General features: G+C 38.5%; 2 protein-coding genes and 1 non-coding gene across 5 annotated transcripts; all 3 read left to right on the top strand.

Annotated features, from left to right (window-relative positions):
* Positions 1 to 1,097: 1,097 nt before the first annotated feature.
* Positions 1,098 to 25,175, top strand: LOC149951945 (ATP-binding cassette sub-family C member 4-like). Of its 2 annotated transcripts, none has more exons than XM_090168405.1 (19): positions 1,098 to 1,229; positions 1,359 to 1,670; positions 2,005 to 2,115; positions 15,261 to 15,381; positions 17,424 to 17,642; positions 19,418 to 19,507; positions 20,600 to 20,763; positions 20,858 to 20,983; positions 21,051 to 21,417; positions 21,484 to 21,573; positions 21,639 to 21,830; positions 21,891 to 21,985; positions 22,051 to 22,970; positions 23,036 to 23,115; positions 23,213 to 23,363; positions 23,438 to 23,668; positions 23,740 to 23,840; positions 23,903 to 24,628; positions 24,701 to 25,175. In XM_090168405.1, the coding sequence occupies exons 2-19, from the start codon at positions 1,582 to 1,584 to the stop codon at positions 24,905 to 24,907; spliced, it is 4,080 nt and encodes a 1,359-aa protein (XP_090024531.1). In that variant the 5' UTR covers positions 1,098 to 1,229; positions 1,359 to 1,581; the 3' UTR covers positions 24,908 to 25,175. The 2 variants fall into 2 exon arrangements, with proteins under 2 accessions (XP_090024531.1, XP_090024530.1); XM_090168404.1 differs by having other exon boundaries at positions 1,109 to 1,238.
* Positions 25,176 to 28,030: 2,855 nt separating this feature from the next.
* LOC149951943 (ATP-binding cassette sub-family C member 4-like) lies at positions 28,031 to 70,545 on the top strand. Of its 2 annotated transcripts, XM_090170158.1 has the most exons (29): positions 28,031 to 28,206; positions 34,463 to 34,573; positions 36,160 to 36,277; positions 36,346 to 36,594; positions 37,847 to 37,936; positions 38,000 to 38,163; positions 45,283 to 45,408; positions 45,981 to 46,233; positions 48,234 to 48,350; positions 49,073 to 49,162; positions 49,230 to 49,421; positions 49,543 to 49,637; positions 49,982 to 50,068; positions 50,394 to 50,490; positions 50,554 to 50,687; positions 51,916 to 52,064; positions 56,220 to 56,428; positions 56,491 to 56,654; positions 58,088 to 58,457; positions 59,189 to 59,339; positions 61,710 to 61,940; positions 62,002 to 62,102; positions 63,330 to 63,518; positions 63,585 to 63,740; positions 67,759 to 67,848; positions 67,903 to 68,078; positions 68,150 to 68,255; positions 69,259 to 69,555; positions 70,457 to 70,506. In XM_090170158.1, the coding sequence occupies exons 1-28, from the start codon at positions 28,145 to 28,147 to the stop codon at positions 69,517 to 69,519; spliced, it is 4,338 nt and encodes a 1,445-aa protein (XP_090026284.1). In that variant the 5' UTR covers positions 28,031 to 28,144; the 3' UTR covers positions 69,520 to 69,555; positions 70,457 to 70,506. The 2 variants fall into 2 exon arrangements, with proteins under 2 accessions (XP_090026284.1, XP_090026283.1); XM_090170157.1 differs by having other exon boundaries at positions 69,259 to 70,545.
* On the top strand, positions 37,613 to 37,731 carry TRNAL-CAA (transfer RNA leucine (anticodon CAA)). The gene is made up of 2 exons: positions 37,613 to 37,650; positions 37,686 to 37,731. It is a non-coding gene; the product is annotated as a tRNA-Leu (tRNA).
* Positions 70,546 to 72,089: the final 1,544 nt, after the last annotated feature.

Raw genomic sequence — 72,089 nt, 5'->3', positions numbered from 1 at the left:
TTTAACTGAAGTATTTCGTCGTGCTATTTAAATAAGCTGGGCAAGCGTAGATCGCTATACGAAGCCTTCGGGCGATGATTAAACGACAGCTCTTATCATTTTACTTTTCAATTCCGAGAAAAATAATTTTTTTTTTTTTTTAAACGTTGTATAAGCCGGTTTTTAGAGCGTCTCTTCCGTTTGTTTAACATTAAAAATATGGTTTATCCAATGAGCAACATTTGGGATTTGTTACGAGGGGGGAAGAAATCTATAACTTCATATTATTATTAAACTATTATAAGTAGTTTGATAGAAGTCTATTAACTATTTTATAAATTTAGTAAATTTAAGAAAAAGAGGTAAATTGAAAAGAAATTAAAATAAAAGTAGCAAGGGGTAGGAAATAGCATATTTCTGGTTTTTTAATTAAAAAATTAGTTAGAAAAATGGTTGAGTTCAATATTCTTAAATATTGTTTTTTTTTAAATTTAAGATAATTTTTTTAATTTATTTATATTTCTATTGAGTTCGGGCTAAAGCCGAAATAGGCCTTTTTATGAAATAAGCTACGCTTGCTGAACTTGTTTTTACGTAGCTCATTCGTCACCAAATACGTAGAAGTTCAGTTCAGTTTATGCTTAAAAACCGGGTGCCTCGTTGAATTTACTCTTATGTCCCTGGCTTTACGTAGCAAAACGTCATCGATACGTCACCCGTGACGCAGCAGCAACATCAAAACAAGGAGGCCAATGTTACTTTATAGAAAGGCATAATTGTATACGACCTAGTTTTGAAGGTAGGAAGAGGGTACTAAGCTCTTTCTATAAAATAATATATAAAAAGTGTTATTTTTTGGAGCGCGCGCTTCCTAATATTTCCGTGTAGAGGGTCTCGTGCGTTTTCGCGCGAGCTCAACAAAAACTAAAATATGCGTGCGCGCTCTAACTTTAACTGCACGATGAATCTAACGTAATTACGTGACCTCTCGTCTATTGACAAATGTATAAAATCAGATGATATCCATCCAATGAAAACCCCGATTAAATGAATCGGTTGTTTTTATTATTTTCGTGTGTCGTGAAAAAAATATGTCACTAAAATAATGTCAGAAGAAAGGTTGGAACACGTCAAAACGAAGAAAGGAGTTGCGAGTGGAAAGGGTTAAAGGCGAGTGCGAACGAGTCGCGACTTCATTCCCCCCCCCCCACCCTCCTCTGCTAGTGTCTCTCGACTCCGACGCGGTTTACGTAAGAAAGGTTACAATCCGCTCCTTACGCGTCTCTCGCGGCAGGATATGTGTTCGTCCATAGCCAGGGAGACAATGAAAGTCGGCTCTTCAATGTTTCCTTCTAAATTGATATTTTTATTCGCTACAGAGCGATCGGAATCGAATCTCCCCAAATGAAATACAACCGGAAGCGGTTCATCGATCGACAATTGCCCAGTTACTTAGCGGGAAGCCCGCGCCCGGAGAGGTTACGATCAACCGGCCGGCGAAATCCGCGGACGCGAAAAAACGCTATTTTTATCGGCGACGAGGCTTAGCGAAGTTGACTTTCGGTGGTGTCGTTCTAATTCAAGTATAAACACTTAGCGGACATGCAGAGTTTCTCGGAATCCGCCGATCCTCAACACACCAGAGGAAATCCCTGGGAAAGAGCCAATTTTATATCTCGCATCTTCTTCTGGTTCGTGCGTTTTTATATTTGTTTTTAATACCAAATTAGACTAACACGCGTCCCTAAAATAGACATTTCGATAGGCATTTAAAGATTTTAACTCGAATGACAACTACAATTTCAACCACGTAGTCTTAGAATCAAATTAAGTACAAACCAGTATTAAAAAAAATTATTCGTAAATATTATTTACTTTGGCCGAAAATAATTAGTTAAAAATAAATTTCATTATCCACGTTATAGTTATACAGAATTATATAAGGGGAAAAAACGGGTATTTTTAAACGAATGTAATTACCTTAGCCCACTTTCACAAATACAAATTATTTTGTACGAAATGCAGGTGGGTTTTTCCTTACTTTCTTCGAGGATATAAAAGAGATTTGAACGAAGACGATTTATACGATTGCGCCCTTCAAGACACCTCAGAATATTTAGGGGACAGTCTACAAAAGTAAGTTTCCAAACGGGTAAGCTGCCCTGCTTTAGAACTAGCGCCAATACCACTCTTTCATTTTTAACACTTGTTAAACTAATTTTAAAGTACAGCTAAAATAAATCTACGAGTGAAACATATACACATATTGATTTTTCAAAATACGTTAAGGAAAATAAATAATGCGGTGATAAATATTTCAGTATAGTCACTTTTTTAGCTATTGCGTCGGAAAAAGATTGTTTAAAATCAATAAATATTCCTATCCAGTATAATTTCTACATTTTTCTTCGATTGGCGGAGTAATACACGCGGTAAATTTCGAGCCGTGATACGGTCACTGATTTAAATTAAGTTGATTTAAATCGTGATTAAAATCAAAATTTAAATGAAGTAATTTATTTTAAATCACACAACGTATTTCAATGGGGAATACAAATTGGCAAAAACTTGGTTCCTTAAAAATTAAAACACAGAAAATTTAGCAAACTAAAATATTAAATATAAATTAAATTTAATTAAGATTTCATTCAATTCAAGATTAGCTAACTGATCAAAGTAAAATATCCGTTAGTTATACAATGAAACTGCCATAAATTGTATAAAAATCCATAAAATCAAAAAAATCGTTTGATTTGATTTTTATAAAAAAAAAAAAAAAGTGCCAGCCCTGCCAGAGGATGTAAAATGTATAAAAAATATGCACTTCAGTATTTTCTTATTTAAAAATGATATTTATTTTTCCAAACTTTTTATAAATATCTGATGTATTTTAAAAATCAGTGGTTCATATGTTTAAACGCGTACTGATATATTTCATACTTCTGATATTAATAATAAAATTTGGGGATAAATATTAAATCGAAGGCTTTTGAGGGAAACTAAATATCGATTTAAAAATCTGGGCAACAGCTGGAAGTTTCAAAATGCATTAATATTTATAAGATAATATTTACCGTTTAGTATCGGTAGATTTCAAAATTGCGCAGAAAGGTTAGGAAATAGGAAATAAAAATTGTCGTAATACATAATTGGTATGAACTATCACGTGCCACGGGAACTTTTGAAATACTTTGACAGCGCTGACAAATTAACTGGACGAAATGTCAGCATAGGGACGTGAAACGGAGTGTACACATAGAAAGAGTCAGCTTAGAGCATAGCGCCGATTCGATTTGTGTCGGCGGCGCGCTAAAAAGTAAATGAAAATATCGGCGACGGCGGCGTTGGATCGGCGGTGCTAGGCTCTACGTCAGCTCCTTCCCCTACAAAAAGCAAATCAAACCCGCCAGCTAAATCATTGGTTGCCTAAAACTAGTGTTGTTAATTTTCCGGAAAAATAAAATTCTAAAATTTTCCAGAAAATTTTCCGCAAATCGGAAAAATAATAAATAATAATAATCAGCTAGGCTACCTTAGGCCCAAGTCATCTAGCGACTTATAATGCCTTTAAACAGGTGGCCGGGTTACAATGCGTAGGATTGTGGTGGCAAGCCCTTCACGCCACGCGAGCCAACAGCTCCCTACACTAACTATTACCGTTAACCTCGACAAGTTTTTATGGGAAGGGGAAACATAAATGACTTTCTAAGGGTTTTTAATTTTTTTCACTTTTTTATCGATATAAAATGTCTAATAACAGTAAACATACTAGAAAACATTAATAGTGTTACATCTTAGACCAAGATTGGTCTAAAGCCTGGTTCACACGATGCGATTTTGTCGTATGCGACCGGTCGCACGCGACAAATTTTCAAAGATCGTGTCGTATGAAGGGGTTTTATTAAGTCGCGTGCGACGTTGACCGAAAATAGGTTGGAACCTATTTTATCGCGCGCGACGGGCAGCTTTGGTAGTATTAAAAGTGGGAGTAAACGGGAGACATTCCTTTGGAAAATTTCTAAGTTTCTTCCACGCGACGAAATTCTATTTTAGCATACGGGCCGGGGCATTTGCCTCTTCTTTCGACGGGTTTATGCTAGCATAAACATAAAATGTCCAAACAAAATGGTCAAAATGGGAATTTATATTTCATTTGGGAGCATGTTTCTGGTATAAGCAAATGGTTGAATGATGCGATGGATTCTCTATTTGGAGGCTACGACTTGTTTCATTTATGGTCATTGCTTTCTTCTTTGTTATCGTCGCGTTGTGTGAACGAAATTCTGGTGCGACCGCGTTCTGAATCGCGTACGACAAAGAGTCGCGTACGATAAAATCGCATCGTGTGAGCCAAGCTTAAGGTTACATTGTTAATCAGTTTAAAGCTAGTCTAGAGGTTTAGTTTTACTTTGAGATTCGAAAAAATGAGGCGAAAACGTCGCTTTATTTAAATTTGCAAATAATATATTAGACTAATCTTGGAATGAAAACATTTTTTTTATTATTTTCGGAAAAATACGGAAAATTTTCCGACTTACAACACTACCTAAAACCCAAGATAATATAGATCTAGTACCCTAGATTTGAAATCAGTGCCTCGCGCGTAGTCAATAGCGTTTACCCAAAAAAAACGCCGTAGTAACCATGGTAACCAACTATAGATAAGACCACGGCCAACTTTGATGACGCGCTTTTCGTGACGCGTGGAAAGATACTAGCACGAATTTCCGCTAAATCGGCAGCGGGAATTTCGAATTTGACCTGTTTACGGTGGAACTTCAAAGTATACTGGCGCGCGTTATAAAACTTTAGAAAATACCGTCTATTGCTTTATATTTTAAAGCGATAATTAATTAATTAACATAGATAAGATTTAAAAACAGTTTTAAAAATATATTTTGAGAACTACAAGTGAGGCATACCAAAAACATTTCGTTTGAAGAGTTCAGGGCAAGTATAGAACGGGTAATGACGAGATAACCACGTTGACGTACTTATAGGGGCGATTTTGTGATTGTTTAGAAACATAATACTATATTGAAGCTTAAAAATTCTAATCTACATTCTATATTTATAGATCACTTTGAAATTTGCGTAATAGATATTTCTTAAATAGATTAATATATAATATAACACACGTAGGAACCTTAAGGAATTCAACAGAAAATCGGCGAAATTCGAAATTCCTGCCGCCGATTTACCGGAAATTCGTTCTAGTATCTTTCCGCCAAATGTACTAGATATTGGGCCTTTCTTAACCTGCAACTGAGTATAGCACCACAATGGAATTTAGACGATTGTAATTTAACAAGTTGCCGCGATTAAAAATATAGTCCGGCGCTAAAAATCGATCATTTGGCGATAATAGTACAGTAATAATATTTTAATATAAATTTAATATTTTATATAATTTAATCCTAATCTTATTTAATTCAATTCTAAAATTACACATTTAAGTTTACTGCCCTACAGAAACGCATTATCGACCATTTTTGACATTTTGAATGCTCCTCATACTAATTTTAGGGCGCTGATTCAAAATTTCAAAATTTGAAGTCTGTTTTTTTTTTCTATTTGAAAAAGCAAAAACGCATTAAAACGAAAAGTTACGAAAAACTTGTTGAGGTTTACGAAATAGTTAGTGTAGGGAGCTGTTGGCTCGCTGGCCTTGCAGGGTTTGCCACCACCTTCCTACTCATTGTAACCCGGCCACCTGAATTAATGGCTTCAAAAGTCGCTTGATGACTTGGGTATTAGCCTAGCTGATTATTATACTCCGCAGAAACGCATTAGATCGTTATTAACCAATAAGAGTTTTCATATCGTATAATTTCGTTTGCTCTAATTTTTTCAGCGTTAGTCGTTGTCATATTTAGATTGAGGACTAAAAGAATCCCCTAACAACTAGTTTTAAGTACCTAAATACGGTACAAAAATCGATTTATCTCGAAATGACATTTTTGGAGATAATACGTTTCTGAAACGTAACGCGTTGGGCAGTTTATCCTTCAGCCCCACTAAATATAGGGGCTCATAATACTAGAACAGACAACGGCGAAGCTCTTTATATACTCTCCCTCCAAACCCTGGGAGCCAGTTTGTAGATATCCAAGGGCTGCTATACCAATTGGCAGGGCCGTTTTAACCCTTCCGTAGGCCTTAGACAAAATCCCTCATTTACCGAGGCCCTATTATATGGAATCGTAGGCCCTAATGTCTCCTAAAATTTTCGTAAGCCCTAGGCACTTTGCCTAGTCTGCCTTATGGATAAGGCGGCCATGCCAATTGGTCTTTCTATAAATTCAGCTAGGCTTGCCGAACTTGTTTTCATGTCGCTCTTACGTCAGGATGTCGTAGCTTTATTAGAATAGTTTTGACACGCGCGGTTTGCACGCGCACGTGAAAATCCGAGGTTTATCTCGCTTTAAGCGCGTGCTCGTAATATTACCAAAGTTAAAGCAGTGACGTAGTAGCTACATTTAAACAAGAAGGCCACGTTAATTTATAGAAACATCTATTGGCAATGGCGTCAAACAAAACGAAATTTATGAAATCTGTCCCATTATAAGAGTTTATTTTCGGTGCCATCTATGTTGCGCCGGACTAAAAAACGTTAATTCCCAAGGTCATTAGAAACGTTCGGAGGTTCACGCGAGGATCCTTTATAAAGTTCTAGAGCGGCAGTGAGAGAAACGAGGAAGCTAGCTGAGTTCTCTAGTTCACTTAGCTTGTACGTGTATTGTTTGTGGTGGAAACCTGGACGTTCTTAAAAGTACAGGTGATGCAGCTCCGTAAATGATGATGGCACCCACGGACGAACTACTGAAGGACACTTACGTCGTTAAGGTGGATGCACACATAGCCTTCGCGCGCGAAATTTCGCTTGCAAATCGCGTCGCGTCGCGTGACTTAAATAGAATGGAAGTAAGGGCGCATGGGCGCGTGCGCGAAAATTCACAGGCGAAATCGCGTCGCGTCGCGTGACTTAAATAGAATGGAAGTAATGGCGCATGGGCGCGTGCGCGAAAATTCACAGGCGAAATCGCGTCGCGTCGCGTGACTTAAATAGAATGGAAGTAATGGCGCATGGGCGCGTGCGCGAAAATTCACAGGCGAAATCGCGTCGCGTCGCGTGACTTAAATAGAATGGAAGTAATGGCGCATGGGCGCGTGCGCGAAAATTCACAGGCGAAATCGCGTCGCGTCGCGTGACTTAAATAGAATGGAAGTAATGGCGCATGGGCGCGTGCGCGAAAATTCACAGGCGAAATCGCGTCGCGTCGCGTGACTTAAATAGAATGGAAGTAATGGCGCATGGGCGCGTGCGCGAAAATTCACAGGCGAAATCGCTTGCGAACCGTATGTGTGTTTGGGCCTTTAGTTCGTGATTTTCTAAGCAAGGCGCGTTGGCTCTGACTTCAGGGGCAAATAAAATGTCACGTGACGCGGGAATTTCCACGTGCCTCCGTCTTCGAGCATATATTGAATCTTAGAAGCGCTTTTCTCTTTTCAATGATTCCACGCGTTCGTTAGAGACGTAAAGCTCACGTCAGTCACGTGACTTGGACACGTGATATCCTTTAATCCTTTAGCGCGCGAAGAAAAATACTTCTAAACACGAGTCGTACTTTGCCGCCAGGAGATTTTCCTCGATTGTGCCCCCCCCCCCCCCCCGGTTTTTCGATTGTGGCACCCGCCCGTTTTTCGATTGCGAGACGCCCCCCTCCTTTTCTCGATTCGTCCAAAGAATATAGTCTAAATTCTTTGATTCGTCCAAATGGTCCTTTCTCCACCTCCGACTTCGGTCCGGTGTGGGCTGGTAACTGGGGGCCGGGCAAACTGGCCGTCTCGGCGGATTGAGTTGCCTGCTGTGGGGCTGCGGGCCTCCGTATGAGGGCACGGCGCCCATCTCCCGGCCTTTTGGGGTTCCACCGGGATTTCCGGTGCCAGCTGTGCCGGGTTATGCGGTCTGCCGTGTGCCCGCCGTTCCCCTTTAGGCGCTCTTTCCAAAGGGCTAGGCTCTCTACCTTTCTAGGTAGGGTGTCGGCTGGCGTTGCCAGAGCATCCGCGCTCTTATTCCCATTGCTGTGTGTGAAGTGGCGAGTTGGTCGGCCCATTGCTGCACCTTCTGCTGGGTTGAGCGGCTTGCGTCGAAGGTGCGACCGTCAGTAGTAGGGTTCTTCTACCCATGTTGGTCCGGGCGTGTGGGCGCTGGCGTAGGGCATTTGATGATGGACCTCCGGTGGTGTTGTTTAAATCTTACCGGTACACCGGGCTATAAATCTGATGCATGTCCTTTTCTCGATTGCGGCACCCCCCCCGTTTTTCGATTGCGGCACCCCCCCCGTTTTTCGATTGCGGCACCCCCCCCGTTTTTCGATTGCGGCACCCCCCCCCGTTTTTCGATTGCGGCACCCCCCCCCGTTTTTCGATTGCGGCACCCCCCCCCCCGTTTTTCGATTGTGGCACCCCCCGTTTTTCGATTGTGGCACCCCCCCGTTTTTCGATTGTGGCACCCCCCCCGTTTTTCGATTGTGGCACCCCCCCGTTTTTCAATTGTGGCACACCCCCCGTTTTTCGATTGCGGCACCCCCCCCCCGTTTTTCGATTGCGGCACCCCCCCCCCGTTTTTCGATTGCGGCACCCCCCCCCCCGTTTTTCGATTGTGGCACCCCCCGTTTTTCGATTGCGGCACCCCCCCCCTCCGTTTTTCGATTGTGGCACCCCCCGTTTTTCGATTGTGGCACCCCCCCGTTTTTCGATTGTGGCACCCCCCCCGTTTTTCGATTGTGGCACCCCCCCCGTTTTTCGATTGTGGCACCCCCCCCGTTTTTCGATTGTGACACACCCCCCCCCCCCCGTTTTTCGATTGTGGCCCCTCTCCCGTTTCTCGATTGTGGCACCCCCCCCCCGTTTTTCGATTGTGGCCCCTCTCCCGTTTCTCGATTGTGGCACCCCCCGTTTTTCGATTGCGGCACCCCCCCCCCCGTTTTTCGATTGCGGCACCCCCCCCCCGTTTTTCGATTGTGGCACCCCCCGTTTTTCGATTGTGGCACCCCCCCGTTTTTCGATTGTGGCACCCCCCCCGTTTTTCGATTGTGGCACCCCCCCGTTTTTCAATTGTGGCACACCCCCCGTTTTTCAATTGTGGCACACCCCCCGTTTTTCGATTGCGGCACCCCCCCCCCGTTTTTCGATTGCGGCACCCCCCCCCCCCCGTTTTTCGATTGCGGCACCCCCCCCCCCCCCGTTTTTCGATTGTGGCACCCCCCCGTTTTTCAATTGTGGCACACCCCCCGTTTTTCGATTGTGGCACACCCCCCGTTTTTCGATTGTGGCACCCCCCGTTTTTCGATTGTGGCACCCCCCCGTTTTTCGATTGTGGCACCCCCCCCCGTTTTTCGATTGTGGCACCCCCCCCGTTTTTCGATTGTGGCACCCCCCCCGTTTTTCGATTGTGACACACCCCCCCCCCCGTTTTTCGATTGTGGCCCCTCTCCCGTTTCTCGATTGTGGCACCCCCCCCCCGTTTTTCGATTGTGGCCCCTCTCCCGTTTCTCGATTGTGGCACCCCCCGTTTCTCGATTGCGGCACCCCCCCCCCCGTTTCTCGATTGTGTAAGTGGTTTTGTGTTTCTGGGAAAAAATAGATGGCGTTGAAACATGTCTCTTGCTGGTGTTGTCAGAAAAATATTTTAGTTAAGCTTATTGTACTGTTCAAGTTGAAAGCAGCGCGCGCGCATTTAACAAACGTACTCGCGCTGAAATATTAGCTTGTTACGTTTGAATTTTACTATTTTTGAAGAAAGTCGCTCACCAAGAACGTAGCGACTTCTCGCGTCAGTTAGGCTAACTACTTAAAAATACGGTTTTAATTGAACATAAAATTTGTTCGTTCGGCTAGCGGTGCCATTTTCAATCGTAAACTAGATTTATGTCAAACCTATGGAGAGCAGTTTTAATTTTAAACATCGGTTCACTTGTTAAGATTTTTTAAGGCCGCCAGTTTCCAAATACTATAGTTTGTAAAATATTTAAAATTAAATATTAAAAAGAAATTCGAATATAAATCTTCAATCATGGACTACGTAAGGTTTCTAACAAAATAATGCAAAAAACCGAGGTTTAATATCTTAATTATTGTAAAATTCGGGAGTGTCGTAACACAGTCAAAGTAGAAAACAGTAAACAAAATCTTGTATCAAGAACTAATATATATTTATCCGACTGTTGTTTTTAGTAGACGACTTAAATCAGAAAGTTCTAGTTTCGTACTTTCGTTATTGAATGTCTCTTGTTATTCATATTTAATTCGAAATAAAATATTATTTCGCGGGTTTTCACAGATTTTGCGCTGTTAATTATACTTTAAAAAATTAGTTTTAATCGTGGATTTTTCTAAGTGGTTAAAAACCGGTGATGACATCCGGAATTGCAATGATTCGGTGATGCAAATCTTCGATGTTCTCAACGGACGTCACGTAAACTTTTTCTTGTGGGGCTTCATCAAAGCACAAGTTTACGTGACGCCCGTTGAGAACATCGAAGATTTGCGTCACCGAATCATTGCAGCCTTCGAACTTGTCACTCCTGATATGATCCGACGCTCGTTTCAAAACATGCTTCATCGTGCCCAAACATGTATCGCGGCAAATGGAGGTATCATAGAACCTCACTTGTAAAATTCTTATGTTTATTCGAATAAAATGTTAAATGGACGCTTCAATAAAAGATACTCGGTTTTTACTCCCCTCTCCAAATTCATCTGGGAAGGAACTATTTCCGGTCGGTCGGTTAAACGGTTAGAATGGCTAGCCAAAAAGTCATATTTAAGCCAATTGGAGACGCGTTTTTGGCCTCATGAGAATTTTGCGTCAGATAAGAAATGCGTCGGGTCAGGTGTATAAGGAACATACTAATGTTGATTTTCGATAATATATTTTAAGGTAAAATGTATAATGTTACTTAAACTAAGTATAAGAAGATAATATTATTATTATTAACATCCTCTTATGGTATAAATAATTAAAATTATATGTAATATTTTTATATTACTGGGCAATTTTAAGGCTTCTCATGGAGGCAGAGTTAATTCATTTCGTATAAAATTATCTTTCGGAAAAAGATAAAATCTAATTCCATTAGAACTAAACGTATTACCTTTGCAGTACGGTTTGCAACAAGTGTTTCCTTTTAACCAGATAACTTTTTTGGCATGTTAAGGCTTAGCAAAAAACCGATCTTATGTTCGAGAAAAGTTTCCAGCTTTCTAATATTTCAACAAGCACTTTATAAATAGTAACTTATGAGTCCTGGCTGTCGGAAATATTACTTCTTGGCAATTTCTGAGAAGATGTTTTATTTAAGCGCCTATTAAATTTTTCGGACATTTCTTTCATTTACGTACAAAAATGCGTAGGCTATTGGCCCCTATGGACAGCTTGTTTTTTTCATCAGCTCATATCTTCGTGAAAAAGTGTTCTTTTCCAATGAAACCAATTTCTTCGAACAATTTCGACAGCACTCTGCATTTTTCTCATTGAAATGTTTTTTTTTAGCACCTGCCGGTAAAAAAATATTTTTTACAAAAACGCGAAATTATTTCTGATTTTTCTGAAATTTAGGATTTAAAGCGATCCCACACTAGAAATATTACCCTGAAATTTCGCAGCTCTATCTCTTGCAGTTTCTGAAATAAATGCCCAGTCAGAGCAATTCAAAAAACCCTGTATTGGAAGTGTTGATGTTCCACACCAAATACCCAAGGTTCTATTCCCTTTAACTTACGCCACCGAAATATAAATTAAATTTAATTATAAAGTAATACATCCCAAAAGCTTATTCTAAGTCTCAACTTTTCCTTGAAGGTCTGATCCATAGTAAAAACGTTGATATTTTATTTCCAATGAAGTTCATAGGGGTATATTGAGTTATTGGGAAGATATTTTCAAGGGAAAACTACAGTTTTCAATAAATTTCTGACTTATTTCAAGTCAAGTAGAAGTAATACCCTTCCAAGGAGCTCACAAAAATGGGGAAAAAATTCATTTCATATAAGGGTAGTAAATGTAAAGATTGTGAAATATCTAAAATGCATCTGCAGCGGTGTTCGGGTTTTATGGACTGAAAAAAATAAACATTGTTCATTTCCGTCGTCCTTTTTACAACACTGGTTGCAATTCAAATTTAATGGGTTATTTGTATGTCCACTGGTTCAATTTCTCTTATCATTAATTTTGAACGACAGCATTTCTACGTAATTACAGAAGTATATTATACAACCCATTTATACATATACCTTCACAAGCTCAGTGCGTACTCCAACTGAATATTAAAATAACATTTCACGTTTTAACTAGCTAAGTATATATATATATATATCTTAATTGTAAACAATATTTTCCTTAAGCTGGGCTTTCATTAGGGATACACCGATATGTGTACAGCCGATATATCGACTGATATCAACAAAGTGATCTATCATAACAGTAGTGTATATGATAAAATCATAAAAGACGGTTCAGTGCACTCTGCACTGTCTTACCATTTTATTCTAATTTTTCACTAAAAGAAGTTTGCAAGAACATATCCGAATATGCCTCTCTTTATTTTACGTGATACATATTTTCTACCACAAATCAAAAATATTTAATCGAGAATTTTCTTATTTTTAAATTTTTCTTGAAAATATTTTTCTTATACCAGTATTGGCCAATATCGGCTTCGCTTAAGCCGATATTGGCCGATACCGATGTTAGAAAAATAGGCCGATATATCGATACATGTCTAGTTTTGATGGAAGCTTTTAGCGTGTATAAATTTTGGCGTGAGCTAGAAATAGCTCAAAATAGACGCTAGCGCTACTAGGTTTTCAGTTTTCATCCACGCTTGCATTTTGCGCTAGTTGCGTGCGCTGGCGAAACTAGACTAGCTTCTAGGGTCGATTAAATCCTTCTAGATATTTTCACACACAAGCGAAAGTTTCCAGCATGACGTCTGCCCATGTGACTACATTTAGCCAATGGAAAACTGGTTGTAGAATGTAATTTGTCACGCATCACGAGGTCAGCGTGTTACCGGACAAGGTTTATTTGTAATATTTACTAGTATGACCAGTAGCTGATCCATAAACAAGAAAAACTAAATAGAAGGGATTTATAAGAGAGAAACCAATTATTTGGAATCGACAATGACCGATTTAAAAATTACGTTTTTGCGCGTGACAGTACTTTTACATTGTGAGGTATAGCAGGCTTATTTACCTGCTTTTATACTCTAACATGTTTTTATCTGCGTCACGAGCGCCAGTTATTTAAGTGCTTTACTTGCACGCGGGTTTCGGATTCCGAAGGGTCTCGCGACTGCAGCGCGTGCTCTATAGCTTCAAGAGCTACAGCTAAGTGACGTGGACAAAACATGACCTCTCGACCTTATTTGTCTACATTTGTACGCATACACGGGGAAATGCAGAGGCCACTGTGAACGCAACACGATAAAAATCGACGGCTATGAACACGGAAAGCGAGTGGGTGGCGGCTTCAACGCGAATTTAAAAAAAAATATGACTACGCAAAATTAAAATATCTCAATCTTTTCGTTTACACTCTACAAGCTACCATCTAGGAGCAACAAACACAGCACCCCACACAAGGAGAACGCAGCTAGCCTTTAAACACGCTAACGCAGTGTTGTGTACGGAAAGGGGGGAGGAGACAATTTCCTAATTTTCCCATTCCGACGGCAACATTTGCTAAAGCGTCTAAATAATGAAAAATGTACGCAAAAAAATGCACGACTTTGGACGGGTTGCGTTGTCCTTGTGTGGGGTGCTGTGTTTGTTGCCCCTAGCTACCATGCTTTAGAAAACCGGCACAATGATTATTTTTCCGAAAAGTATTTTAAAGAAGAAACTGCAAAGGTACATGCAGGATCTTCTGACGGAAAGGTCACCGTATCTCGGTTTTCTGCGCAAATCCTTCGTCAGCTTCAGTTCGGAAACAATTTCCGTGGGATGTTGTACGCCATCTATATTGGTACCTCAAAGTAGTTTTTTGGTACCAATATAATTGTTTTGTTTTGCTGAATTATTTGTATTAATATCCTATTATTTATTCAGTATTTTATATAATCTATTTAAATGTTAAGGTTTAATAATCTGCGTACCGTATGCGAGCGACCGTATGTCACAATCTTAATTCAGTCTACCATAATTTACGGGCTAAAAATCATATTAGTTCCAGTAGCGGTAGTTAGATGGCACGACCCGAACGGGTTTCCAATTTTTTCTATGACAGTTAGACCTGCGCTGACCACTCAATTAAAACACATTTTAATATGGACACTTGTCTATAAGAGATATACAGGATGTCCACTAAAAACAAAAAATTATAAATAACTGAAAAACTTTTTTTTGTTTTTTAAATTTCCAATTTACATGAAACATTCCTAGCGCAGAGTGACATTTAATAGTGTAAAATTGAATGACCTTGAACCATGTCTTTAAGGTCATTCAATAACTATCTCGAGAACCATGTCTTCAAGGTCCTTCAAAAACCGTTGTGTTTACAGATTTGGTTCCACTTAGAAAGTTGTTGCTCGCCATATTATTAGTTCAAATAACTTTTATTTGACCAAATTTGATTAATCAGAAGCCAAGAAATTTAAGTTTTGCGAGAAAGAATAATTAATGCCTTCCGTGACATTTCAATAGACCCACGATGAAATTTGGGGGGCCGAAAATTAACATTTTTACCTGGCAACTCAGCATTTGGACGGAACATCCGCTTCCTTACTTCCGCCTGTATATTTCAATGGCGGTCACGTGGTACAAAACGTCACAAACAGGATGTTCCGTCCAGAGGTCTCACTTAAGCCTCGTCTGCGGCCCCTCTTTTGTTATGGGTCTATTTAAATGTTGAACAACACCATAAACTCCGTCGTTAAATGAGCTCATCATGTATCGTAGCCGACGGTGGCATAATTGAACCGTTGGAAACTATACAGTATTTACTTGATTTAGTCACTTCAAAACTAATCAGATTTTATTATCAAACACTGAATTCATTAACCTTCAAATGCTCGGCTTCTGATTAATCAAATTTGATCAAATCAAAGTTATTTGAACTAATAATATGGCGAGCAACAACTTTCTAATTGGAACCAAATCCGTAAGCCCAACCGTTCTCGAGATAGTTTGTGAATGACCTTGAACCATGTCTTCATGTATTTATGCACTTGTGTTAATAATAACGATATCTGAAAGGTTGTTTACTTTCACCATAGAGAATGGGACAAACAGTTGAAGCGAGAGAAGAACGGAAAAGGCAAAGCCAGCTTGAAGAACGCCGTGCTCCAGGCGTTCGGCACCACGTACGCCTGTTCCGTCCTCATCTGCCTGTTCGAGGTACGGATCACCTTCTCTTGTCCAAAGGGGACGACACTCGTCATTATACAAAGCTTCTCGTAAATTATATACACGGTGTCCGCGTGAAAGCGATCGGGGCTAGCTAATAAGGCAAAGGTTTTGGACAATGTAAACTTTTAGGTGACCTTGAGAACTCCGTACAGTTGATGGCCTTTGAAATATCATATGCCAAATTTTCCGACAGATTCCAACAGTAGACCGGTTTCGCCCTTTTGAGGCTCATCAGTACTGTGTAAGAACTCTGGCTTTACTCGGAAATTTGCCGATATCAGTAAAAATAATATACATCCAGCGACCCTCATGCAATAATTGGTGAAGAATTTCACTATAAATTGCAAAGGACTGCTCACATATAGGGCACCCTGGATGTATATTAGACCTTTGAAATGTTCCGAAACTGTTGCCATGATAACAGTATAAAACCAGATCTTTTTGGACTTCCTTATGGTAGATTTACGTTGTGCGTGGAGTTCATATTTAAGCGCGCGCACATTTCTAGAGCTTAAGACTCAGTTTAAGCTAGGAGCAACATACACAGCACCCCGCACAAGGAGAACGCACCCCGTCAAAAGTCGTGCATCTTTTTGCGTACAGTTTTCATTGGTTAGACGCTTTAGCACCTGCTGCCGAAGGAAGGGGAAAATTCGGAAATCCCCCCCCCCCCCCGCCCGTAAAACTTTCGGCGTAATGAAATTTGTACACAACACTGCGTTAACGTGTTTAATGGATAGCTGCGTTCTCCTTGTGTTTGTTGCTCCTAGGTTAAAGTCCGTTTGAATGCCAGTTTTGACCAATGAAATTGAGAGAAACTCGATATGGCAACTAGTTTCAAACGTTAGCGTGAACGCGGCTTATAGGATCCATCCATTGAAAGCTAATGGTTCTAGAAATACTTTTGATTGACTTTGAAGACATGGTTGAAGGTCATCCCACTTTTCATTGTCCAATGAACCCCTGTCTCAGGAAAGTGAGTCGGAGGATTCCTTTTTGTGGCATTTAAAGATTTTGTTTCGCTTTTTGATATAAGATAATTTATAGTTATTTAGTTTTTAAAAGAAATTTAATAACATAAGCATGATGTTAATGATATTTTCGAACAACAAGTTAGTTTGATGGCGGTAAATACGATGGAAAACGCGTCTGTCTCAAATTCGAAAATAACTACCTACAGAAATGAGTGTTTATAATGTCAGTTTTGTTTCTATTCAACAATTCATCATTACATATTCATAAGTTTCTTTTACTGTTGAAATAGTTTCAAATTTCAATAGGCTTTGGCTGGTATACGGAAACGACTAGCGGCTGTGACATTTCCAAAAGACTAACGAGGAGACTACCCGAGGTGATAATCACCGATTTGGTTGAAACTAGGTGGGTATGTAGACCTTATGGTAACATGAAATTTCACCAAGGGAAAAGTTGCAATTGGCATTCGTTTTTCCATGGCAACCGAAAATGTTTTTGACAACACAGTCTGTATATTGTCCCATTGAACATAACAATTGATCAATTTTTACATATTTTGATCAAATTGACCAAAATTCATCAAAATATCATAAAATTCATTTCATTTGTCAATTTTGATCTATTTTTTTTTTGGTTTTGAAATTTGAAATATTTTTAAAATATTTCGCAGGGGGTAGCGCTCAGATTCCCATGTTATTTTCAATGAGAAAATTTACATACTGTGTTGTCAAAAACTTTGTCGGTTGCCATGGCAAAACTAATGCCCATTGCAATTTTTCCCTTGGTGAAATTTCATGTTACCATAAGGTCTACATACCCACCTAGTTTCAACCAAATCGGTGATTATCACCTCGGGTAGTCTCCTCGTAAGTACTAGTAACAAATCGGAGCAAGCTGCAAGTCGTTAGCCAATTTAGGATTTATTTGGTCCTTGGCGAAACAGCCATCTTAAAAAAATTGAGCGTTTAGAGGATAGAACTATTATTTAACTTATGTATAAAGAATGCGTTAATGTTTGTTTTAACCGAATTCGGATTGTTTTTTTCGTGGAACAGGAATGCTTCGCTCGCATCCTGCAGCCGGTGTGCCTCGGCTGGGTGGTCCGCTACTTCAGCAACCCGGAAAGCATCTCGAGGACGGAATGCTACTTGGCCGGCGCCGGTGTCTGCCTGATGGCCTTCTTGTCCGTTTGCACCCACCATCCGCTCTTCTTCAACTTGCTTCGGACGGGCATGAAAGTCCGGATCGCCGCTTGCACCCTCATTTACAAAAAAGTAAAACTTCCAAGTTGGTTAGATTTCACAATAATTCAATACTCAGTTGCGATCTCAGAAAAGGAAACCTTGGGCAAAGATATCAATACTTATTCAAGTATGCGAAGGAATTAAAAAACTCAACGATTCAAAGTACACTATAAAGCAAATTTATTGTTAAAATATTTTAACCATTAAAATAATTCAACTAAAAAAGGCGCGACATGGTTCGGCTTGTGGCGAGTACGCCGCCATTTTCAAACGCAGTTACAAATCTGTCGCGCCTTTTTTAGTTGAATTATTTTAATGATTAAAATATTTTAACAATAAATTTGCTTTATAGTGTACTTTAATCGTTGAGTTTTTTAATTCCTTCGCATAACTCTTACACTAGTTTGGAGTTACACATTGTATACTTATTCAAGTAATTTCGAATCTGCCTATTTTAAGTTTTTGTTTAACATCATTTCTCTATTGAAACTTTTCACAATCGAAGTTTGCAACCGAGCATAAAATTGGGGAGATTTCGATTAATCTAGTATGAGATAAGTCGTCGTTTAAAACAGCTTTCGATTAATCTATATCAAGATAACTCATTAGCTTAATATACATGTAGAATAAGATAAGTCTTATATTTTAAAGTAAATATTGATTATCCTAGTAAAGCGGTGTCCGAATGGGCGGCCTTTAGTTCAAATGAAAACATACTAAAATCTTATAATTAAAAATAACTACTATAAACAATCCTAGCTTGACCTTCAAAAGGCAATCTTTTAAATCGGAAATTTGGAACACCACTGATTTAGTCTAAGATAAGTCGTCGATTAAAGTAAATTAATTCGATTCATTTGTGTCATTTTGTTCTAGACTAATTTGTGTCATTTTGTTCTAGACTAATTTGTGTCATTTTGTTCTAGACTAATTTGTGTCATTTTGTTCTAGACTAATTTGTGTCATTTTATTCTAGACTAATTTGTGTCATTTTATTCTAGACTAATTTGTGTCATTTTGTTCTAGACTAATTTGTGTCATTTTGTTCTAGACTAATTTGTGTCATTTTGTTCTAGACTAATTTGTGTCATTTTGTTCTAGACTAATTTGTGTCATTTTGTTCTAGACTAATTTGTGTCATTTTGTTCTAGACTAATTTGTGTCATTTTGTTCTAGACTAATTTGTGTCATTTTGTTCTAGACTAATTTGTGTCATTTTGTTCTAGACTAATTTGTGTCATTTTATTCTAGACTAATTTGTGTCATTTTATTCTAGACTAATTTGTGTCATTTTGTTCTAGACTAATTTGTGTCATTTTGTTCTAGGCTAATTTGTGTCATTTTGTTCTAGACTATTTTGTGTCATTTTGTTCTAGACTAATTTGTGTCATTTTATTGTAGACTAATAACCATTACCTTTAGGTAATATACTGAAACTGTTATTTGACAACTAGACTAGTTAAGTTGGTTAATTTTAATTAACCAAGAGTTAAGGATTGCTGGTCAAACTTATAAATTAAAAAAAATAGAAAGTGGATAAAATACGTAAATTTTAAGAAATTTCCTTTGAGTGAAATCCCAAAAGTGAAGTACCCTTTGCTGATGGCATGTCATAAAAACGAACTATTTATTCAAGGCCTTCTGAAGCCGCTTTTATCAAATACGACCAACCCAACGTTTTTAGAGAAGCTGCCGTTTACACTACAGCATACGTACAATCTATTACATAGCGTACCAGCAGCTGTTCAAACAGACTTCGTTGTTCAAACAAATTCCTCCTTTGCATTCACTTTTTTTTATTTCAGGCTTTGAAACTTAGCCACGCCGCCATGGGGAAAACTACGGTCGGCCAAATGGTCAATTTACTCTCAAACGATGTCAACCGTTTCGATCAGGTACAAGAAAACTACACGCCTTTCATTGAACGTTTCACTATACATGCATTACATACATTACTATACAGGGTCTTTCAAAAGGTTATGCAAAAATGTTAAGGAGTTGTAGGGGATGAGTTGAGAAGTATGCCTGTTTTTTTCCCATTTCCCTACGATGAGTTAAAAGAGCGCCAGAGAGCTTGAAAGATTACGCGTAATCCCATTAGTACAGTAAAAAGTACGGCTCTGTACACCGATTACGCGGAGTGATCAGCCCCTCGGCTGCAACAAGCGCAAAACCAAACAGCAGGGACTTTAAGTACTGTTTAAGTAACCTTTTTTACGGTGGTTACATCGATTTATTTACAAAGTCCTCTTTTACCTATCACACGAACCCAAACCTTAATGTTCACATTTCCCTGCTGCTTGGTTTCGCGTTGTTGCAGCCTACTTCCAGGAGCTAGTAGGCCACACTTTGAAGCTCTCTGGCGCTCTTTTCACTCATCGTAGGGAAATGGGGAAAAAACAGGCATACTTCTCAACTCACCCCCTACAACTCCTTAAATTTTTTGCATAACCTTTTGAAACACCCTGTATAACAAAACGTGAAACCAAGATCTTTTTATGGAGAGGTATGTGCAGTGTACTATCTTTGCAAATTGCAATCCGTTCGCCAAAAGCGTACTCTGCTCCTGTCGAGGGGGAAGGAAGTAGAGAGAGAGAGAGAGAGAGAGAGAGAGAGAGAGAGAGAGAGGGGGGAAAATGTGTAACTATCTCGTGGCGCCATCTAGATATAATGATTTTAGTAATATTAGTTAACTAAAAATATGATTGGACTTAAACAGTGTATTATATTATATTATGTAATTTCTGTTTAAATATTATGATATTATTATAAATATTTTTGAAACAAAATAATTATATTGTTTCCACTAAATAATTTGTTTATATAAATTCTAAAATGTAGTTTGGGGTATCAGTATAGATGTAGCTAAAGAGCTCCGTTACCATTTTTCCCTCACCTGAAGCTGACGATCGGGTTGCGGACCTCTTCATAAAAAAATTAGAAAGCTAGTTGAAGTGACTAAGGATTATTTGTTTGCCGTATTACAGTCTGTGATATTTTTACCTTACTTGGTGGTCGGACCCATCCAAACCATCATTTCAATCGCCGTCCTTTGGCAGTACTTAGGACCATCTTGCATATCTGGTCTCCTGGTTTTAATTCTTTTCATACCGTTACAATCCTTTTCCGGGAAAATATTTTCTAAACTAAGGTAAAGTCTAACAATTAAGACGTTATATAAAACCAACTAATCATTAAAACTATTCTCGCTATACGTAATTTGTATCAACCAATCAAAATAACAGGTCTAAAACGGCAGCTCTAACCGATGAGAGGATTCGATTAATGAATGAAATCGTCTCTGGTATGAGGGTCATCAAGATGTACACTTGGGAACTGCCCTTCGCCAAGTTGGTTGACGCGGCTAGAAGGTAATTATAAGACGTCGGACAATATCTTCCCTTAAAGACTGGTACTTAATCCATTTAATACAAACAGACGGGAAATTAAGCAGATCAGATTCACTTCGTTGTTGCGAGGAGCCAACATTGCTTTGTTCTTCTCAGCCTCCAAAGTAATTGTCTTCGTATGTTTCATCACTTACGTGCTGTCCGGATACAAACTGAGCGCCGAGATCGTTTTCGTCTCCATGAGTTTGTACGGGAACCTGAGACTATCCATGACCCTCTTTTTCCCCTTTGCCATCGCGCAATGGGCTGAAGCAGCCATCTCTCTTCAGAGGATACAAAAGTTCCTAGAATTGGAAGAAAAGGAACAGTCGTCTCGCGTCAACACAATTGGATTGAAGGTCGACTCGGACAAATGTGGCGCCTGGATGAATTCCGTTTCGGCCAAGTGGACCGCGGTAGGTGCATCCCGCATTTCACCTTTGCACTTATAAAAAACCTTACTCTCATTTTAATTGAAACAGGACAATGACGAGTCCACCTTGAAAGACATCAGCGTGGCTGTTGAAGCGGGCGAGCTTTTGGCTGTGGTTGGACCCGTTGGAGCCGGCAAGGTATATCTCGTTTTACGCGCAACTGAGTTGGGAAGAGGTAAAAATGTTTATCATTATTGCCGCAGTCGTCTTTGTTGATGGCCATCTTAGGGGAACTGCCCAGCACAAAAGGAGAGATTAAAGTTCGAGGTAAAGTGGCGTTTTCATCCCAAGAACCTTGGGTATTCTCGGGTACTGTGCAACAGAACGTAACCTTCGGGTCGGCCATGGACAAAGACAAGTATAATCGCGTCCTGGAAGCCTGTGCCTTAGACAAGGTAATATTTATAATAGTTTTAGTAACTGAAGTAAACTTTATGTCCATTTTTGTTCGGCAGGACATAGAACAGTTTCCGTACGGAGATCAAAGTTTGGTGGGAGAAAGAGGAGTCTCCTTGAGCGGAGGACAAAAAGCCAGAGTCAATTTAGCAAGGTAATTGAACTAATACGGAGAAAAGCGATAGAACAGAGATCAATGGTTATTGAATGTATTTAAAGGTCCCTTTACATGGACGCCGATATCTACCTAATGGATGATCCTTTAAGCGCCGTTGACATCACGGTGGCCAAGCACTTATTTGATAAATGCATAAACGGGTACTTAAAAAACAAAGCTAGAATCCTGGTCACTCATCAAATACAATTCCTCAAAATGTGCCAGAAGATCCTGGTTCTCCAAGAGGGAAAGCTCCTAGCTATGGGCAGTTTCAACGACCTGGTCAATGAGGGAGTGGACATCATGTCTATGTTGGCCTCGGAAGAGAAAGAAAGCCCCCGCAAATCTAGAAAGGAGTCCGTCCATAGTACCTCCTTATCTCGCGAAGATCTAAATGGAAACAACTTCCGGCGCACCATCTCCATGTCCGCCACTTCCATATATCAATCGGTAACGTCTATAACGTCGCGTTTGGAAGAAGAAACGGAACTTCCGGTGATAGAAGAACCGGAAGCCCCCAAACAAGCGGAGGAAATCCGTGCCCAGGGGTCGGTCAGCGGTTCCGTCTACTGGAAGTACATCAAAGGAGGTGGAGGCCCCATCATGATATTCTTGCTGATTACGACAAATTTGGTAACGCAATTACTCTATACCGGAAGTGACTATTGGTTGGCCTTATGGACCAACGAAGTGGAACGTCAAAACGCGCTGGTTCTACCTCTAGCTAATGAAACTGAAATCAAACTCTTCAACGATACGACGATTATCTTCGAGGCGTCACCAACCGCGTCGAGTTTTTTTGTGGATGACGACACCAACGTGATCGTCTATTCCGGATTGGTCATCGGTTTGTTTTTCTTCTCGCTGCTGAGGACAGTCATCTTCTTCGTCGTCTGCATGAAATCGTCGGTCAAACTTCACGACACCATGTTTCGATGTATCACCAGGGCCCCAATGACCTTTTTCGACAATAATCCAATCGGTAAGTTTACGATTAAGTCGATGATGAGGAGATAACACACTGACGAATTCCATTTTAACCATCAGGTCGAATTCTGAATCGTTTCACCAAAGATCTCGGATTAATTGACGATCTACTGCCTTTTACCTTCTTCGATATGGTTACCGTAAGTCTAATTCCAGATAGACCCTCCTACCCCGATACACGCATGACTATAACCCCTTCCATATCGGAAACTACAATTAGACCTAATTCCTTAATAGATATTTCTGGCCTTAGTGGCTATCTTGGGCGTCGTAATCGCGGTCAGTCCTTGGTTGACCGTTCCAACCGTAGTCTTGTCGGTCGTATTTGTGGCTATTCGAAGATTTTACATCAGGACGGCGAGGGACGTCAAACGGCTGGAAGGCTCCAGTAAGTTAAACGACATGTCATTCAAAAACAAAATCAACTCTTATGTAAAGTTCGTAAACGATTTAAAAATACAGCGAGGAGTCCAGTGTTTTCTCACATCTCAACATCACTGTACGGCATCACAACCATTAGGGCCTTTGGAGTCCAAAAACAATTCGAAAAAGACTTTTGCACCTTCCAAGACACCCATACGTCATCCTGGTTCATATTGATCGCTACTGGACGGTGGTTCGGCGTTGTTCTTGATATGTTAACCGTCGCCTATATATCTTGCGTTACAATCTTCGTATTGGCACTGAATTCGGGTAAGTTATTTTCAGGGTGATTAGGACACCGGCTCGAGGACAACGTGACATTTGTCTATTTTTCATATTAGATTCGGCTGGAGGTAACGTTGGTTTGGCAATATCCTCGGCGTTAATGTTGACTGGCATGTTCCAGTGGGGTGTCCGGCAATCAGCTGAGTTGGAGAGTCAAGTAAGTTCATAGCCAGTATTCGACCAGTATTTGAGAATCACAAAAACCAATTACAAATTCAGATGACTGCGGTGGAAAGGGTATTAGAATACAGCAAGATCCCGCCTGAAGCCGAACTGGAAGCTTCCCCTGATAAGAAACCACCGGCGGATTGGCCGAAACAAGGCTCGATAAAGATGAAAGACTTCAGCTTGACGTACGCCGATACGGGAGACGTACCTGTACTGAAGAACCTCAATTGCCACATCGAGGGCGGCGAGAAGGTGGGTATTGTGGGACGAACCGGGGCTGGTAAAAGTTCCATCATCGCCGCCCTCTTTCGAATGACCGAACCGCGAGGAACTCTGACCATCGACGGAGTCAATACCCGGGAGATAGGACTTCACGACCTCAGAAGCAAAATCTCCATCATCCCGCAAGATCCTGTCCTCTTCACCGGCCCAATCCGCCGAAATTTGGACCCTTTCCAGCAAAGGCCCGATGAAGAGTTATGGAATGTACTAGAGGAGGTCCAACTGAAGGAAGCGGTGATGGAACTGCCCGGAGGACTGGACAACCAAATGTCGGAGGGTGGAAGTAATTTCAGCGTTGGTCAGCGCCAACTCGTATGTCTGGCCAGAGCCTTACTTAGAAGGAACAAGATCCTGGTTCTTGACGAGGCCACGGCCAACGTCGACCACAGAACGGACGCCTTGATACAAAACACAATCAGAGCCAAATTCGGTCACTGCACGGTACTGACCATAGCCCATCGGCTAAATACCATCATGGACTGCGATCGAGTTCTCGTAAGTCTTCGAGATTTAGCCAATACGGCGTTTGTAAATTACTAAATTTAATGAATAATTAATGAAACGCAGGTATTGGACGCCGGTCAAATACTGGAATTCGACAGTCCTTACCGTCTTTTGGAGGACGAGTCATCGAGACTGACTGAAATGGTCAAGCAAACGGGGCCGGCCATGGCTAAGAATCTGTACGAAGTAGCCAAAGAGGCGCGCAGGAATAAAAACGCCTTAAAAGAGACGGTACATAATGGAGGGACACCGGTCAAGTCAAACTTTTGACCAACCCGGCGTCTTAGTGATTATTCAGCGTGATCAAAAATCCCAGCAGCTTTTTTAGTAAAGACTGAAGAATATTTTTATTTTTCGACTGTTAGGATTAAATTTTATTAGTTATTTTCTGTTTTAAAGAGAAAACCAGGAACGATATTTTATTTATACGAATGAAGAGCGCGTAGAGTTGAATCTTGAATACTGTTTATGGACAATGTAAATAAATAAATTGAACGCGTTTTTTTATGAAAATAAAATTACTATCAGTATTGTTGAATATGGACACTCTTCTTTTACATTTTATTCGATATACATGTATGTACGTACAGTCATGCTTCCACTTTAGGGGATTTGATCCTCTTTTGTGGGGATTTGATCCTCTTTTGTGGGGATTTGATCCTCTTTTGTGGGGATTTGATCCATTTTTGTGGGGATTTTATCCTTTTTTGTGGCGATTTTATCCTTTATTGTGGGGGATTTTATCCTCTTTTGTGGGGATTTTATCCTCTTTTGTGGGGATTTTATCCTCTTTTGTGGGGATTTTATCCTCTTTTGTGGGGATTTTATCCTCTTTTGTGGGTATTTTATCCTTTTGTGGGGATTTTATCCTTTTGTGGGGATTTTATCCTTTTTGTGAGGATTTTATCCCTTTTCGTGAGGATAATAAGGATTTTATCCCTTTTGTGGGGATTTTCCGACCTCAAAGGGATTTTATTTTGGAAGAGAGGGAAAATTAGGGATTTATTGTTATTTTTAAGGATTTTTGGTAATTTTCATCAATTTCGCCCTAAATATTTTGGTCAAGTATGTACATGTACTTCATGGTTCAAACACCGCGCCTCGACCTTTATTGGACCCCACGAATAAAATTAACTGGGTTTTCTTGTTCTCCGAGAGCGCTATTCTGATTTAAAAGATTTAAAAGTAAGGTTTTCTTTATATAAGGCCTAAAAAAATTATTGCTTAAGTTAAAAAAATATTTAAATGGGATAAAATTTTGAAAGTGATAGAATAATAATAATTTCAGGAGTGGGAGTTAAAAATTACGATTTTTAGTATAAAGGCATTGCCTCCCCCCCCCCCCCTCCAAATTTTTTTTAACGCTCCTGAGTTTCGGTGGCTGGTTACGGGCCTGACATAGCACCCCACAATGGTGCTGTGTTTGTTGCTCCTAGGCCAAAGGGATAAATGAGATGGTCCAAGAGGAAGCACTGTATACTTAGGGTCGACTCAGGCAAGAATCAAATTCTCTTCCGAGAATCATAAACACAGAGACTATAGTTATGGATACATATTCTATGTCGCCCTGAGTACATCTTTCGCATAGAGCAGAACGGCGATTTGATATGGTTTGTCGGCGGCGTTTGGTCAAAATTATTTACTGGATTTTTCAGAAATTATTGACGGCGGCGGCGGCGGCACCTTGGATTAAAAACGTGTTACTGGATATTGCAATGCATTCTCGGGCGCCTTACGAATGGCCCCAAAAAAAACGGGGCGGGGTGGGGTTGTCATGGAAATGGTGATACAAGTAAATCTGGGCGCATGCGCGTAACGTACAGTGATTTGAAAAAGTTACTGGTTTTTTCGCCATTTAGATCCTTCTTGTTATGATTATTTTGTGGTAAATATAGAAATTACGAGAGATTTATAATATTTGCGCTAACTTCAAATTAAGCAAATACTATTGAAATTGAATATTATGGGAAGAACTAAGCACTGTGCTTATCCCAAATGTAACAGCGACCCCAGGTATGATAGGAAACCACATATGTTAGGGGTATCCTTTTTCGCTTTCCCATTGAAACTAATACCTAAAATTATTAAGACTATATAAAATCTTACAGTGCGTTATAAATACAAAAGAATAGAAGTTTGATTACGTTTTAACGTACCTGAAAACTGATAACGTTTTTGATCCAAGCTGTGTGTAATTCCCGAGGGGCAGCTCACTCCAATGATTATTAGGACACCCCTCGTATGATTAAATCATGATTAGATTAGATTAAAATTAAATCTGTAGCTTTGGCTGTACAAAGATTAAAAATGATTAAATCATGACTAACTTTTTAATCATGATTATTAGGACACCTTGTAACAAAGTGATCTGCCGCTCGGTAATTCCTTAAACCTAAAACGCCGTCTTGTTTGTATCACCAAAACGCGAAACTTCAATAGATGGCGCGAGCGGCATCTCAGACTTTTGAAAATCACTAAATTCCCGGAGTGCAATATCCAGTAACACGTTTTTAATCCAAGGCGGCACGAAGGTGAAAAATTCCCCCCTCTGAAAATTTAATGCCTTGAAAAAAATAAGTTACGTCAAAAAAATTACAAAAACTTTCGACGGCGGCGTTTTCGCCAATTTAAACCTCATTGTTTTCAGCAGTATCAAAGCTACGAAATTTATGACTGCTCAGTGTCCAACTTGGAGTCGATTACCTAGCGTGAATAATATCATAAGACAATCAAGGCCCCCCCTAAGTTTGAATTGGGCATAAAGGCGCGTGTATTCAGCACTAGATAGGCGTGGGAGAAACAATAATAGAATCTACGCCACCTGGCGGAGAAGAAGAGCAAATTCTCCCAAACCCCCTCACCTATACTACCTCGTGCCATCCGGTAGCATGCATTGGGGGATTTGTGCGTAAGTTTAAATTTTTAACCACCAGATGGATTCATGTAGCCAATGTAGAGGTTAACGGTAATAGTGATTGTAGGGAGCTGTTGGCTCACGTGGCATGAAGGGTTTGCCACCAACCTCCTACGCATTGTAACCCGGCGACCTGAGTTAATGGCTTTAAAAATCGCTTGATGACTTAGGCCTAAGGTGGTGACAAGGGTATTAGCCTAGCTGATTATTATTATTATTATTATTATTATCATTAATTGGCCAGACATTAGTCTAACGTTCAAATTCCATTCGTTTCGAACTTAGAGGCCTTGATAGTCTTATGATAATATCAACAAAGTAGTCCAATTTCACAGCGGTGTTCCGGAGAAGAAAAGGTGTTAAAAGGGGCGTCAATCAACCCAGAAAAAAATTAATGGCATCTCTGCAGAATTGCGAGTAAACCAGAAGAGAAAGGAGCTGGAAATAACAAATGAGAGTATGTCTCCGCCAAACACAAATCGGTGCGCGGCGACTCAGTTTCTCCCTCACTTTTCATCCGCGCTTTGATTATTATAATATAAACAATTGAATAACAATTGAGACGTGAGGAACGCGAAATTTTCCCGAGAGTAATGACTTCCAACAAAGAGAACCCTTTCGTTAATGCTAATTTTCTCTCAAGAATTACGTTTTGGTGAGTTCATTTTGTTCCGTTATCGCGCGTACTGCGTATTATATACGTTGAATAAGATAGCGTGTTTTAGCTACGATTTGTCGCGTTGTAACGCGCTAATATATGGTTTGGTTTTAGAAGTATCGCGCAAATTCAACGGTTTTCATTTTGATGATTTTCAACGAAATAATAAAATGTTTGTCCTAATTTTGGTAAGTCCATATTTCAAAACCGAGCACTTTATTAGACCAAGGTTTTATTTTTTTGCTGTTGTCTTAATAAGGGGATGGTGTTTAAAACATTGTTTTTGGGGGCAGGGCCGTGAGGCTAAAATGCCCACAGCCACCACACTAAAATGTATCCAGTTCACCTTTGATTTTATGAACCATACGTTATTTCGACATTTTACCCTAAAACGTTTTATTCACCTGTTCCGGGGATTAGAATTACTCCGCCCCATAAACTATTCGCTTGTTCCGGAGTATTAGGGCTACTCTTTTTACTCCATCTGAAAAGGAGGTGTAAGGGAGTAAATCGGATTTTGTCGTCTGCTACCCAGAATTTATCAGTTAAAAAGGCCACAGGCAGCCATTTTGGAATAACGTTTTTACTCCGACTCAAACTATTTGCCACCACAGAATCGGAGTAGAATGACGTCATAGCCTTACTCTTCTTACCCTACTCCGAAATCCCGGAACAAAAAGACTCATATTTGAAATTTTGCCAGATAAGTGGCAAATTCGGTGTAAATTTGGTTGTGATTTATCAGATTTGTTTCCTCTAATAGTATATAGTGATTTTAGACTTATTTTTCGTGAACCTAAACAAAAATGCAACCGAAACTATCTAAACGGTTAATTCTTTAAAGTAGAATTGTTAATTTTCCGGAAAAATTAAATTTGGAAAAGTTTCCAGAATCTTTTCCGCCAATCGGAAAAATATCAAACAAATTGTTTTCAGAAATATTTAAAATACACTCCATATATTTGCACTAGAAAAGGTAATAAACGTCATCGTTGATTCCAGAGCGTTTAAAAGCTCTGAAAACAAGATATCAAGGTAACGGGACAGCGAGGAAAATATTTACACAAAAATAGAGCCTTCGCGGCTTCAATTAAATAGAACGGGGAAACCCCCTATTGCGGCGCAACGCTATCTTCAGCATAGTTGGAGTAAAACACTTCCTCACTAATTTGGAATCCTGGTTTGTTTCACTCAAAAAACGTTGAGAAACCTTGTGTTACAACCAGGGTTGCAAAAAATCATGATTTTTTCAAAAACAACCAAAATCGGTGTCTTTTTAACCGCATTTATGTACGAAATTCATCTTCATTTATTTTCGTAACCAGAATAAACCCGTCAATGAAACCTGTTCAATGATTCTTCGACGCCAAGCAGAGGCGCTACAACCTCCAAAAGCTGGGGGTGTCCAACCAGTTGCTAAATTAATGACAAAAGAAACCCCACATAAGACATTTGCGTGGACACCTTGGGAGGGGGTATCCGGACACCTTGGACACCCCCTGTTGTTGCGCCCCTGACGCCAAGAAGTATTAATATAGGAGTATTCCTGTAGAAGCTTCGAAAATGCGTGAAGCCCTCTATGCGCCTGCTCATTTGCATGCTGCTTACAACCTGTAAATATGGCTTTGAATAAATTCGTACTGCCAAATCCAGCTCAACCTGTGTCGCCCACTTCATTTAGACATTGAACTTATATAAAAACCATAAAAATCGGCGTTTTTTTCGATTTGATAATTATAATGATTATTTCAATCATGATAATAATCAATCGATAATTATCAAGCTACCCTGGTTACAACTTTGTCTAGGTTCACTAAAAATGAGTCTAAAACGACTTACAACAAGTGCTACACACTATATAATATCAAATGGAAACATATAAGGGTTTTTATTCTAGACTAGTCTAGACGTTTAGTCGAGGGGCTAACCACTGTCAGATGGCCTGTACACCGATTACGCGTAGTCAACACTGATAAAGGTGCAGACTCTAAAGGTTACGCGTAATCTCATTAGTACAGTCAAAGGTACAGGCTTGTACACCGATTACGTGTACTCAACACTGATAAAGGTACAGACTTTAAAGATTACGCGTAATTTCATTAGTACAGTCAAATGGGCTTGTACACTGATTACGCGGAGTGACTAGCCTATCGGTGTTTAGTTTTACTTTTGGATTCGAAACAATTAGGTGAAAATGTTGCGAAATTTAAATTTGCGAACGATATAAGGCTAATCATGGAATGAAAACCCTTTTTTCCGGAAAAAACACCTCGGTAATTTTCCGACTTACAACTCTACTTTAAACGTCGACTTTAAAGCACAATGATTTAAATATGTTGTACACTTTTGGGTATTTCTAAACAACAATTAAGAAGTAAAAATCGTCTCTTCTTTGGCATACTTTGCGCTCTGATATCCAAAAAAATAAGAAATAATATACCAATCGTATTGCCGCAAATTTGGCGATTTACTATGACTAAATATTTTCCTCGAAATCATATTTCACGTTTTGTCAATAAATACTCACAGTTAACTCTAAAAATTTACTGATACAAATTTCAAAGAAAGCCAGTTTATTTGACCAATGATCCGTTTATTGGTCAGATAACTCTTTATTAAATAGAGAACTCTCAAAATTGTCAGTATAGGGTGTATTCTCGTTACGTCATCATCGCTGTAGTGGAAGGCTAGTGTCATCCCCCTTTCCCCCATAACTATCTACCTTAGAGCAATGGCCGCCATCTTCTCGTGAATACCACCTATGGTTCACCAAAGACAACTCATAATTACCCAGAGAAGATTTCCAATTGAAACTTTGATACATCATTACATCAGAAATTTGGAAAAAGTATTTGACATATTTCTGCTAAAATGGTCAATGTGTATTAAAAATTCACTAAAGATGTCATAATACCCTTTAAGTTCATTTTTCATGTATTGTAAAGGGTACAACGCTTTCTCAAGTGGCAATTGGTAAATTTTACAGTAAATCTTTTATGGTGTCCATAAAGCCTAGTTTGTTGGCCTTAATATTTTTGTCACAGAGGTCCTTCTATCTATAGTGCGTTCAAAATACAGGCTACTAGTATTGGTACCGAACCCACAAAAGAAACCAAGGCCGGACTGGCTAGTAGTTGGCTGCCGGCTATGCAGTTGTGTTGGCCCCATTTCACATTAATGCCATAATTTTTCCTCTTTGGCCCCCAATTTGAGTTGGCCCCGATCTGACCGACGATCGCCGGTTAGCTAAAAATTTTAGAAAAGCAAGACAATTTAGAAAGACGAAAATGTTTCTTAATCTAGAAACCAAATTCAAATGATTTGCCCTAGTATCTTCCAGATTGTAAGGAAAATATCGTGGTACAATTAGACCTCTAGGGGCCCCCAAATTGCTTATAATAAATTTTTCCTAAAGGTCCTTTAGACGCGTTTAACGTTTGAAATGAATGTGCACCGATTACGCCGGATTACGCTTAGATTAGCACTGCCAAAGGCAGGGACTTCAAAGATTACGCGTAATCCCATTAGTACAGTCAAAGGTACGGCTCTGTACACCGATTACGCGGAGTGATCAGTCCCTCGGTTTATACGAACACAAAATGACACGAAATTTACGTTTTACCCCTTCAAGTGGCTATTCCGGCTAAGCTGATAAAAGGTGCCTCGGCAACTTATTTAGTTAACTGTTGAAATACTTTCAGTCTAAACTTAATAATAGTTTTGACCGTACTATTTTCACCGATTTGGCGTCGATAATTAAAAATGATTTTCAACATCATTCGAACATACATTAACGATGACCTTGCTAATGTAAACAACAACATGACTCAACTAAACTAAAATCGTCTCATGATTTATCGTGACATAACAATCGGAAGAAGCAAAAATCCTTCAACAACTGTTACAGATTTTCAGTGCATACTCGAGTATGAATCAGAAAGTGGTAATATTAGGGTCACAGAATCATTTTTTTATCAAAAATGCGCTCGAAATCGAACGTTCGAAGAAAACGCTTCGAACCTCTGCCAAAAATGAAGAGAAACGTTTAAAAGGGTACATGTGAACTCCACTTTTTACCTCTCCGAGGGGACTTTGTACCCTAGGAGGTGTTATACAACCACCGTGTCTGTCTGTCTGTGGGTCTGTCTGTCAGGCCTGCGAACGCGTTCACATTTTCGGGGCAAAGGGTAATCACTGCGTACCCAGTTTCTTAGAATCAGGGAAAAGGTTTTTCCAAAAGCGCCCTCTTTTTGTCATTGGGTGTAGTATAATTTTTTAATCGGCCGGAATTCGAACCCGAGCCCTCTTGCACGACAGGTGAGCGTTATACCGCAGAACCACGGATACAGTTACGCTTCACTGAAAATTAAAAACTCTTCCGAGGAGAGGTATATTTTGGCTTGCCAACTTGTTAGGTTTTCATTTCTCCATCTGGCGATGCTGTTATACAACCCCATTAAACATAAATTGAACCTTCCCGTTTGGTTCTAAACAAAACGAAAATAAGTAAGAGGCAAATAGGCCAAAGACGCGAAAAATACGTGATCTTCCAAATGTCAGGTTAAGTAGGGCGTGGATATATATCGTTGAATTCCCAGATCGCGTACTCACGCTCTCAAATGGATTGAGAGAGAGCGTCATTATTCAAATTAAGAAATTATTTATTTTTGACAATAATCTTCACCTGCTCTCCGTCAGTCGAACCCGCTCTCATTTCGGTTCGACCCCTATTCGATGGCCTGTTCGTGAAATAATTGTTCTCATATATCAATTCCGACACACATTGAATTATTTATTTCATCAGTTACCAGAAGCGGGCGAAATGTCTCGCGCGGGCTTCCATTGTTACGCCGAGAACAAGTTGGCCGTGAGCCTATTAAAACAAACTCGTTGTTAAAAACTTAGCAGTTTCAATAAATCTTTTAACTAACATATCAATTAATATACGGCGGTTTTGTATACAATAGCTACAATAAATAAGTAAGAGGGAAACAGCTCGTAGCTACCAGGGGCGTAGGAACCAGGGGGGCAGGGGGCAATGCCCCTCCCTAGAATTTTGCTGGGAGGGGCAACTAATGCTATTGCCCCCTCCAACTGTTTGGTCAGTTGAAATCTTCAAAAGGCTCAAATTCTCATTTTAAAAGCATATAAAGCTTAAGAACCTCAACTGTGTTTAAATTTCAGTCTTTTCCCGCCAATTTACATAAGGCGAAAACTATTCGCTAGTTTTGGAGTAATTTTTAGGAAACAGCGAGCAACTTCAAAATACAGTTTGGGTGTTATTCTACGGAATAAATTGGTAGTTTGGGGTAAAAGGTGTACTCTTTTCGTCCCAAAGTGAGCGAATAGTTTTGGCCTAATTTAGTAAAAAGTACACATGCATTCGGAGAAGCTACACTGCATTAAAAATTCAAAAACATTCTCCAGACCCCTTTTCGTTTCTCTTTACCCCCTCCAACTTCTAGAACGTTCCTACGCCCCTGGTAGCTACAATAAATAAGAAATTGGAAAAAGGGAAATAGCTAATAGTTATTATAAGTAATAAATAGAAGAGAGGGAAACGACTAATAGTTACCATAAGTAAGAAATCGGAAAGAGGGAAATAACAATTAGTTACCATAAATAGGAATTTCGGGAGAGGGAAATAGCTAATAGATACTATAAATATGAAATAGTAAAAAAGGTATAGTTAACAGTTACCATAACTAAGAAATTCGAGAGGGGGAAATAGCTAATAGCTACTATAAATATTAAATAGTAAAGAAAGTATATAGTTAACAGTTACTATAAATAAGAAGTAGGAAAGAGGGAAATAGCTAACAGCTACCTTAAATAAGAAATAGGAAAGATGAAAATATGTAACAGCTACAATAACTAAGGAGGGATACGTGACTTCATCTACCTTAACGTTTGCTATCTTTGTTGACACGATTACATTTGGACTTTTAATTTACCTTTATCTTTACTGAAATGTAAACAAGTGACCGGCATCATTACCAGGTGCCGCTGCCAGTCCATTTGCGACGTTATTAAGGTTCGACGAGTAAAACAGATGTCGATGATAAAATTGATGTGCCATGTGGTATTGCGTGGACGTCCACGCGAGTCACAATTTTAAAAGTCCCCATACGAACAAAAAGGACAAAATATTCCGGTTACAACATATGGACATCAAATTCAATTTCGGGAAATGACAAATAATCCGGAGTTTTTTGACAATTAATTAAGGAATCAATTATTTGTACAACGACAGGTGGCTGATACCATTCCTGAAGAAAGGTCACGCCGAAGGAGTGACGGAGAACGACCTTGACGACTGCACCCCAGCCGACAGCGCCGAGCATTTGGGGAACGAATTACAAAGGTTTGTTTCAGCAAATTAAATAACCCCTATTGGTTACACCAAAAGTAACGTCATGACACTAACCAAATAACACACTGAACTATTTCTTTTTCAGTTAATTATAGTCTGTGATAGATCGATTATTATCTGGATTGATGGTGATAAATACAAGTTAAAACATTAAAATTTTCAATAAGCCTTCGGTGGCACGGCGATTTACCTCGCAGTCCCAAAGACATCCTTGGTCGCGTTATGATTAATGTTGACATTGCCGAAAAAAGGCTATCATTAAAAAAAAATGTTAGGAGAATAGGCAGGGTTAGCCGATTTAAATCAACTTGATTTAAATCACGATTTAAATCGCGATTTTAATCAATGATTTTTTTCAAAAAAAAATCGTTGATTTAAATCAATGATTTTTTTCAAAAAAAAATCGTTGATTTAAATCAATTTTTATATAGTATTTTTGAAAAAGAAAAACCTGGCCAATTGCTATAATTTAGGTTTAAATATAATCTTTCTTGTACTTCCCCCTAATGTTGCATTGGATTCTACCTGTGGGTGGAGATTCTGCCGAATTTTTTTTGTAAAGTACCAAAATAGGTTTTAAAAAACTTCTCTATGATTATTAGCTTAAATTTAATAAATTCATTATACATATATATATATAGATTAAGTCTTTAAAAATTAAAACATAGTGGTTTTAGAAAAAATTATGATACTTAATTACATAAAACTTTGAAATTTTAATTAAAATAAAAAAATAAAAAAAAATCAATAAAAATCTGATTTAAATAAAAAAAATCGATTTATTTGATTTTTTTTTTAATCAAAAAATTGCCAACCCTGAGAATAGGTGTCATGCTTTCAAATCCTATGTTACTTATGGTTATATCATAAGTCTATCATAAGGTGCCCATAAGCAAAGGTCTAGGCAATTTTTTGACGATCACATACCCGTTATTAAGTATTCAAAATCTGCACCTCCTAGTGGCTACGTCCTCAACTATGCTTTTCTGAAATAAATTTCGCGAACGATTTTAAACTTAGAACCACGCGGGAAAATCTCCGCCGAGAGCGAGAGCACTTAGCACCGTAGCCAAGGCTTATTAATAATTTTATCGCTTTAAAATAAAACTTAAAATTACAACTTATTTAATAATCAGCTAGGCTAATACCCAAGGCACCACCTTAGGCCCAAGTCATCTATAGCGACGTATTATGCCTTTAAACAGGTGGCCGGGTTATAATGCGTAGGAGGGTGGTAGCAAGCCCTACATGCCACGTGAGCCAACAGCTCATCTACACTAACTATTACCGTTAACCTCTACAAGTTTTTATGGAAGGGGAAACCGAAGAACTCGGGGGAAAACCCCTTAAAACTGTCTATTAGAAAAAAAGAGTTGTGTTTCTGAAGGTATTTATTTTTCAAATTTGAGATATATTTTGTGTAAAATAATATTTTCGATGTAGAAATTTTGAAAAAGAAGATGTACGTTAATTTTCTTCTCGCATGGACAATACCGTAAACATGGGGCTCTACGCTAGACCTTTACATATGGTTATACCAAAAATTAATTTTTATAATTCTTCCAAATTCAAAACAGGGAATGGGAAACCGAATTGGAAAAGTTCAAAGAAGGCAAGCAATTCAGTTTATCCAAAGCCATCGTGCGCGTTTTCGGACGCGATTACGTCCTAGCGTCCATTTTGCCCTTGATAGAGGTCAGTCGCCCATGGACAGTGAGCTCGCTAATTACGTAAAATAATTGAGGCATTCCGTCTCCCGGCAGGAATGCGTTCTGAAAGTAATTCAGGCGATATCTCTGGGCATTCTGGTCAGATGTTTCACGCAACCAAACCCGGGACCCGACAAGTACTTTCGGGGAAGGTTGACGCAGACGCAAATGATTTACGTCTCGTCTGCGGGTGTGTGTCTGTCCACCGTTTTATGCCAGTTCACGAGACATCCTTATTTCATACAAGTTCGAAGGATAGGAATGAGGGTTAGGATCGCCTGTTCGACCATGGTCGCCCGGAAGGTACGTTCACTAGTAACTTTTTTTTTGATAGACACAAATCGGTCTGAAGCCCAGTTCACACTATACAATTAATTGGGCCACTTAATTGAAACCAACTAATTGTAAGCAAGAAAACTGTACAGTGTGAACAGAAAAATTGTAACCATTGTTCCAACTTTTTCTGTTAACACTGTACAGTTTTCTTGCTTACAATTTGTTGGTTTCAATTAAGTGGCCCAATTAATTTTATAGTGTGAACTGGGCTTTACAGCCACGCCAACGGGGGGATACGTGGGGACAGGGGTGGGGACACCCGTGGAGGAATTCCTAATTCTGGAACTAGCTAACTTCTAAAACATAATTATATAATTGGAAAGACTCAAACATAATTATATAATTGGAAAATCAGACTCAAACATAATTATATAATTGGAAAATCAGACTCAAACATAATTATGTGATTAGAAAATCAGACTCGAACATAATTATATAATTAGAAAATCAGGCTAAAACCAATTTAACTCATTTCGAAATCCAACTAAAAAGATTTAGAAAATTCAGAAATCAGGGTAAAAGTATTTTGCTAATTCCTAAATAAGGGTAAAATATTTAGCTAATTCCTAAATCGGGCTAAAAGTACTTTGATAATTGGGAAATCAGGGAAAATAATTTAGCTAATTCCTAAATCGGGCTAAAACTACTTTGATAATTGCTAAATCAAGGAAAATAATTAAGCTAATTCTAATTTCTAAATTGGGCTAAAACTATTTTGATAATTGCTAAATAAGGGTAAAATAATTTAGCTAGTCGTGCTAAAAGGATTTAGTTAATTATAATAACGGGCTAAGACTAATTTACCTGTATTTTAAATCAATCTCCTATATTTGGTTAAAACGTATTTAACTAAGTCTTAAATTTACATGAAACGTATTATGCTAATTCCAAAATGGGGCTAAGGCAAATACAGCAATTTTCTGAAACGTATTTAGCTATTTCTTGAGCGTACCTAGTCTTGGAAAAATTAGACGAAAGCCAACAAGTCAGGATGGCCGAGCGGTCTAAGGCGCCAGACTCAAGGCTTGTAAACCTTATCTCCACTGGAGATGTGTGAATTCTGGTCCTCGTAAGAGGGCGTGGGTTCGAATCCCACTTGTGACAAAGATTTTCTTTTAAGCAAATTTAATAGAAAATTAATAACTTTGTGAGAAATTAGACAATAGAAATTAGGTCGTTATTCATAAAGAACTTATTAGGCTAACCATTTACCAATCAGGCGCTAAAATTAAGTAAAGCCGCATTGGGCGAAACAACGGTTGGACAATTGGTCAACCTGGTGTCCAACGACGTAGGACGATTCGATCAGGTAAGAGGCTCGCTCAAATTATAGCTAAACTAATTAACTAAACTTTCGTTTCAAAATAAATAGGCAGTGCTGTACCTGCCTTATTTGATAGTGGGACCCTTGCAAGTCAGCCTGGTCGTGGTTATTCTCTGGGAGGACCTGCGATACACCGTCATGATCGCCATATCACTGTTACTCTTCTACATCCCCTACCAAGGATGGATCGGAAAACTCTTCTCCAAATTAAGGTAAGCTAACTTGGAATCTGTCAGTAATTTTCCAGCATAAGTATGTCTGTTCTCTACCTTCCGCGTATTCTTTTTCTAACATAAGTAACATAAAAATAAAAAGTATGTCGATTAACAAAAATTGCGCAATCGAGGTTTAGCTCTTTGCACATAGCCCCCTAGAGTCTAAATATGGCCAATTAGCTACTACCGGAGCTGGGCGAGAATGTCAGTGTCGAAAAACGTTTAGTCAGAAAAGTAGCATTATAACCATGAGAAGTGTCAAACTTATTTTTTATGTTACTTATGTTTTTACTCACAAGGAGACATCCCGAGGTGCTTCTCCCCGATTTTTTTTTTCAAACTCGGGGCTTAAGTAGACCTTCATGCACGTGCTTCATGTACCTTAAAAGCTCCTAAAGGGAAAAGTTTCAATTACTATTCGTTTTGCCATGGCAACCAAAAATGTTTTTCACTAAAGTTTAAGAGCGATTTCTAGAAAGACCACACATTTTTGATGGACTTCGGACTAAGTCATTAACCTCAATACGTATACCATGCCTCTTCGTCATAGTGAGGGCCGGCAGGGAGCCGTGCGTATCTTTTTGGGTTGGACGTCAAAACTACGTCACACCGCACATAGCTGACACACTTATAAAACAAATATGGTCCTTATGTATTGCGTGTTTTTTATTAAAAGTTTATAAACTCGAAAATTGGTAAAGTTATCAAACTCAAAAATCGGTAAAATTATCAAACTCAAAAATCAGTAAAATTATCAAACTCAAAAATCCGTAAAATTATCAAACTCAAAAATTCCTAAAATTATCTAACTAAAAAATTCGTAAAATTATCAAACTCAAAAATTCCTAAAATTATCAAACTAAAAAATCCGTAAAATTATCAAACTCCAAAATCCGTAAAATTATTAAACTAAAAAATTCGTAAAATTATTAAACTCAAAAATCCGTAAAATTATCAAACTCAAAAATCCGTAAAACTATCAAACTCAAAAATTTGTTGCATTTGCCTATCTCTATACGCCTAGCTTGTATCGTCTGCCCCTTTATCTTCCCAACCCGCAACGCGCCAGAGCTTTGGGGCAAAGTCCGAGGTGTTCCCAGGAGCACCCTGTAGTTTCGGAAACCCGATATTACCGATTGATATCGTGTTTCTTAAGTTTCACAAACCTCGTCTTAGGGTGTTAAAAACAACAATGGATTGTAAATGCTAATGAACTGGCGACAGCTTAAATTTGGGGCGATTTAGATTGACGTAATATTCGGGCGAATGCGATAAATAACAATAATCACACTTACGCGTCGCCCGCGCGTGCCTCAAAACTGGGGCTGATTTACATAGTGGGACACTTGTCAGAGGCTCTTTTTACGGAGGATATGTGGGATCGCCTCGTTATTCCAGGAAACAAAACCACGCGAGTAATCTTTGCCCTGATAGGCTGGTAAGAGGGAAGACACCTTGGTAAGATCATACAAACAGGCTATAGTTGTGGCTACATATTCTGTGTTAACGCTAATAGATTCTTGGTAATACTCAGAATTGAGCTTCATTATGATGGATATGTAGGGAAGGGGTCACGGACGTCGATTATCGCGTTTGTCGACACCTGTCGATTAGCGGGCTTCAACCGAGACAGAGTAATTAACCCGTCTCATTAGCAATTATGGTGGCAGAGAGTGGGATACTTGAAATATGATGTTCAATTATAATGGCGTGGACGTATATTTTTTGTAAAAAAAATCCAAAATGAAAGAAAATTAATTTACACGTTCGTTACATCATGAATGCATTTAGGTACCTAAGAATAAGGGGCAATAGCCTTATTTTCTTATACCGTCTTAGTATACTTCGTAGGTTGGTTTTTAATCGCAACTCATAAAAACAGAAATACATTAATATACTATACATGTATTTCTGATAAAAAATAGATCGTCTTTGTGAAGTTAGCTGCGTTCAACAACTAAAATCGTTAAAAAACTACTTGAGTAGTTCGAGGAAAGGTTTAGAAGTTAATTTTTGTAAGCTTAACTTTCAATATCAGTGTTCTTCTACCATTAAAATGAATCAATCAAAATGGCGGGTAACAAAAAATCTAAACTCCATACTTGTATTAAACGATTAAACGTATATTTATTGAGAAATTAATTGGTAATTACAATCACTATTTTCCAAAAGGTCCTGGGCTAAATTATTTCTTAAGACCTTTGCGATCCCCAACGGTCAGCCTTTGTAAGTCCGTTGTCTAAATTCAACTACACAAACACAATAATCAAACCAAAACTTTAAATTTCAAAAATATAACAAAGGCCTACTGAAAATAAGATTTTTACTAACAGTGACTGGCTGTTAGGTTTTAGAAATTGTTGGTACTCTTCCGATACTTATCGTGGCCTCACAAATGGAAGATGCAAACATCTTTCAACAACTGCTATGGACAGTGGCGGCGCCACGAATTTTCGCGAGGGTAGGCAAACCCAATAAATGGGCCCCCGACCCGCGACCCCCCTTTTCTCAACGAAATGCTCCAATAAAATAAGGTAGTGAGGTACATGACGAACAAAAAAGTTCTAACAACAGTAAAACGAGTCCTAATATAACAGAACTGGTTTTATTTACTAGGAGATACCTCAATAATTTCTAAATACATTATTGACAATTGTTTCATTGTTATTTATAAATAATTTTATCTCTTGGGACAATTTTGAGACCCTTTCTAGATAAATTTGGGGCCCCTTATAGGGTGATTTTGGGGACCCTCAAAATCTTAAGGTAGGCAGTGGCCTACCTGGCCTACCCCCTAGCGCCGCCACTGGCTATGGATTTTCTGAAATTCTGATACGTATTAACAAATACGTACTCTGATCAATCTATATGTCGATGCTCATATTGTCACGAAAAATTAAAAATAGACAAACATTCGCTACAAAATAATCTAGGGCGGGGTTTGCAATCTCCGTAGTCCCATATTCTTAGGTACTTCCCTGATCACTTTAAAAACTTATAATAGTAAGAATGTCACTATTTTAATGAGTAAAAATAAAGTTTTATTTTAGTTTTAAACATCAAATCTTCTGCATGGCTATTGTTTTACCCATAAATAACATCGATACCCTTTTGTATGTTATAAGTAGGGATGATAAAACACACAAAAAAATAAGAATAAGAATAAAAATATGAAAAAACTATAAAAAAAGCTTGATGTTTCGTTGGCTTTTTTACTAGTTCTTAAAATTCCCTCAAATTTCTAGATTTTTCAGATACGGTTACGACTGAGAAACACTTTTTCCGAGAAAAATACGCAACTTAAAAACCAATTATAAAGCAACAGCCCTACGCCTTGGCACGTCTAACTGTGATTCGGTCAAAACTATTCCGGATTGAGCGACTTTTTCACTCGGTGTTAAACTATTCTTGATCTATTTTAGTTAACCGTTGCTTACGTTATTATAAAGGCGCCTACAAGGGATTACATTTAGATTCTTTTCTTCTTATTCAAGAAAGATCTAGACCTAATAAGAGGTTTTCAAAAAGTTAAACTTAAAGCAAACTGTCGGCTCTATCATTGCCACCTGTATTATGATAAGGCCCTTGATATTAGAGATGGCTATCAATCTATCTGATTCTTCGAAAATGCGACTTTACTGGAGAGCGTGGTGCCATCTATTAATGGCACACGAAGCTAAATTTCAAAATAGTGAAACAATAACGTCGTCAGAGAACCAATTATAAGTATTATATTTAGAAAACTTATACTCTACTTAGTGGACTTTCACCTTTATTATATATCCCATATAAAATATATTGTTAAATATTACCATAATTCAAGTTATTGTCAAATTTATAAACGAGCCAATCAACGCGAGGGGTACTTTTATGTCCCGCCTTTTGGGTCATTAATTAAATTGTAGTAATTTTTAACAATATTTTATATGAGGTTAAGGTCTACTTACAAGTTAGTAGAGTATAATAATAATAATACTCTACAATGGCTCTCTGACGACGTTATTGTTTCACTATTTTGAAGTTTAGCTTCCTTTGCCATTAGGCCTAATAGATGGCACCACGTTCTCCAGTAAAGTCGTTTTTTCGAAAAATCGGATAGATTCATAGCCATGTCTAATAACAAGGGCCTTATCATAATACCGCTGGCAATGATAGAGCTGACACTTGCTTTAGCCTTTCTCATTGAGACAAAACGACCATTTATATTAAAACCATTTAAATTAATGTTTCATCAGCTTCTTTTCTTAAATTAACTTTATTTAAAGAAGCTAAAGCAAGTAAATTACACGATTTACAACCCTAATTTATTCTAAAGCACCACACTTTGAAGCTCTCTGGTGCTCTTTTAACTCATCGTAGGAAAATGGGGAAAAAACAGGCATACTTCTCAACTCTTCCCCTACAAGTTACAACTCCTTAAAATTTTTGCATAACCTTTGGAAACACCCTGTATATCGTTGCTAGCAGGGCCGGATAAACACTTTTGGGGGCCCTTTGCAAAGTAGAATTTGGGACTTTTTGACTAGAAATAATAATAAAAATAAAAAACATTATTTTATTTCGAAGACGGGGGGCCCCCTAACCTCGGGGCCCCTGTGCCATTCTTAATCCAAGTTGCCACATGCCTTTATACGGCCCTGGTTGCTATCCAACTTGTTGTCTATGTAGTCTATTGTGAGACTAGCTCTCAGTAAATATTTAAAGGGCGCAAAGATAGAGTTGACACACTTCTGGCTCTTATGGCGCTTTTGATAATACCATAAGTAACATAACACCAATAAGTATAACAATTAACGAGATTTACAACCAAACTGATTTTCATAGCTATTGCGTAATCAAGATGTTTTCTCAGCAAAGAGCCCTCTAGTGTCTAAAATATGCGAGACTTCCACTAACATTGTAAGCCGAAATATCTGGTTTCCGATAGATAGGCGGAATATTAAGCTAAAATGATAAAAATTAAAAAAGTTTTTCTCGGTGCCACGAGCTCTAGTTTTTTTTATCGCGCATGATTCGCACGCGGGCTTCTAAACCAAGCCAAAGCCCCTCGCGACTCCAGAACGTGCTCTCCGATTTTAGGCTTCCAAAACGGTAAGTCGCGAGTCCAAGTCACAGCTTGAAGAGAGTATCAGTGGCGAAAAAAGGTTCGGTTAGAAAATTAGCATTAAAGCAATAGGAAGTGTCATACTTATTGTTATTATGTTACTTATGATAATACCCATGAACGTTATATACAATCGGCACAATGGACACTGTGCCCAGGGCCTACGAAAATTTATGAGTATGAAAAAATTACATTTAAAAAAAACTATTTTTAGAAATATGGCATTAATAATACCGAAGCTCATCTAAAAATGGCAACAACAGTGTTTTAGCACATAAACTATGAAATCAGAGCTCTGAAGATAGGATTAGCTAGAGGTCGGGAACGGTTAATCATTATCCATGTTTAAATTGATTTTTTTCGGGGAAAAAATGTAAACAAAGAAATTCACCGGTTAATATTTCGGAAAATGTTTAAAAAACATGTATTATTCGTAAAATTTGAGCTTTCTATCGAAAATAACGTCGTTTTTCCGATTAATTTTACAAATTTATCAAAAAATTAATCGGATAATACAGAAATATAAATTACTTGATCAAAACATTTTACGAATAATTTTGAGAGCTTTATCTATTGAATAAAAGTTAAGCATCTCCGACCTCTAGGATTAGCAAATGCTACGCGTATCTTTCGACGCAGTGGCGACATCTCCCGTTGTAGTGGTAGCGTAGGTTTTTTCTAACGGAATGACGCAGGTTAGAGCATAGATATAAAGGTCAAGATAAATTTCGGGGCGTCTAAGCCTAACATGAAATACGGAATTGACACCTAGCAGACACCGAGGAAGGCACGTGACCAAGAGCGCGAGCTCTCTTAGCATTTTAGTACTAAGTGCTTGACCTTTCCGCAGGCCGTAGTCTTTAGACCCCATCTGTTGGTGACTTTTAGCTTGGAGGAATAAAACAAGTATATAGGACCCCTATTATCCTTGATAGGAGTTGCGGAGAGCTGCGAAATCGGTTTCGTCAGTGACCGTGACTATGCGCGAGACGGAGGGGTTCAAACGCGACTAGCGCCAGCTGCATTCGGAATTTTGCAACTATTCTCATTTTATATCATTGTTTTCGCGTCGTCTGGTTGGTTTTATTCCTCCAAACTAATACGAGTCATTTTGGAAAATGCGCAAAGAATTTAGAAATGTTTCAAAACAAACCAGACGACGCGAAAACAATGATTTAAAATGAGAATAGTTGCAAAATTCCGTATGCAGTTGGCGCTAGTCGCGTTTGAACCCCTCCGTCTCACGCGAGTTCACGGTCACTGACGAAACCGATTTCGCAGCTCTCCGCAACTCCTGTATACTTGTTTTATTCCTCCAAGCTTTTAGTATAATTTTTAAGCAGGAGACAATGGCTCTCGCGACGATAGCACGAGCTTTCTTACCGATAGATAGCGCCTTATAAGTATAGCCTGCAGAAATGACGCTTTTCTGCTAGCTGTCACCTCCGTATTCACTCCCTTTGAAATATTTTATCTAGACCTTTATATACGTCTCCTATATCTATGGGTTAGAGTCGCGGAATCTGCCTTAAAGGGAATATAACCTCAGGTATTTGGTGTAGAACACCAACGTTTGCAGCTTTGGCTGCTCTTGCCTTTGGCTTTAAAAATTTTTAGCGCCACTGTATAGGGAAATTTGGAAAATTTAAGGGGTCTTCCATAAAGATTGTTATGAGGGTTATATTACATTTAATAGAAAGAAAAATTGAAACTAGAAAAATCTGAAACTAAAACTTTAAAACTCGTTATAAAGTACATGTATATAATTATAATTAAAAATAAAATAATAGGTGATTCTGAAATATAATTACGACAAATACATGTATAAAAGAGGTGTTTTTTGGGCGCGCGCTCTTGATTTCAGCGCACGAAATTTCATTGAAAAAACGCTAAAAATAATCTCCCTGAGTATAAATAAATACATTCTTGGTTCTACCAATAGACAGAAGTCTGCCAGATTGAAATGATTTAACTTTGCTTTTATACTTCCCCCGATATCGTGTTTGAAACAGAGCTAAAACGGCGGTGATCACGGACGAGAGAATTCGGATCATGAGCGAAGTGGTCGCCAGTATGAAAATCATCAAAATGTACACTTGGGAAAAGTACTTCAACACGCAGATACAAGAAACTAGAAAGTAAGCGAATCAATTCGTAATCGCATTGTCTTCGGGACAGGGGCGTATTAACCCATTGAGTTGGGAATATTAATCTAGAGGTCCAATCAGAACGTCGGATTTCAGTATTTCGCGAAACAAGTTTTTAAAAAATAAGAATACTGCTGTCTGCTCCCAAATGACGAGAAACCATTATCATTCTACCCGTGGCGCCGTCTATCTCTCAATGGGCACATTCGTAATTTTCAAAAACTTGTTTCGCGGGGAGCAGATTTGATTGGATCTATTGATTAATATTCCCAACTCAATGTATTAACCATTAGGCAAAGTAGGCACGTGCCTAGGGCGCCATTTTTCTAGGGGCGCCAAAACTGTGATAAAGCCCCACTGTCCATGTACTTAATGGCTTGCCCCTACTCAAAATAACGCCGAAAAGGTTTGGGGAAACTAAAATATATTTATTTATTTATTTATTTATTTATTATAAACCGATACGCCCCTCCTTAGCTGACCAATGCCAAGGGGCGCCAAATGTTTCTGCCACCACCCCTGCTTCGGGAACCAATGACCAAAATAATCCGTTTTAACCCCAGGAAAGAAATCTCGAAAATCCGGCACACTTCGATTCTGCAGAGTATGAACGTGGCCTTTTCGTTGGTCTTCTCCAAAATCATCCTGGTCATCTGCTTCGTCCTCTACACCGTCATCCTCGGAGGTACCCTGACGGCCGAAGTGGTCTTCGTCACCATGACGCTCTTCAACCATCTTCGACTCTGCATGACCTTCGCTTTCGCCAACGCGGTGTCTCAACTGGCCGAATCGAGGTCTTCCATCACCAGATTGCAGGTATGGACTGATCGCCTTTGTAAATTTGAATGAATGAATGAATGTTCGGAGTTGTGGATTTGGCACTTTCGTACAGTGGCGTCACCAGGATTTCAAAACTAGAGGCGCTTAAGCCATAAGCCCTGCATGGTCAGGGGCGACCCATTGAGTGATATGGGAGAGGGGGCCCTCTCCAAACGGTTTGGAAGTTGAAACATCGAGGCCGACTAGGAAAAATAAAGTTTTGATGAGCTTTTTTAAGGGAGCATTTCGAAGAAACTTTTCTCCAAGTGAATTGGAATATTTCGGAATTTTAGGAGGCGCTTTTCGGAAATTTTAGGTGGCGCTTCAAAAATGTTACAGGTGGCTCAAGCGCCGCCTAAAACACCCTAGCGACGCCACTGCTTACGTATAAAATCAATAGAAATAAAGCTAAATACAACTTTAATCACGCGATAAAATTTTATTTAAAAACATAAAATTTCTTTAGGTGCATCATCAGGTCTAAAATTGATGATGCGCCTGAAGAGACGCGAAACTAGTTGTTAAGAAATTTTATTATGTTTTTAAATAAAATTTTATCGCGTAATTAAAGTTGTATTTAGCTTTATTTCTATTAAAGGGGAACGGTCAAGCTTTAACCAGTTAGCTAGCCCTATAGACGCATTCACATATTGACTACAGGGAAATATGAAAAAAGGGGCGAAATCCACCCGAGGTACCTTCCTATTTTATAATGTTTCAGGTAGATTGCGACACTATAAAGTTTATGAAAAATAAACTGTTTTAAAAAGTTATTAATTAATTACTAAATTAATTAAAATTCTTATTAAAAATATATAATTTTTGTAATTTAAATTAACAATTAATTTTAACAGTAGTCAACACTCTCCGCCATAGATGGCGCTATAATACAATTTTAAACTATCCAATCAGGGAAGAAAACCGTTCTAAACTAAAAACTGAAATCTTTCAACCAATCGTTGAAAATCAAAATTATTACGTCATGTTGCTATCAGAGTGCCATCTACTAACAAATAACGCCATCGCTACCTCGGATGAATTTTACCCCTTTAAAGTCGTCTTTACCCGTTAAAAATTGTAAATCCATCTATAGCCCATTAAAAACTAAAATTTATGGCGAAAACCGTATCAAAAAAATTGAGTGGGTAATTTTTAATAAAATAAAGAAATTTCGGGAAATCGAAAAGCGCGCGTCCGTCGCGACACCTGGTGAGAAGTCGGTGAGACAGAAAAACAACGTAAAAGCGCGCGCTGCTGAAGACGCAAAAAAATTGTTTTGCGCGTGCCGTGCGTTCCAGTTACAAGAGACCTAAGCCTAAATTGCGCGATTTTAAAAGTTAGGATAGTTTGCAAATCGCTCATACGGGGTTAGGGGCACTGGCGGCAGCCCCTAAGATGGCGGCGAAAATTCAAACCCAAACACCTGGCGTTATTTTTCGTTTCAACTTTTTGGGCCAAAAGCTATTTTTTCAAGACAAAAAAAGGTACGTGTTAGTATATTGAACGTCTTGTTAATCTTTTGATACGGAAATAAGGCCATATTTGGAAAAGCTTGGCCGTTTCCCTTTAATGAATGAATGATTTATTACCGCCAAAAATAAAATAAAAATACATTTGGTCCCTTTTAGAACAGGGAGGAGTCGAAACTCACCGTTACATAGAATAAAATAAAAGATAAAAGTTATACGATAAGATAAGATGTATAAGAACACCTAAGCTGGATATTTACAATATTTACAAATAAAAGGGAAAATTTCAAAATCGGAGACGGGCCCACTCCATTAAAACTAGTTTACAATTAGAAATTCTCGGCCAATCGTTGTCTGTTACACAGTTGCCCAGGGAAAAGTTGATTTACAGGATAAGACCTACTAACACCATCAGTTCTGGTAGACCTCCTCGCGATACTAACATTTTCAAAGCGAAAATAGTTTAGATGGTTCAGTATGGTATTTCCAATAGAGAACGTGTTTGATGTATTTCATATAAAATAACAGGCTTTCATGTTACTGGAAGAACAAGAGGAGATGGACACGGTGGAAAGGCCGTCTTCGAGACCAATTCTCAAAGAATGTCGGCTGAAAACGGAAAATATATCCGCTCGGTGGGATTATGTAAGATAAATCATCAATATGAAATAAACCAGGACCGTTTTATGCAGAGGTCAGCGCACTCGCCAATCTCTGCCATATAACGAAGTGCAACTCAAACTTGGTAGTCCCCTAGGTGGGGTAAAGGGAGTACATTGAGAAACCAATATAGCAGTGTCTCGTCGAGCCATGTAACGACCGCTAGTGGGACGCAGATTAGGAATCCATACCTATACTTGGAATGTTTATACTGCCGTATCACTCTGACGGCTTTGGCCCCACCTACGAGAGAAAAAATCCCCTCTGCGCGCGCTCCCCTCTCACGTTGTTGTTTGTTAAGTTCACATAGTGACATCGAAAAACCGTCAGCCACACCGAGACGAAAATCTGCCGCGGTAAGCATTCCTAGTAGAGGTATGGATTCCTGATGAAGGCTGAATACTACGATGCGCCATCTGTTGAATCGAAGATGAATATAATGTTAACATAAAATAATTTATTTTATATAACATCTGATTATGTAGTTGGGGGTACAGTAAAGAGGGCGCAAAAAACAGCAGTTTGTTTCCCGCCGTGAAACTGACAATCGATTTGGTCCCGAAAACCCGGTGTGCACTGACCTCTCTATAAAAAGATCCTGGTTCGGCGACGAATCTAGTGATGACGCACGTTTTTGGTTGTCACGACTAGTCGCCATGACAAGGTGGGATCGGCTTATCCTAATGGGTTTATTACGAAAAGCACAGATCGCGGGTGACGTGACGCTAAGCAACATCTCGGTTGAAGTCCGAGCGGGGGAGCTTCTGGCGGTTGTGGGTCCTGTTGGAAGCGGAAAGGTATATCTCTATCGTTGTCCATTTGATGAGGAGTGTCTAAGATACAAAGATCTACGATTAATTACAGAGTTCTTTTTTGATGACATTACTGGGGGAACTTCAGGCGACCATGGGGACGGTGGTGGTCAAGGGCAAAGTGGCCTACGCGTCCCAGGAGCCGTGGACATTCGCCGGGACTGTCAGACAAAATATACTTTTTGGAAACGATTACGATATGGTCAAATATCGAAAGATTTTGCACGTTTGCGCTTTGGATAAGGTAATATTTTGAACCTCCTTCGAATTGTAACCCAGCCACCTAAGGTGGTGCCTTGGGTATTAGCCTAGCTGATTAATTTGAGTTATTTTGTAGATATTAATGTGCCTCTTTTGTTTCAAAGGACGTTAACGATATGCCCCGAGGGGACTTGACTCTTGTGGGCGATAGAGGAGTCAGTCTTAGTGGAGGTCAAAGGGCGAGGGTCAATCTGGCACGGTACCGGCTATTTTCCACTTTAATGTTAGGTGGTTTCTTTTCGCTTGTTCCGGGATTTCGGAGTAGGGTAAGAAGAGTAACGCTATGACGTAATTTTACTCCGATTCTGTGCTGGCGAATTGTTCGAATCGGAGTAAAAACGTTATTCCAAAATATCTGCTTGTGGAATTTTTAGCAGATAAATTCTGGCTAGCAGACGACAAAATCCGATTTACTCTCTTAACACCTCCTTTTCAGATGAAGTAAAAAGAGTAGCCCTAATACTCCGGAACAAGCGAATAGATTATGGTGCATATCCTATCAACTTAAGCATCAGAAAATTGATAAATGAATTTTTACCATAGCGCTCTGTATTCGGACGCTGACATTTACTTATTGGACGATCCACTCAGCGCGGTCGACGCGGCCGTAGCCAAACATTTATTCGAAAAGTAGTTCTATAAACAATATCAGAAGTATACAATATACCTCTTAGAGATAAGTTTCCATCTTACTAAACTTCTGTTGTAATATTATTCGCTTTAAACCTTCATCGATTTTTCAAGAAAAAAAAATGCAGAATAAAAATTATTGCGCGGGAACTAGAAATTTTTGAAACTATTAAATTAGTAAAATTTTATTTAAAAATCAGAAAATATCCTTACGTCTTTCAGGGTTAATATTTCACTTTTTATGACTTCTCTCGTAAAAAGTATATTATATAATTCTGGCAACACCATGAATAAGACGTAACTAACAATTGTCACCCCTCTAAAGATGCATAAATGGTTACTTAAAGGACAAAATTCGGGTTTTGGTCACTCACCAAGTTCAGTTTCTCAGGCCGGCCAGTCAAATACTCGTTTTGGATAGAGTGAGTGTAATCGCGACTGAACGATCACCGTATTTACGAATAATCTAAAAAATAATCGATTAGGGAAGGGAACAAGGTTTGGGAAACTTTTCCCAACTATTGAAAGCCGGAATCGATTTCGTGTCCATCTCCGAGGACATTACTCACGAAAAGGAACGCAGGAAATCGATCTTGGCGTCACCGATCTTAAATGCCAGGTAAGATTACCACAGTTTCGATTAATCGATAAACCGTAACAATTAATCGCAAAATTTTAAAATTCAAAATACATTATTTATATAATTTGAATTGTTATAATCCACATAATCGAACAATTTCGAAACGTAATCGATCAATATCAAAGGTTACGTGTTAAAATTAGTATAACACTTCATCTTGTAGCTAGTCACTTCATTTTACTCTACTACCACCCTTGATCAACAATGAAAAATTAGTTGAACGATTTGCAAATTAGTACAAGGATTAGCAAATTCCAATAATCCGATATTTCTTGAGAAACTTTCAGTTGATGTTGGTTGTTGGTAAGCCGCATAGAGAAGAGTTAGCTTACTAAATTACCTCAAGATACGAAGCGAGTGAAACTATTTTTTTTCTAAAATAGGCTATAGTAAGTTTACATTTTGAAAACAGTTTAAATTTCGCTAAGCTATGATGTGATTAAAGAAAGTGTCGGCTCTATCATTGCCAGCTGTATTTTGAAAAGGCCCTGTTATTAGAGATGGCTATCAATCTATCTGATTCTTCGAAAAATGCGACTTTACTGGAGAGCGTGGTGTCATCTATTAATGGCAAAGGAAGCTAAAATTCAAAATAGTCAAATGAGTACGTCATCAGAGAGCCATTGTAGAGTATTTTATTTAGACAACTTATAGCGTTTTCCATTTGATTGTTCGAGATTCGCACCGAATCTGTCTCTGACGTCATAGATCTCGCCTCAATCGACTAGAGTAAAACCGCAAATGGAACATAACATTAACATATTCCCGTGCTTTGTGGTTTTTCATCTGCTAGTAATATTAATTTGCGCGTCTTGTCTGCCATTTTGCCAACAAAACTAAAAGGAACACGCAAAAATTTGCTCCTTTCTTGATCTGGATCTGTTGATCTGTCAAAATCGGCAGATCAGTTTTGGGCGTTCTCGGAGCACACGAGAGCGGGAAATGGAACACGCGAAACTTGATCGGAGCAGATCCGAGCACGCAAATGGAACATAAAATGTTGACCAGATCGATCTAGAGCGCTCGAGAGCAGTCAAATGGAAAACGCTATTATACTCCATTTAAACTTGCTACCGAGTGGCGCTATTCGTTATATTTTTGCGTCACTACGGTCAAAAAGGATGAAGTAGAAATTTTAAACTAGGCTCACACTTTTCATTATCCTGTTATATTACTTATTTCAACATAGATTCGTTTAAATTTCCAGGAGAAAATCAATCGTTCAAATGGTGCTTAACAAATGGAAAACGCCTTCGAATACAACGAATCAACGCCGAAAATCCGTCATGTTGACAGGCGGAAGGAAGTCTGTGCTTCACGAACTGAACGTGAGAAACATTCAACCAATAGAGAAAGGTACTTTATTTATCGATAAAGATTATTAACGGGGCAAACACGCCACGATGGCGATGGTCGACGCAAAAAAATCTCGGTTACAAACAGGGATTCCGGCTCGACTAACACCCAAACACGTTTGCAAATAGGCGCTTAAAGGGAGTAGAACCCTCCTTGTTGGGTAGGGTGCGCCATAGCTTCTCTCTTTTCTCGCTCACGGCGCTAGTCTAGAACGATAGTAGAAACCCCCAATTCTTCTATTAGAGGAAGCGTGCCCGCCCTGAAGAGGTTTTCACACTTGAAACCTTTCTTGTTTCATATTTAGTGTTTATTTTTTAAATGTACCCTTAATTAAGATATAAACAACAATATCAAAGCTATAAATTAATTATTTTCATTATAGTCTCGATATTTATTCAAATATCATTTTTTAATAATGAGGTACGTGGTTTTAGATTCACGAAACGCCTTCTAGTAGATATGAGAAAATTAAAGCGGATAATTTCTCTAAAACCACTGTATTTTACACTACGTATAACACGTGGTTAGAAAAATGATTAGAATGAATTATGTATTGCCCCAAATTCCCGGAAAGGTTATACTCATTTAAATAAAACAGCTTCAAGAAAATCGCCAAAAAGTAAAATTTCTGAGATCCAGGACCTGCAAGTTATACTGTTCATATAGTGCTTGTTGAAATAATTGAAACTTTACACCTGTACGGCGGCCATCCCTCTCTCTCTAGCACAGCCACAGCACCAAAGACTATATATACGCTTCGCTTACTAGACAGGTGTGTTCCTAGGAAAAACCTGTTAACACCTCTGTAGCACTGTAAAAGCTGGGGTAATATTTTGACCCGCGGCTAGAGGCGCCACTAGTAACACAGCTCAAGCTAGGGGAAAATTTTGACCAGCGTTGAGATGGAGCCACAATCGGTATGCAAGTTGAGCCATAGAGCACGCCTGTCTAGTAAGCGAAGCGTATATATAAGGTGGTTTTTTTCCGCCTGTTCTGGGTTTTTTGAGCAGGTTAAAAAGTGTAGCCCTATGACGTCATTTTACTCCAATTCTATCTTGACGAAAAAAACGAGTTGGAGTAAGAAGGTAGTAGTTAGAGGTTAAAGGTTATATATTTGTTTTGTTTTTAAGATGGTGAACGGTGGTGAGATCATCAATATAGGACTCATTTTTCTTATTTATTTAATAATAATAATAATAATCAGCTAGGCTAATACCCAAGACACCACCTTAGGTCTAAGTCATCAAGCAACTTTTAAAGTCATTAAATAGCATTTAACGATTGGATATTCGTTATTAAAAGCTTGCCACATGTGAAGATGTTCAAAACCCGTTATGTTTTCGTGAAACGAAATTTAAGCAGACGAATTTTCTATATAAGCTAGATTACTCCACTACACCTCCTTTCGAGGAGGAGTAAAAAGTGTAACGTTTGAGCTCTGGAACAAGCGAACAAAATTCGGGACAGGGTAAATCTTACCCCGAGAACAGGCGAATAAAACGTCTTAGGGTAAAAAGTTTACACTTTTTGTCCTGGGACAGGCGAAAAAAAACCACCTATAGTCTTTACACCGCACAGACTCACAGTTACAGAATAGACTATCAAGTATCAACTTCAGTAACTCGGTACTTCCTTATATTGTTTGTAAAATAATTGTTAATATGTTTCATTTGTAGAAAAAAACATTCCCAGTTTATTGAAAAAGTTATACGACAAATGCCCCTAAGATTTTGAAAAGTTATCGGACATATGCAAAATTTATCTGACAATGTCCAGTGTCCTGTGCTTATTTCATGTCCTGAAACGAGGTAGCTTTTTGAAATATTAAGGCTTAGCAAAAACACAACTAACGGTTTACAGTGGCCGTTCCAATCACGCTACTTGGGAACCTCAGCACCAGTGCTTCCACTTTGAGGGTATTTTACCCTTTTTCGCGTAAAATTGACCTCGAGAGGGATTTTTTTTCTAGATTGAGGGTAATGGGTAAAATGAGGGTATTTTGAACATTTCATGGGAAATTTAAGGGTATTTAAAAATATTGAAAATAATCTACCATGAAATATAATTTCCCTTTTTGACAAAGTGTAACTAAGTTGGCCGTAAGTGGAAAACTGCTTTTGCTTATGTCGAGACCTTTTTAGGTTCTTTCTCTGTTGTCAGCTTTGCCGATTGGAGCAGACCAAAATATTGTTTTCGTCCCTTAGTAAGCGAATTGCATACCTACCATTAATATTAATGTCTTTTTCTTTGTAAAAATTAGAGAAAAAACTGTGATAATTAAACTACATTTTTTAAATCGGTGTTTTTTATGGGAATTTTAAGGTTTTTTTTTTAAATTAAAAATGGGTAAAAGTGGGTATTTTATTGTTTGATTCTTGTGGGAATTTTAAGGGTATTTTTGAAATTTGGAAAAGGTAAAAGTGGGTATTTTTCAGCTTATGTCTGGGTAAAATGATCTTTTGGAAGTGGAAGGACTGCTCAGCACTAACATGGCTTTGGGCAATGGGACCAGAATGGCTGTCACAGATATGAAAATAAACGTCGCTGTCAAAAGGAGAAATAGCATTCATTGCCAGAATAAATCTCGCACCATCAGATACAAGCGTGCCTTTCGTGTTAAAAAGGCGACAATTCCCAATTAGAGTCACATTTGTCATGTGTAGATAATTCGACAATTTGTGTATTTTATAAAAGAAAACAAGATTTTCAATAATCATAGGGTTTTTATGGCTTTATTTGACTATTGGTTGAAATTTGTCGGGTTTTCGCAATCTTATGAATGGCAACCGTATGTCTGGCGAATTTATTAAACAGAAATCGATGATTTCGAACAAATTCGAAATCATGAAAGGTTTGTAAATAGGATATTGGATTTCGCAATGAACATACAGGTTTATTAGACGTGTATTGGGTCATTTAGGTTAGACCATAATTATAGGACCATATTGTCTTCTGCTTTAAAAATGATTTAGGTTTCGCGAGATGATTTTGGATCAATGACAATTGATAACGTTCGTTAAATTGAGTAACCCTTTGTGATAGTACACTCTTATTCATAAGTTGCTCTCCCACTGTCAATTTCTCAAACACGTGGATATTTATCGGAACCAGTGTTTTCGCACGGTCAATTTTACGTAACTTCCATTCAAATGTTAACAGTCAAACTTTAAAAAACTTACCAAAAGATATTCACTATACGAATGTTGTGTATAAAGATATTTTATAATTTGTGGGGTCTTACTGCCATATTATTTTAAGAATTTTGTTTCGCAACATTTACTCATTATTTCGTTACATTCATTTATTCCATCCCGTTTATTTAATGTAATTTGTAAATAATGGGGATAAATTTCTATCAACGCATTGTATTTGGTTAAAGTTGGATTACAATACAGGTAAACTCCTGAACTACATTTGTTTACAATCACCTAGATGGGGGGCCGGCTAGTTCATATTAATGCGTAAACCAGGTTGCCACACGTCAGGAAAAAGTCAGGGAATTTAAAAATTGCTCTAAAACGTCCGGGCAAGGTCAGGGAATTTTAAGAATTTGTGAAAAGTCAGGGAATTTAATTTTATCTTGACACTTTTTGAAGGTAATTTTACTCTAGATCTATGACAAATTCTATGATTATCATTTATTTCCGTGAAAGTTTGGCTAATTTTTTCAACATTTCAATAACCGTTTTACTGAAATAAAGGTCCATTTAAATTTATTATCTTCTGATAAAAGTAAAATATAAAATACAAATTTTGGCGTTAAAATTATCAGGGAATTTGAATCTCAAAATTTTGTGTCACATCTGGTAAAAGCGAACGTTTACGGTTTACGTCGTTCCCGTACGTTTTGTTCTGAAAAAACGTACTAATTTTTTTAAGAATTTAACCAAGGCTATCAAAACTAAAATCATAATCATTAACTAAAATGTTTTAAAATATGTTATTTAACATATTTTCACTGACCATATCCATCAAATCTTTATTATTAATAATTCGTCTGGTTTTTCAAATGTTGGAATCTCAAGTTCTCTACGTTACCAACATCAGAGACATTTTCCAAATCTACCGTAGACGTTCGCGTTTACGTACTTTCATGAATTGCTGAAACTGTCTATTGAAAACTAGCCTTTAATCGACTTTGAAACTTTTTCGCAGCGACAAATTTACCGAAGGAGCGGAAGAAATCGGTCGTGGCTACTTTATTTTCGACGGAAACCAGAAAATCCTTCAGCGGAAAACGTGATTCCGTCTTTTCCAGTGACTCTTCCATCTTCGCGGAAGAAATGATGGGCATTCCGCCGACGGAAGTGTCCCCCTACGGCGGAATGTACGAACAAAATTATCCCGATCTCGAAGAAGACCAGGTATTTGAACTTAAAAATATCTTCATTTAAGGGTCTCATTAAAAATGATATTTTCCCCTAAGGTTGACGAGAATTCTGAGAGCAAAACGACCGGCTCGGTGGGCTGGGATGTTTATTGGAAGTACTTGAGATCGGGAGCCAGTTCTTTCTACCTGATTTCCTTCTTCATTATAACTATTTTGACGCAGTTCGGAGTCAATGGCAGTGATTATTGGGTTACTTTGTGGTAAGGTCGCCAGTTTTTGGCGAAACCTATCGTGTTCGTTGATCACAACCCTTTCGTATCATTTCTTCAAATGTTAGCCCATTATTTAATCAAAACCTATCGCGTTCGTCAGTTAAAAGCATCGCATTAGTTAGTCAAATACTATCGCATTAGTTGATCGAAACCTATCGCATTAACTGATTGAACCCAAACTGATTCTTTCATCGAACTCTATCGCATTAGTTGATCAGCCCATATCGCATTAGTTGATCAACCCTTATCGCATTAATTGATCAAACTTTATCACTTTAGTTGATCGGCCCTTATCAAATTAACTGATTTAACCCAAACCGATTCTTTGATCGAACTCTATCGCATTAGTTGATCGATCTCGCATTAGTTGATCGGCCCTTATTGCATTAGTTGATGGAGGACGCATTAGTTGATCGGCCCTTATCGCATTAGTTGATTGAACTCTATCACTTTAGTTGATCGGCCCTTATCGCATTAACTGATTGAAACCTACCTGATTCTTTGATCGAACTCTATCGCAATAATTGATCGAACCCTACCGCATTAACTGATTGAACCCTACCTGATTCTTAGATCGAACTCTATCACATTAGTTGATCAACCCTATCACACAAGTTGATCAACCCTATCACATTAATTGAACAAACACTATCGCACTAATTGATAGAACTCTATCGGATTAATTGGATGGACCCTATCGCTTTAGTTGATCAAACCCTATCGCATTAGTTGATTGAACCCAAACTGATTCTTTGATCAAACCCTATCGCATCAGTTGATCGAACTCTATCACATTAATTGATTGACCCTTATCGCATTAACTGATTGAACCCTATCTGATTCTTAGATCGAACTCTATCACATTAGTTGATCGACCCGTATCGGATTAACTGATTGAACCCTATCGGATTCTTAGATCGAACTCTATCACATTAGTTGATCGACCCGTATCGGATTAATTGAACAAACCCTACCGCATTAACTGATTGAAACCAAACTGATTCTTTGATCGAACCCTATCGCATTAACTGATTGAACCCAAACTGATTCTTTGATCGAACACTATTGCATTAATTGATTGAACCCAAACTGATTTTTTGTACGAACCCTATCGCATTAGTTGATCGAACTCTATCACATTAGTTGATCAACCCCTATCGGATAAACTGATTGAATCCTATCGCATTAATTGAACAAACACTATCGCATTAATTGATAGAACTCTATATCGGATAAATTGAATGGACCCTATCGCTTTACTTGATCGAACCCTATCGCAATGCTTGATCAAACCCTATCGCATTGGTTAATCGAAACAGAAAGCATTCGAATGGTTCGTTGATCTAACCATTTCTAGGTTTGGCTACCTATCGGATTCTCAAAGAAAAACTTAAGCTCCTTTCAACAGACTTTAATTTCAGGACAAACGGGAACCAATGCAACCTGACGGACCCTGAAAAAGTAACCAACGTAACAACGTGTTCGGGGCAAATGATCGCTCTGAGTTCCATGTTGTGGAATTGGAACGTGTGGTACGCGAACATTTTCCGCGACGGATACGTGGCCTTGGTGGCCATCGTCCTCGGTCTCTCCTTGACACGGTCACTCATGTTCTCGCTGCTGTCCATGAAAGCGTCGGTCAAGCTGCACGACGACATGTTTAGAAGCGTGTCCGGATCGCAAATCTCCTTCTTCGACAACAACCCGGTCGGTCGGATTTTGAACCGTTTCTCCAGGGATATCGGGGCCATCGACGACTTACTTCCCATCACGTTTTTCGACGTTCTCAGCGTAAGTTCTCCACTTTTCATCGAGACAACATGGACCAAATATCCCAAAAGGGACTTGTTACCAGATATTCTTTCAATAACGGAAGATGCTGTTTAAAATGTCAACTAAATCATTTAAAATATGGAGCTCATAAAAATGCCTACTACTAACAATTATATATACTATATATCGGCGGTATTATATTATACTACTACGCAAACTCTATTGGTAGAGATAATTTCGATAACATTTTATAAATAACTAATTTTAAAAGATGCACGTGCTAATGTATACGATAGTCAAACTTTTTTCGTGAAAAATATTTAGCACTATTTTCTACTTTAATAATAATAATAATAATAATCAGCTAGGCTAATACCCAAGGCACCACCTTAGGCCTAAGTCATCTAGCGACTTTTATTGCTTTTAAGTCAGGTGGCCGGGTTACAATGCGTAGGAGGGTGGTAGCAAGCCCTGCAAGCCAACAGCTCCCTACACTAACTATTACCGTTAACCTCGGCAGGTTTTTATGGAAGGGGAAACCGAAGAGCTGGGGGAAAATACATTAAACGAGTGAATTAATGATTTTAGTAGTTTTAACACCGCTAGATAGCGATACGCAGATTTCTACAGCACGTAAGATAGGACGAAGAAATGTATATTGGGATGAGCTACTGTAACAAGTCCTTCTGGAGTAATTTTTGTCCAATGATCTAGCGACGTTGTAGGAAAAAGATTTTTTTTCCACGTAGATTTTGCTTTCCTTATCTGGAAGTGTCATTCTGGTGATTATAGTCAACTTTTGGATAGCTATTCCCACAGCGGGGATTGCCTTCGTGTTCGCTTATTTAAGGAGATACTTCGTCCGGACAACTCGCGACGTCAAAAGAATCGAAAGCATAAGTAAGTTTGAAAGCCCGAGTTTCTTACCACCGGTCCACCGGAAATTGTTTTATTGAGAGTCCGTTGGCCTATCCATGGATTAACAATAACTCACTGGGATAGTTCTCTTACATAGAACTATCATTGCCAGCCAAAAATACGTTTGCTACAAACTCTTCCCCTCTTACAGTCCTACACTCCCCACTTTCCGCCCCAAAAACGATTCAAATCCGGAAATAGTAACGCCATCTCGTGTCTGAAATCGACTCTATGGTTTTTTAATATGGTTTTTTAAAATGGCGATTGTCAGTAAAATTGGCCCGCAGATTATTTTATTCGGAATTTAATAGGATTTAGGGGTGTGCGAGCACTCGCTTAAATCGAGTACTCGAATCGAGTTCGAGCTCGAGTACTCGGCTCGAAACTCGATAAGCCTTGTCCAGAAACTCGCTAAACTTTCGAGTTTAAAATTGGTTCAAGGTTAAACTCGATAAAGACTCGTTAAGCAGTTTTCGTATTAACGAGTTTCAGGGCTATGCGAGCACTCGTATAAACTGAGTACTCGGATAAAAAATGGAAAAAAATCGCCCAGCTTTCGTTCTTCTTATCGAGTTTCAAAAATATTACGTCATAGCTCTCCACCAATTAGGGCTCTTAAAAAACATTCGACGTCATACTTTATCAGCTACTTTTTTTTCATTGGATCATGTGACAGATTTCTAATTTTAAATTGTCATGTGATGTTTAAAACAGCTAGCACTGGCTGTGTTGATTTATTTACTTAGAACCATTGTGTGATAATAAATATTATGCAATTTTTTTTTACGAATATTAGATCTTAGTTATCTAATTAACTCTTTTAATATATTAAAACTCCCAAATGTAATGTTTCAATAGAAACTCGTTAAGAATTTTAAGACTCGTTAAGGGCTCGAAGCTTAGAAAAGGTGATATTTTAAAACTCGTAAACTCGCTAGGTTTTTCAAACTCGAACTCGAACTCGATAAGAATATTTATAAAAACTCGAACTCGACTCGGTAGTCAAAAATTGATACTCGCACATCCCTAAGGATTTGTCATTGTTTAAGCCGTAATTTTTTTTATATCGCATAGGTAAATAGTAATTAGCTTTACATTAATAAAAATTCAACAGTTATTGGATTCTATTATTATTATTATCGAAAAAAAATTTACCTGATGAAAACATTTTAAGTACTAGAAACAGAAACGCGATGCAAAAAATTCATTAGATTTCCCGGCGCCAAAAAAACTGCCCGTTTGCTCGCCGAATTAGCCTTTTAGGTTTACATAGAGCCATGTAGAGGCCAAAGCGAGAAGCTCATAAACTACTGGATTTTCTTCTGCTAAGCAGACTATTTTCCTTGATAAAAGACCAAAGCGTCTGCTTTGCAGACGAAAATCCAGTAGTTTTTCAGCTTCTCGCTTTGGCCGCTACATGGCTCTGTAAACCTAAAAGGCTATTTGAATCGTTTCCGCTTAGGCCTAGTTCTGATTTCGCCCGCTAGGACCGATGGCGTTTGAATCAAACTTATTTTCGAAGACAACTATCCCTGTGAGTTATTGTTAATCCATGGCCTATCCACGCCAAATGCAATCCGTTTGACATAAGTGTACAGGGTTTCCACAATATTCTCAGATTCAAATTCCCTGCTCATTTTAAGTTATTTTCCCAAACTTTTTAAGGCCAAAATTAGACAGTTTTTAACTTTTACATTTATCAGAAGTTAATAAATTTAATCAACTTATATTTCAGTACAAACTTTATTTCAACGTTAAAAAACCTTTTAAGGATCTAAATAATAATAACATAATTTGCCATAGATCTAGAGTGAAATTACCTTAAAAAAGTTACAAAATAAAACTGAATTCCCTGTTTTCCTTGACGTGTGGCACCCCTGGTGTAGTGTGAAAATATCACCGTGACAAATCGCGCCATCTAGCGTTCACTAGTGGAACTAATATGATTTTTAGAGCGAAAATTAAAATTAAATGTACAGTACGGTACGCCGTCTATTGATTTTTTTGTTCCTATTTGCATGGCGCCAAAACGACACAATTAAAATTTTTCTCAGTATGAAACTGACTAATAGTTTCCAAAACAAATCAAGAGTACCCTGACCTATCAAAAAGATCCTGTCACCTAAGAGCAACAAACACAGCACTGCCCACACAAGGAGAACGCAACCCGTCAAAAGTTGTGCATTTTCTTGCGTACATTTTTCATTGGTTAGAAGGGATAAATTCGGAAATTGTCTTCCCCCTTTCCGTAAAACGTACAGCGTAAAGGCTCGTCCAATGAAATTTGTACGCAACACCGCGTTCTCCTTGCGTTTGTTGCTCCTAGCTGTCACAATCACCGTTAAATTCTAGCTCGGAGCCCAATCTACTCTTGCCTGTCCACTTCCCTCCTGGGTTTGACGACCATCAGAGCCTTCGGCGCCCACGCTAAATTGGAGAAGGAATTCTACGCCGCCCAGGACAAGCACACGTCGTCCTGGTTCGCCTTCATCGCGGTTTCGCAGGCGTTCGGAATGGTATTGGATTTCGTCTGCGCCCTGTACATATCCGCCATCACCCTCGTCTTGGTCTGCTTGTCCCAAAGTAACGCCGATAATTTAGCGAGAAAAACTTGAAATTTGATTCGCTTCAATTCGACCCGTAGACATGCCCGGCGGCAATATCGGACTGGCAATATCCTCGGCGCTCGTGCTGAGCGGTACGTTTCAATGGGGAGTTCGACTGTCGATCGAAGTTGAAAATCAAGTACTTGAAGATTTTTATATTTTTAACTTAATCTCTTTAAAGGGAATATAACCTGCAAAGCAATCTTTATGGAAGACCTCTTCAATTTTTCAAATTACGCTGTACAGTGGCGCCAACATTTCTAAAGCCAAAGGCAAGAGCGGCCAGAGCTGCAAACGTTGGTGTTCCACAACCGAGGGGTCGGACACTTGCCATTATTTTGTACGGGATTTCGTAGAGATTTTGGCGATTTTATCATTACTTTTTGAAGTGATTTTAGGATTTCAATGTTAATTTACCATAGAAAGAGTTAAAAGATTTTGCGATTTTAGACAAAGTGTACGGGATTTTGGTAAATGTCCGACCCCTCGTCCACAACACATACCTGAGGTTATATTCCCTTTAAAGGGAGTAGGAACTAAATCAAAACATCGTTTGCTGTCAAGCGTTATGACTTGTTTTTAACGTAACTAGCGCCAATGATCACTAGCTTCTGTTGAACCTGGTGGCAGATATGTAAAATTCGTTGATAAACATGGAAGTTCATGCTTCCTTTAAGGGGGGTCGAAATCTAGATATTTGCCATCTTGAGTTCCAGTAAACAGGGTTGGCAAAAACCCGGCATGTGGGACAAACTGGTATAAAACCCTTTTCAGGTTAAATTAATCATTGATATATCTATTAAGTGACTAATTTGGTCATTGCAAATAGGAGAGATGAAAAAAGTCCAGAAGAAGAGTGAATAGAATAGAAGAATATACTGCTTTTATTATTTATTTTTTTATTGAATTTTGCCACTAGATATGTGAAAAAGTTATGGTTTTTTCCTGGTAAAAACCGTGGTTTTGCCACCCTTGGCAAATTCATGCCAATCCTGCCAGTAAATGGCTTTTATTTTCATTTTAAATTGCCAATCGTAAATTTTTCACGTTTTGATTAATGTCCGAAACCCTCCAATTTGTTATAGGAAATTTAGAGTCATTTTAGAGGGATATAATAGGAGTACTTTCTAGATAAATATAGGAAATTATAAGAACGTTCATGTGAATTTAAAGGAAATTATAGGAGTAATTTTAATAAACGTAAAACAACTGCTTTAAAATAAACTTTGGTGTAATAGAAATATTGCATTTAATATGAAAACATCACAGACTTCGAACTTTAAAACTATAAAATTATTACATCAAGAAAATATGATTTATAATGAAATACCCTAATTATATGAGTAATAAAATCTATCCGTATCAGATGACGTCCGTGGAACGAGTGTTGGAGTACAGCAATTTGAAAGCCGAGAATGAAGACAACGACCGGAAACCACCGGAAAATTGGCCCAAAACGGGAAAACTCGATTTCAGCGAAGTCTACTTGAGATATTCCGCCAATGGACCAGCCATTTTGCGCGATTTCAACTCGTCCATCAAAGACATGGAAAAAGTAAGTCAGCCCTTTTCGATTTATATAGTTCAGAGGTGGAATAAATGGATACCGCGTGTCTCGAAGGTTGGAATAGTGGGTCGAACAGGCGCTGGAAAGAGTTCCCTAATTGCGGCCCTGTTTCGTATGACGGAGCCAGAAGGTCACATCGCCTTGGACGGAATTGACATCAAAGGCATCGGTTTGCAAGCGTTGAGGGCTAAAATCTCAATCATTCCTCAGGTAGGTAATAGTAATTATAATCGGCTATAAGGTAATACCATATGTAACATAATAATTCATAAGTATGCCTCTGTATAACATTTCCATTGAAAAAATTCAATGAGACCTTGTTTCACGCGGAACATATATTAGGCGGACCCAAAAATGCAAAAAGGCTTATAATCCTTGCGCTATTGAAAAGGTTACCATGGAAACGCGCGAGGAATTCTCACTAACTTCCGTTTCCCATCAGTAAAGTTGATGAAGCGTATTTCGTCACGGAATTGTAAGTGACGTAATTTACGTCATATCCCGTGAACAAGGTTTCATTAACGAAAATGCTTTTATGGCATACTTATGAGTGATTATGTTACATATGGTAAGGGGAAACCGAAGAGCTCGGGAGAAAACTCCTCTAATCAGCAGGGAGATAGATTACAAACTCAACGCGGAAGGAGTGGTTTCGAGTGTTCAGGCAGTGCCACCAGCTGGGATCGAACCAGGCTTCTCTCGCTGCTTTGGCTCTATAAGTGGATACCAGGAGGCTTGAGCCCAGCGTCATTTTGGCCTATGCCCTATTCAGGATGACCACAGAATATTTTAAAATCCTTTAAAGGAATTATAGGAAATTTATCAGTTAAATATAGGAAAATATAGGAAGAAAATTGGGGGAGAAAAAGGAAAATAGGAGAAAATTAATTATACAATAAGAGAAAACGGTAGTCCAAATTGTTTAAAGGGGGTGTAACATTCAAAATTAAGTTGATAACCGATAGAAATAGCCGAAAACTATCGGCGAATAGTGTTGGAAATAAGCACCTTCATAAACTAGGACGTTTTAAAGACTTCTATGTGTAAAATATCAACTAATTTCTTCAGACTTTTGAGTTAAAATGTAGAGTATTATAGGAATTTTATTGAAATTATAGGAGAAAAAAGGAAGGACGTTAAATTATAGGAAAAAAATAGTTATCTTTCTCGTATACAGAATGTCAGCCAGCGAAAATAAAACCGACTCCGAAACATTCACTCATAGAGCTAAAGTCCACACCCTTCCGTTACTCCCGCTTTATGCCTCAAAGGTCTAACAAGTCAGCGGCTTTGGACCGTTTTGAAGCTCTGCCTTATAATGTCCTTCATGATGATAAAGCATTATTATTGGTCCCTTTCTTAATGACGGACATCATAAATGATCATCCACCCCCGTGGTAATTCCTTTCGAAGGTGAATCAAATAAACCAGGCGTTTGAGATACCGTGACGGCCAACTTTGATCTCGAGCCAAAGCTGCACACCCATTCGTTGAAGTTTCTATGTTAACCTCCGAGCAAATGATATCTGTATGACTTGAGCGACACTACCGTAATATTAGTTTTAGAATTGAAGCCTATATAAAGAACTGTATGAGTTCAGCGCCACGCTCGTTATAGCGGGAAAATCCTTGCTGACGGAATTTCGGCGAGTGATACCGTCTTCAATTTGTAAAGAATTTTTAAATTTAAAATCGCGCTGAAAGGGGCACAGAATCGTTTGAAAAATTGGGTTGAATTGCAGGAAGCTACTCCCCTTCCCAAAACAAGCAATTATTTAACGTCGCCCTCAAAATTCAAACGATTTTTTGGTCCTTGAAAGAAGGCTGAATTTCAAAATGCACGATATTGATACCCCTATTTCCATTTCAAATATTTCAGCTACTAAAGCAACAGCTAAAACGGTTTATTTCAATGAATTAAAGGCATTAAACGTTGCTAGATGACTTGGGCCTAAGGTGGTGCTTTGGGTATTAGCCTAGCTGATACATCACACTTCAAAAGCCATGTCTCTCTCAGCTATTTCGTTTAATTACTTAGGGTTTAAAATCATGCTCATTATTTATGGTTAAACTCCTCTTGATTTTATTGGGTTAACCTCTTCACAATATTCACATTTTGTTAATGGTCAACCTCTTAACGATTTTGAAACGTATGTTTGAGATGTTACATAAGGTGAAACTCTTAACGTTTTTGAGATAAGTTAAGGCAGGAAACTATAAAGGTATGCGCTTGGAACATGGATTAAATAACCTTACAGGGATAGTTCTCTGGGATACAATATTTGTTCCAGACGTACCCTGGTGGCCAGAATTGTCAACGACCGGATACACGGGGGAAAAATTGCAAAGGGGGTGCAATCGCGATTGATGAAATTAATATTTTTGTAGGCCAACGCCTATCTATTGAAAACTTGTTTACAGTTTGAAATCCTATAAACAATTTAACGAAAAATTGGGTGATATACATAAATGGCTAAAAAACAATATGGAAAAGGTCGGTTACAGTACTTATTATTTCCCACATTTAACCAGGAAGCTCCAGAGCCACTGATGTACTGACTACGATTGAATATTTTAATTTCAAATGTAATAAAACAAACGGTTGGAAAAATATTAAACTCGCCAAAAGCCGCCGTGAGATGGCGACGTGTCAAGAAATCTTAATCCGTATTTGTATCGGTAAAGGGGGTAAAATTGAGGGGACGGCAAAAATATCTGGCAGCCTCGTATGAAACAAACATCTTCAACTCGTAGTATAATAAAATGTGTTAGAGAGAACTATCCCTGTAAGGTTGTTTAATCCATGCTTGGAATGTCCAAGGAAGATTTTTACGTCCGTGATGAAGCTCGTAGAAACGGGAAAAAAAACTCGCGCCTCGCTACCCTAATTCGACGAAAACTCGTCATTAAACCTAGTCATGGTTATTATATCATTAGCTTACCTGATTATCTCTTTTATAACCATACAAAAACCTGAAATTAGTTATCACTACACTTCTTTCGCGAAGAACATTATAATTACTTCAAAATATTAAGTACGATAACAAATTGAGGTTTTTCAATCCATTGTTTTACAAGCCTATTTTGCGCGGGAAGATCGCCTATTTGTTACCATGACGACGCATTCTTTTCGCGTCAAACCTCGAGCCATTGAATTTGAAATGTCGTGTTACGTCTTACACTTGATGTAGTTAAAGTGTTGGTTGCACGAAAAATCGATAGTAATAAAAACGAATGAATGCGGGCATCGGGCTTGTTAAAAAATAAAAGCCTCGAAATTATCTTTTCAAATCACGCGGAGCGAGGAGCCTTCGGTTTCATATCGTTTTTCTACTACGTAGCCTTGAATAAAAAGTGTTTTTTTTTGGAGCGCGCGCTTCCTAATATTTCCGTGTAGAGGGTCTCGTGCGTTTTCACGCGAGCTCAACAAAAATATGAGCGTGCTCTCTAACTTTAACTGCACGATGAATCAAATTGCTCGAATCAAATTCTGTTAGTAGAATCCCATGGTTCAATAGGGTTTTTGTTTGTTTTTTTTTGTTTTTGTCCACGGAATTAGAAGCATCATTGTGGCATTAAGAATTTGTATGCATGCAAGCCTAAACTCTATGTTGGGTAAAGCGACCAATGAGATAACTCGTTGTCAATGACGTCAATGACCACGGCAAAATTCAAAAACATTTCCCGTTCTTTTCATTATTTCTAATTATCTACGAAACATAAAGCAACGAAACTTTATATTCGGTTATTTTGAACGTAATTTCTTCGTTTAAAAGTAATATTAAGGCGGTAACGAATAATTTGCAACTTACTCTTTAAGCCCCGCCTTTTTTTCGACGCGCTTTCGTATCACCGTCCTAATGGAACCCTAGACATTCCAAGTGTATACCTCTATAGTTTCCTGGTTAAGGTTAAGCTCTTCGTGGAATTTGTGAATTTGATACCCCCATTATGAAGAAAAGATTTTGAGTAGTGTTGCGAAACAATTTTATCGTTTCCCCATGATGCCAGTTCAAGAATGGGAACTGGCAAAATAGATGGTAAACAATGGATCATTTTTGGCGCTTTAAGATGCCAGCTGGATAATTAATGGCTTTGACATTATTAAACGTGAAATACAACCCGACGAGCAACGCTAACGGTGAAGCGTTAATACTATTTTATATATAAATATCAAACGAGATAATTTCCTACATTAACTTGTGAAATGAATACAATATTGTTGCAGGAACCACTGATTTTCACCGCTACAGTGAGGCACAATCTGGATCCGTTCGAAGAATACTCAGATTCGGACGTGTGGGCGGCCTTGGACGAGGTAAATCGAGGTGTATCTTTACAGACACAAATGAAACAAACCATCCGTTAATAGGTGCAATTAAAGAATATGGTTCAAAATTTTCCGGAAGGGTTGCAAACGCGGCTAACAACGGAAGGTGGCGGCAATCTTAGCATGGGGCAAAGGCAGCTTTTCTGTTTAGCTCGGGCGATACTCAAACGAAATAAGGTCCTGGTTATGGACGAAGCCACAGCCAGTATTGACCACAAGTAACGAAAGCTCTCGGTGCCAACATTACGTTCCCCTACGGGAAAAAGGATAATATTTGTTATACTTTCAGAACCGACTCTTTCATTCAAAAACTCATAGCGCGAAACTTCAAAAATTGCACGATACTCACGATCGCTCATCGGCTCAATACCATCATTGGATACGATAAAATTCTGGTAAATGTCAATCAAAAACATGTCATACGTTGATAACTCCAAACAATAATGTATTCGGGTTAACAGATAATACAGGGTGGCCGCAGTTTTTTCAGATTCCCTGAATTTCCCAGGTTTTCACTGACCATTTATAGAGATTTTCGATAACTTTTTATAATCAAAATATGGCATTTTTCTACTTATATTTTATGCGTTCCATTTACTAGCAAAATATCCTGACTTTCATACAAGTTCTTAAAATTATCCGACTTTAAGACCCCTTTTCAAATTCCCAGACTTTTCCCGGTACAGTGGAATCCCATAGGGGTCTCTCATTTGTGAAAATCCCGTACGCTCTAGAAAAAATTATTGAAGAAATCATGAAATCCACTTTCAAATCCCAAAATCTGGGCGAAAATCGGTTCTAAAATCTCGAAATCGGCCTAAAAAATCAGAAATCAACACGAATATCCCAAAATCTGGGCGAAAATAGGTATCAAAATCTCGAAATCAGCAAAAAATAAAATAAAATCTGGGCGAAAATCGTTTCCAAAATCTCGAAATCACACGAAAATCGTGCTCTGAAATCTCAATCATTTTCTGATTTCTCAAATCATTTGGAAATCTAAAATCCCGTACGCAAAATTTGCAAATGTCAGACCACTCGGGAAACCATGTAATAAATGGGCGTAACTATAATCTCTGTTCTCATGATTCCCGGGAGATATTCTCAAAGAGAGAAAGCCTGCGATGGTACTTTTTACAGGGCCGTAACCGGGGGGGGGGGGGGCGGTCGGGCAGTGCCCCCCCCTGAAACGTATGTACAATTTTTTTTATTTGTTTCCATTGCGTGCCCCCCTGAAATCAAATCCTGGTTACGGTGCTGGGTACTTATGCCCCCTTACCCCTAGAAAGGAGGAAAGATTACACTAGGCGGAGGGGCTTGGTTTTACTTCCGGGAATCATTTGGCATATTCTCCGTTAAACTGGATAATGTTTTGTTCTAATTACTAATCAACCACAGGTCCTAGACAAGGGTAAAGCCGCGGAGTTCGACGAGCCTTACGTCTTACTACAAAACGCGGATGGTATATTAACGGACATGGTCAAACAAACGGGGAGCGCCAACGCCCAGAGCTTGAAAGACTGCGCTTTGGCGGCGTTCAATCAAAGGAACAATTCAAGTTCCAAATTCAATCACAATATAAATTCCATCGTAGAGGAAGATTATGACGCTCCATCCCCGAACTCTGATGACTTTGAAAGGCCGCATACCCGCTTGTAATGGCTATATTACGCGCTCGGACCAGCAACGCGACTCGTAATGTTCTTTTATACTACCATAGAGAAATTCACCTCTTACAAACGCGGATAGTTTTCTAAAAGTAGAATGACGCGATATCCGTGGTCAATTTCTCTAAGATTTGAACCTTATTCGTAAATTAGTAATTAATTGAAACATGAATAACATAATATCAACTAGTATGACACCTCTAGTCTTACGGTTTTAATGCTAATTTCCTGGCTGAACCTTTTTAAGACACTGACAATCTCGACAAGCTGCAACTTTAACTTGCACTATGAAAATTGCCAAAGGGAAAAGTTGCAATGGGCTTTAGTTTTCCTATGGCAACCGAAAATGTTTTTGACCTCTACATTTAAAAAAAGCATGATATTTTCTCGGTTACCCAAATGTTGTTAAAATTTAACCCAAATTTATCAATTTTACCCAAAATCCTTGATCAATTTTACCCAAAATAGGTCAAATTCATCTTTTTGGGTAAGTTTTGGAAATTGAAGTTTTTCAAATGATTTAAGTAAGTAAGTACCCTGCGAAACCGAGAAAATCCCATGCTTTTTTAAATAGATATTTTTTCGTTTTGAGAGATCAAAAACATTTTCAATTGCCATGGGAAAACTAAAGCCCATTGCAACTTTTCCCTTTGGTAATTTTCATACTACTATAAGGTCTACCTAACCCCCGAGTTTCCACAAAATCGGTGATAATCACCTCGGGTAGTCTCCTTGTATGGTATCGTCCTTGGCAGAAGTATATTTGGCCTTAGCTATATTTAGACACTAGGGGGCTCTGTGCTGAGAACTACCCCTAGATTGTGCAATAGCTTTGACATACTTATTCTTATTATGTTACTTATGGTTGAAATGGTAATTATTTACGAATTATTATGAATACTTATATTTAAATGTATCCACTGAGAAAGGAGACGAATATTTTTGGCGTGGTGTTACGAATGCCTTTGGATATAACTGGTCTATCTTTCTTAACAGAAGCTATTTTACACAAGGTCCTCGAACTATTAGTTTAAATTAAAACGAACATTATTTATAAATAATACATGGTTTTTTTAGATATGTACTACAGTATCTACATTTTTGATAAATAAAGTGAATTCAAATCGTGTTTCAAAGTCTCAAGTGCCCTTATTTCATTAGATGGACAGTTCCACAGAAAAACACCTTTCTGTGAAATGCGTTTCTTTGTAGTTAGAATTCTCAACAATGTATTTTTTACAGAGTTGGAAGAGAACTATAAAATCCGGTTATAGCTACCCGGATTTATCCGATTAAAGCCACTTAAAAATCCGGATTTTTTCAATCTCAAAACAGTGGATTTCGAGTATATTACATAGGTATGTTCCCATTTAACCCAATTTTACCTTCTCCCAAAGTTATCAGTTCTCCCAAAAACATGGTGTCCCATTTGTCCCAATTCCATTTCTCCGAACCGGAGTTCATTTAACCCAAAAATATGTATTCCCATTTTTCCCAACGATCAAGTTTCCCAAAAAAATTGATTCCCATTTCTCCCAACGATCAATATTCCCAAAAATATGGATTCCCCTTTCTCCCAATCATTATTTGGAATCGGTAAACAAAGTAAGTTTACCGTTTTGTGAATATGTGAATTGACTTGGCGTTAGGTTAGGTTAGGTTAGGTTAGATTAGGTTAGGTTAGGATCCAAACCCCAGAAGAATTCCTCGAAGCGATAAAATGGGGATTCGATGTAAAATGAAATGGGCAAAATTTGATGTACTTGCATATTAAAATAAAATTTAGATTCATGTTTATACCAAGTGTAATTTTGGGACAAATGGGATTTGGGATAACTATTTTGGGACAAATGGGATTTGGGATAACTATTTTGAGACAAATGGGATTTGGGACAAATAGGATTGGGAGAAATGGGATTGGGAGAACTATTTTGGGCGAAATGGGGGTAAACCATTAGATATTATAAGCAAACTAAAATTCCCCTGTATTATAAATCGTAGTAAAGCCAGAAATCCTTCACAGGACTGGCGCGAAGTTGGTCTACCTTTGGATTTTGATTGCTGACTTTATAGAGATTGCAAGATATGATGGAAGTGTTAGAAAAAAATTTACTGTATTTGAAAAGAGTGTGAATTGAAATTTTGAGTCTAAAAAACCCTATGCAAAACATCACGACGAAAACCTTTCAATTTGGAACCATTTCTCTAAATCCATTGGTTTTTGAGATAACTTTCAATGACCTTGAACTATGAGTTAAAGGTCATCCGAGTTTGAACATTCTAAAAACCCCTAATAGATGAGTATATGTATAGCAACTTTTGATACTCTAGTATGAGTACTTTTCGAGTTATTAGCCTTTCAACCTGGGGCGCGTCAAAATTCTGAGAAGGAACTCTTCTCTGGAGAAGAGTTCTTCGTGATAATATTTCTCCCCGTGAGAACTCGCTAAAATTCGTCAAATGTAAAAAGACTCTTCTAAAGATGGCGGCTTACGATAATCCCACGAACGTAGTAAACTAAGCCTTTGACAATAAACATTATTTTTACACGATTTCACGACA

Source organism: Leiobunum rupestre, chromosome 3 (genome assembly GCF_980474605.1).
Source record: "Leiobunum rupestre chromosome 3, qqLeiRupe1.1.hap1, whole genome shotgun sequence".
Taxonomy (NCBI): Eukaryota; Metazoa; Arthropoda; class Arachnida; order Opiliones; family Sclerosomatidae; genus Leiobunum; species Leiobunum rupestre.
Note: the sequence above shows the minus strand (reverse complement) of the source record. Positions and strands in the feature narration are given on the sequence as shown.

Excerpts from the sequence above, each read along its gene's own strand:
- LOC149951945 (XM_090168405.1), top strand. The coding sequence starts at position 1,582 with ATGCAGAGTTTCTCGGAATCCGCCGATCCTCAACACACCAGAGGAAAT. Across the intron at positions 15,382-17,423 it reads TCCTCATCTGCCTGTTCGAG|GAATGCTTCGCTCGCATCCT; the intron begins GTACGGATCACC and ends TTCGTGGAACAG. Across the intron at positions 20,984-21,050 it reads TTGGTTGACGCGGCTAGAAG|ACGGGAAATTAAGCAGATCA; the intron begins GTAATTATAAGA and ends TAATACAAACAG.
- LOC149951943 (XM_090170157.1), top strand. The coding sequence starts at position 28,145 with ATGACTTCCAACAAAGAGAACCCTTTCGTTAATGCTAATTTTCTCTCA. Across the intron at positions 50,491-50,553 it reads AAATACTCGTTTTGGATAGA|GGAAGGGAACAAGGTTTGGG; the intron begins GTGAGTGTAATC and ends ATAATCGATTAG. Across the intron at positions 63,519-63,584 it reads CCATCAAAGACATGGAAAAA|GTTGGAATAGTGGGTCGAAC; the intron begins GTAAGTCAGCCC and ends CGTGTCTCGAAG.